The 71,570-nt window shown below is 44.4% G+C and overlaps 3 protein-coding genes and 1 long non-coding RNA gene across 5 annotated transcripts; 1 reads left to right on the forward strand and 3 right to left on the reverse strand.

The window, feature by feature from the left end:
- Window positions 1–2,887: 2,887 nt before the first annotated feature.
- On the reverse strand, window positions 2,888–5,770 carry LOC121833926 (N-terminal kinase-like protein). The gene is made up of 5 exons (XM_042287643.1): window positions 5,417–5,770; window positions 5,161–5,220; window positions 5,001–5,081; window positions 4,190–4,309; window positions 2,888–2,983 (listed from the first exon to the last, which is right to left on the reverse strand). The coding sequence occupies exons 1-5, from the start codon at window positions 5,528–5,530 to the stop codon at window positions 2,888–2,890; spliced, it is 471 nt and encodes a 156-aa protein (XP_042143577.1). The 5' UTR covers window positions 5,531–5,770.
- Window positions 5,771–5,957: 187 nt separating this feature from the next.
- Window positions 5,958–27,256, forward strand: LOC8027873 (3'(2'),5'-bisphosphate nucleotidase 1). Of its 2 annotated transcripts, XM_029991136.4 has the most exons (8): window positions 5,958–6,117; window positions 7,214–7,318; window positions 10,481–10,588; window positions 12,891–12,939; window positions 17,429–17,520; window positions 22,984–23,184; window positions 23,785–23,902; window positions 26,086–27,256. In XM_029991136.4, exons 1-8 carry the CDS (start codon window positions 5,983–5,985, stop codon window positions 26,226–26,228), a joined length of 951 nt encoding a protein of 316 aa, XP_029846996.1. In that variant the 5' UTR covers window positions 5,958–5,982; the 3' UTR covers window positions 26,229–27,256. The 2 variants fall into 2 exon arrangements, with proteins under 2 accessions (XP_029846996.1, XP_029846997.2); XM_029991137.4 differs by lacking the exons at window positions 22,984–23,184; window positions 23,785–23,902; window positions 26,086–27,256 and adding an exon at window positions 17,637–18,102 and having other exon boundaries at window positions 5,978–6,117.
- A 10,666-nt stretch (window positions 27,257–37,922) lies between these two features.
- On the reverse strand, window positions 37,923–38,450 carry LOC120842408 (the record flags this gene model as incomplete). The annotated part of the gene is made up of 1 exon (XM_040213504.1): window positions 37,923–38,450. A coding segment is annotated over exon 1 (528 nt), but the record flags the coding sequence as incomplete, so codon positions are not given.
- Window positions 38,451–63,170: 24,720 nt separating this feature from the next.
- On the reverse strand, window positions 63,171–67,111 carry LOC115329477. Its single transcript, XR_005715921.2, has 2 exons — window positions 67,015–67,111; window positions 63,171–63,247 (listed from the first exon to the last, which is right to left on the reverse strand). It is a non-coding gene; the product is annotated as an uncharacterized LOC115329477 (long non-coding RNA).
- Window positions 67,112–71,570: the final 4,459 nt, after the last annotated feature.

The raw sequence follows: 71,570 nt of genomic DNA on the forward strand, positions 1-71,570 counted from the left end.
GTTAAGTATCGCTGCATAAATGTTACGTATTGTGCTTTCCTTTGATGAATTTCATTAAATTCACGATGGAACTTGACAGTTTGAGGCAATGAACTACTTCGTTCTTATATCTTTTATAAATAATAATAAATTAGTTAATATGCTAGAAGGTACCAGATCGCTAAAGAAAAAAAATGGGTTGACAGAGTTTTGTTAGCCCGGCAAAAAGAAATGTGACAATTAGTTTTATTTATATGAACATTTTACAAGTGTTAATATAAAACTAAAATCCACACGCGCTAATAAGACCGCATTCACATCATATATCATGGTGCTGTCAATTATTTACATTGAGTTGAAATTATAATGGCTCAGAAATACAGGGTGTCACAAAAGAAAATTTACACGGTCTTTTTTACCGCAAAAATAAACTAGGCATCGCCGAACACTCATTATCCGCCAAAAGGTAGAGCTAGAGGTCACAGCCAGATGCCAAAGTTTCAGCCCGATCCGATAACTTAATCAGGAGTTATAAGTGATTTTCTGAAAATTTCAATGGGAAAATGGCGACCGACGGAGTTTTTAAACACATGGGGCTCTATGGCACCAGAAACCGAAAACGGGCAAAAATGGGCTCCATTTTCCCATTGAAAATTTCAGAAAATCACTTATAACTTTTGATTAAGCTATCGGATCGGCCTGAAACTGTGGCATCTGGTTGTGACCTCTAGCACTACCTTTGGGCAAAGAATGAGCGTTCGGCGATGCCTAGTTTATTTTTGCGGTAAAAAAGACAGTGTAAATTTTCTTTTGTGACACCCTGTATAGAAGAAACGAATGGGGGGCTCCCGAATCATTGTTAAGAATATTCACAGGTGCGAGGCCGGTCTCCAAAATGCTTATGCAAAAAATATGCGAAGTAAAACCAACAAGAAATAAACTTCAAAATAGTACAAAGATACAAATATCGACAGTACCGGAAAAGAGACGTAAAAAACTGACAAAAAAAAAAAAAACCTTTATAGACAAATAAAATTCCCTTGCACAACTGAAAGCTGAAGCTCAATTTTTTTTCTCTCAATATTTTGACATGTTTACGCTATTGTTTTCTGCACGCACAGCAGACGGCGCAACACGGCGCCGTTGAGGTAGGCGCCAAAGATTATTGTCTCTCAGCCCAGAGTGTAAACAACAAAACAACAAACAATGCGACACCATTTAGGTTGTGTGTGTGAGTGTCTTTGTGCGAGTTTTTCAATGAGAGTTAGGCCGCTTGTGCGAGCGCTGAGGCTTTCAGAGGGGTTCATTCGGCGCAGCAAAGCTTTGCAAAAAGTAATTGTAATTGTGCCCGAAATATTGCATTTACTGACACTAGAAAGTAATTAAATTACAATTCCTTTTGGGCGAAAGTAATTATTACAATTACAAATTACCAAGAAGAGTAGTTTAATTACAGTAATTCAATTACTGTAATTGAATTACTACCCAAGTATGGTATCCGAAAACACAAAACCCTTTTTATAAGCTAAGGCAGTAAATATGAGCCACACTTGTCCAGAAGGACGGCTTTCATGCTGTATGCTGGGCTGGGGAGGCATCGAAGGGTAACGGTGGCACAGAGAACAGCTGGAACAGCACCGTAGCAGCGCCTGTGGCAGCTGCGCAGCAAGAATGCCAGCGAGCAGAGCAGCTCCGTCTGCTGCATTGTGTGCCCCAAGAGCACACAACACACTCCGAGAGTCGTCGCTCGACCGCTCCGCCACCGAGACCAGAAACTTCGAGTCCCAAATATGCGAATGCTCGCTATTTGCCAGGGGAAGGGGCAGTATGTCACAGGAGTCTGTGTGCCATTCTAACGGATGCTGCGGCCCTGGCAGTCTGTCGTGGAAGTTCCGGCAAAAAAGAAGAGCGAACGCAAGTGTTGCCGTCGTCGAAACAGGCGTCTGCCACTTTCGTATTTCCTCAGTCTCAAGTTGCTTCACACTGAATATTCTGTCAACATTCTCTGCAAAATGCATGAGGCCATTATGGAAAAACGACAACGATTGGTGACAAGAGGCATCCTCCTCCTGCATGACAGTGCCCTTGTTCCCAAGTCTCGTTTCGCCCCTGCGGTTATTCGAGAGTGTGCATTCAAAAAGCTTGACCACCCACCCGGCAGTCCTGGTCTGGCCCCTAGTTACTTTTTTACTTATTTATTTTTTATCTTGGGTTACCCCGCTGTGCCCAAGGGCATTTTTGCAGGGGAGGTAGGGGGGGGGGGGGGGGGAAGGTACATAGCCAGTCGAGAAGGTAGAAATACACTCATGAATATGTATCAAAAAAAGAAACAAGGAAATGCAAGCACAGAGGAAAATACACTCAAACAAAAGCGAGCCCGGAATAAGATAAAAGCCACATTGGTTGCTTGCATACCAGGTACCTGCCAGATAACAACATCAGCTGGGGAAGATATGCGCTAACAGCAATAACAATAACTCTCGCTTGTTGCCTGACACATGAGTAGAAAACACAGATGTGTTAACTCGTGTGTGATTATATTCACTAATCTGAAGAAACACTTCAAGGGAACAAGGTTCAATGACTTCAATGCACTGCAAAGTGCCATAGAGCAGTAGCATGATGAGCAGGAAGAAATTTCTTTTATTGTGAGGTTTCAGAAACCTTCCAGGCAAATGGGAGAAGAGCACTGGTATAAAGCGGGATTATGTTGAAAAATATTTTTTTTTTCTAAACCCTGGTAGTTCTTTTTACGGAAGTTGTAAAAGTTTCTGATCACCGCTCGTATGACTTGTATAATGTTAGTCTGAGAGAGACTGAAGAAGAGTCTTTGGTGAGCAATGAACCCTATAACAATCAACGATATTAGATCTTCGTTGTCTGCTGCTTTATCCTTTAAAATCTCATCTCACCAGAGACCCATGTGCCAACACTGGCATTTGTCTCTCAGATACTGCAAAAGATTGCCTGAGTTGCCCAAATGTTTGTCAGCCAACATTTGTTTCTACAATGGGATGACGCTCAGAAGATCTGGTGTAAACCATCTCAAAAATTGTATGTTTGATAGACGAAAACCAGATGCCCCTTCATGTGTCATTTCGCCTAACGATACACTGCAGAACATGTTACGTGCCATTAGAGCCAACCCAGCCTTATGAATGGATCATATGACTAAGTGCCCTGCTGATCGTTGCACCCCTCCCAAAGGTCACGTTACTCCCACATGGAATTGGACTGGATCCAATGGCTGGTAGCATCCGCCATGGAACATTGCAAAGTGAAACGGAGCATAACTGCGGTCCACATGTCAAGAGGGGCAGAGTAGAGATGTAACTATATACATCACATACATACATATAACAGAATATAAATATCTGGGAGTTTTATTTTCTAGTAACTTGTCATGGAATGCTCATGTTGATTATTTGTCATCTAAGGCCAGCCGCACATTAAACTTTCTGAGACGCAATTTTAGTCAGGCACCTACTAACCTTAAAGAAATATTGTACATATCGAATGTAAGTCCCGTTTTGGAATATGCATGTGCCGCATGGGATTTACATACTCGTCACACTATTGAACAACTCGAACGTATTCAGAAACGGGCAGCTCGGTTTGTCTCCGGCAATTATGATTTCTCTATAAGATCATCTGAAATACGCCGCAACCTGGGATGGCCTCTGTTGGAAGACAGACGAAGGTTCCTTAGGCTCACTTTATTTTTTAACATAGTAAACGGTAGGACCGGCATCGAGAAAGAACGTTATATTAAGGAGCCCAGTTATGTGTCGCCGCGTACAGATCATCACTTAAAAGTACGAGAATATAGATGCAGAATTAACGTTTTTAAGCACTCGTTTTTTCCACGAACAATACACGAATGGAACAATTTACCAACTGAGGTTATCTCGGCGGCTCCTTCATCCTTCCCTACTGCCCTAAAAAACTTGCTGTTGGAATAATTTTTCACTTTGCCCTTCTAATAGTGCCATTCACTATACTTTGTTTTCATATATTGTACAAAGTGTTGTATGTTGTATTTTTCTCCTAAGATGTCATATCCACCATTTCTGCATCACAATAGTTCTTGTGTATCTCTATATGTATCGTTTGCTATTGTTTTGTATTGCCTTACCCCCCTACAATAATGCCCAGATCTGGGCGATGTAGGTATTCGAATAAATAAATAAATAAATAACTCAAGACTCACGGCAACTTGGAAAAGCCCCCAGGAAACGGCAAGCCTCTTCTCCTCTTCTTTCCGAGACAGTTCCAAGTGTTGGTTGAGAGGTTCAACATACTCCGTGACCAGGTACACAACTTTTTCCGTCTGTCAAAATTTCAACAAATCACACGACCACAAAAAAAAAAAAAAAAAAAATCCTTAATTTTTTATTAGAAAACTGGCTCTCACAATGGGTGTGAACTACGTGTGGCTTGCACTGACGTCACACCAGCAGCCATTGTGGTGGCCATGCCGCTGAGCACGTACACTTTCAGCAAACATACATTTTGCACCCACCAATTTTTTTTTTTTTTTCTCACCAAGGAGATGTAGGAATGAATGACCACCAGCATGATGTGATGATATCACGTGCAAGCCACATATAATTTGATGAGAAGGTTATAGGGGCACTGGATTAAATTCACATTTTTTAGCGATGGTCATTTGTAGAAAGTGTGGTTTTCTAAAAGGTACTGCAAGGTTGGTTGCATAAGAGAAGTGCCACAGCATCAGAATCAAGAGCAGAAGCCTGACTAATTAAGCAGCAATGCCAACATGTCCTAACTAATAACTAATAACAATGCCTGTGAACGAAAACAGCCATTACAATGGTTGAATAGTGAAGACGAATAGTTTAGGCACAATTCCAACGAACGCAGTTTCGGTTTCTATGTCACAGCAACCTTCACAATGTTTAGAATCAAGAGAAAAAAACAAAATAACTAAAAAATTTTGTTGCTTTTTTTTTTTTTTTATTTTTAGGGCAATTTGAATTGTCTTAAAGAATTGCTCCTACCTCTAAACTGTCAATGTACTGCAGAATGTTGGGATGCCTTAGTGTCTTGAGCCGTTTGACAGATGCCTTGGCTGTGTCCAACTGAAGTAGGGCCAGAACAACGTTAAACAATATTCGATGAAAACGCGCACTGAAGGGAGAGGTTTCACCGAGAGCTCACCAGAACATCGTTGCCTCCCTTCAGCTCAAACACGAATATAGAAACCTCTTGACCAGAAACCTGCGAATGACAAGGGTATGCGATCGATTTGTTGTGTTAAGGAGCTTCTATGCTATGCACAGAAGGCGGTGAACAAATACAAAAAAAATGACCATAGCAACAATTTGTGAACGAAACTGATGTGTTATTGTGGCTTTGCCACGACATCGCACGGCGTGCGACCATCGCGATTTCGATTTTGAAAGCCGACGCGTACCTTTTTTTTTCCCTTGTGTAATTGCCAGATTGATTTGTCTTCTAGGCCGGGCACCAGTTCGCCGACCTCGTACCCAAAGTCTTTGGCAGGGTCGCGAGCAAAAAAGGACCACATCTTCACGAGCGAATCACCAGTACAAATTCTACCACAGTTCCTGGGAGCTCGTCGCGAAATGAGAGCTGTCAATCTCAAAGAACGCCCGAAATCTCTGTTCGAACGTTGCGCAGCTTATCGGCACGCATTTCTCAACGTTGGGGAGGTAACTACGTCCTCGCCTAAACGACAGATAAAACGTCAAACTTCGATTTCTACCAACGACAACGATTGCACACGAAAAATCATCTTGCCATCACATCAAATCATAAACAGGTGGTGTCTGCTACAACCTGACACAAATACTCAAATTTTAAAACTTTAAATTAGCTAACAAAACTAACGCAATAGTAATAATTTTAGAATTTAATAAGACATAAATGCAATTTTTTAAAGTCGACTACTAATTTTAAAGTTTTGGTATCGATGTTTCGTTCCTGTCGCGCCTGCCTTTGAGTACACCATAAACAAACATGGCGTCGTGTGGAGCATCAGCGACGGGTCCTCTCGTCCTAAGAGTAATTTCCAACACTGTTAAAATAGTTAACAGCGCCGGAAAGATAATCAAGGACATCATGAACAGTGGAAACCTCGGAATCGTCGAAAAGGTTTGTGATTTTTGTGCAGTCTGTCAGCGGATTCGCGGTTAGTTGTTCGCCGACCGCAGCGGGAAGCGAGCGTTTAGCGCAAAAATACTTAATATATGCTTATGTTTAAGGTGATATTTGTAAGAAGCGAGGTTCGTAAGAATGTATTTGTCTATAATTGCAGCGGTGCCACCGCCTTTAATGTACGGGTGTTTCGAATAATCCGTTATCTCAACGCGCCCCGCAGCTGTCGAAGGCCGTTCCACAGACAGAACTTCATTTTTCCTTTTTTTTGTGTGCGCTTAATAACTTTGCTTTCTCTATTCTCTCGCCTATTTCACTTCGCTTTTTCATTTTGTTTAGTCTGGTGATCCAAGGACGCTGCATCCGCTCGCACCGTCGCGCTGTTAACGTCCCCGCTTTAATGACATACGTTGAAGGACGGAAAGTCTGATGTCCATTTTGGAGAATGCTACGGCGAGCACGTCTTTAAAGATAACATTTTTTTTTTTGTTTTTTGTTTTTTTGATACGACTGTTGTAAAAAGTAAAACTTCTCTTCTTCCTTCTTTTTTTTTTGCGTTTTTATTGTTTGCCTACGTTTGAACGTTTTCGAGGTAAACAAACCAGGTGGTCAAGGATTTGATGTATCATAGTTTTCAGATATAGGATTAAAACTTAGATATTTCTAGTGATAGTTACTGTTGTGACTATACAGTTATTGTGCCTGTTTTACAGCTGCTTTCTTTTTCCGTGGTAAGGCTTGCCATTAAATATCAGAAGCTGCACTGCTAATGACCGGTATTCATTACCTGAGCTCATTGTTATCATAAACGACACTAATAAATTTACAGCTTTTATGACCTTCCTCCCCCGCCCCCCTCCCATAACTAGATTACAGTGTGTTTATTGCTCTCTATGCCAAAGTGCCTCTTTTTTTTTTTTATAGCCCTCAAGGAAAGTAAGTTATGATGATGATGATCGTAAGTCAATAAGAGCAGTTGCATTGCTATTGCCTACGCTAGAGAACATTGGAGTTTGAAACAGGTCAATGATTGAGCAGTGGCAGGTACATGCGGGCTGATATTTATGTTTCCTTTTCTGTTTTTCTAAAACAGGAAGGCATCAATGACCTGCAAACGGAGGCAGACAGATCTGTTCAGCGCTGCATTGTGACTTCGCTCTCGAGACAGTTCCCAAAACTGACAATAATTGGTGAAGAGGTATGTGCAGCTCTCTGTGCCCTGGAACAGGTTGCATAGTCCTTTTTTTCTTTTTTATTAGTGCACATTACAAAAGTTCTAAATTGCTGCAAGACTGGCAAAGCTTTGACCAAATGTCTTCATTAGTATATATTTTCGGTGTAAAATCATGGAGTCAAGGTGTCAGGAGTGCCATTAGATCATGAAATTGTTGATTTCTAAGTTTGTTGGAATTTTTTTTATTATATTTCAGACAGCTTGATTGGATAATTGTTTTTTTTATTATTATTGCACAAATATTAAATTACCTTTTTATTTTTATTGTAATTAAAATATTTCACATCTTTATTGTGCTATGTAAAGTTAGTGAAGTTTGAAGCAGTTCAGCTATGGGTGCATCAAACGATAAGTTACAGAATATTAGTTGCACAAATATTCAGCTATTCAATTGCTCTTTTCGTAATAAAACATTTGGCATTTCGATAGGGCTACATTAAGTTTGATGCTGGCCTACGGATCCCCAGGTGGCGGGTTCGAATCCCGGCCGAGGTGCTCGCATTCTGATGGAGGCTCATTGCGAAGTAGGCTCCGTGTAACTAGGGCAGGGGTGGCCAAGCTGCGGCTCGCAAGCCGCATATGGCTCTTCACGTGTTAAAGTGCGGCTCGCGGCTCCCTCCCTTAGTCCTCCCCCCCCCCCCACACACACACACACACACACTCCCTCACCTCTCTCCCGGTCACACGAACACTTCCCCCAAAAAAATAAATGGAACGCGTTTTAAATCAAAAGAGAGGTTGAAATCTGGAAGTCTTGTGCTACTGCTACCTTAAGTACAGTTGAACTGCTTTTGAATCGGATAGAGTGAAAGTAGTTTGAGTTTCGTTTATTGCTCTGGACAAATGAAAGCTTTCCTCTCGCCCTCCCCCCCCCCCTCTCCCCGCGGCTCTTGGAAGTTTCATGGTCTTGTTTGAGGCTCTTAGGCTGGGTCAGCCTGGCCACCTCTGAACTAGGGTGACCAGACGTCCCGTTTTGGACAGTCCGAAACGGTCCCGTTGTAGAGGTTTATTTTGGCAGTCCCGTCATTTTGTCCTCCAAAAAGCCTCCTATCTCGTTTTGTGAAAACATGCTTTAAGGGCCCCTGAAAAAAGAAAAAGGTTGTTTTTAAACAGTCTGGTTGGGACACGTCTGTCAAAAAGTTAATTTTACGCGAAAAAGGTTTTTTTAGAGCAATATTTATGGCGCAAGACTGGGTTTAGTCTGTAGTCACTGTTATCTGTGTTGCAGGTGCTCGTGCCATGCTAGCAGCGCGCGCAAGGGACTGTCGCATGAAGTGCTTGACTGACTACCTACTCGAGCGATAGCATACAGCCGCGTTCCAATCGGACTGATTACCGTAACCTGTTTTTCTTGTAAATACACTACAGTCACCTCCTTTCCACTTGTTTTCTCTCTCTGCCTTTCGGGCGCGTAGAGGAGAGGTGGATCGGCTTCGCCTTCACGTTGAGATGGAAAGAGCAAGTGACCATTCCGGGACGTCATGGGCTTTGAGCGCAGAATTTCAAATAAATCTCTCGCCGTCAATATTGCTCTAAAAATATTTTTATTTTGTGTAAAATTTATTTTTTGACATGCGTGTTCCAACCAGACTGTTTAAAAAAACATTTTTTTTTGTTTTCAGGGGCCCTTTACAGGGCAACTCCTCTCAGTTCTAAATATTTCGGGATTATAAGTGACTTCACATTAAAAAGCACTAATAAAACACACCACATCATTTGCTTCACCAAAAATTAGATATATATTGTTAAATCTTAGTTTAAAAACAAGCAGAATTCGAAACCGAAACTTCAGATCCCTTTAGCAACATTAACCTTAATCCGCCAAGTTACGAAATGATAGAGGGTAAGCTAATTAGCGAAGGAAAGAAATCATACTTTTGGTTCTTAATTTCTAGGCTAGGTGGTGCAAGCTACTGCCCGATATAAAGGGTACAGCCATTAGTATCCACCCATCAATCCAGACCATGGCTATCATATAGAATGAGATGTCACGTGATCCTCTACGTAACAACAGGCAGCATTGGGGCAGGCGCTAGTGTCATCTGCACCGCACTCTTCACCACATTTTGGTGTCTACGACATTTGACGAAGTCTGCACAACTGTGGCATAAGTCTGAGCAGATTGTGTCCATAGTGGGAACGAAACTCCGAGAGATAATATTCACAAACGGTAAGACGACGACGGCGGTAACGACCGAACGGGCCGGAAGGCTTTCAAGAAGCGCGCTGTGCAGGTGTGTTACTCCGAATACGTGAACACCGCAGAGCGCTGAGAGGAAACGTTGCTAACGTCACCCTTCACGCTTGCCCAGAGAAATAAAAACAAGCAAAAAGGGGCAGTGGTGATGATGTTTAGTTCAATGTTGGCTGCGCCAACGCCGTAGCCTTGACTGCGCTGTTGGTTGTCCCTCCAGTCGCCCACTTTAGTTAGCCCATCTCAGCAACTTGGAGAGTTGCAAAGTTTGCCAGACCGTCTAAGAAATATTTAGTCAGAACCAGGTTGTAATATTTGACGTGTAATCTATCTAGGTGACACTGAAGAGGACTGCATTGCTTTTTCAAAAACAAAAATGAAGCAGTGTTACCCTTTAATGGCAAAATCAGTATTAAGCAAGGGGAAAAACACCGGTAGAATGTTTGCTCGTTGGTTGTTACAGACATTATTTCATAAAAAAATTAAATATGGCATGAAAACATAATTATTTGTGGCATAAAACTTCAAGCTCATTCTGTGGTTACATATGCCTGTGCATTGTTTTCGCATTGACGTGCATATATAAGAGAGCCATTTCCTATGTTAATGATTTTGGCAGGCTCCTGTGGGCAACACTTCTTCCGTTTTTAAAATGGGGAAGAAAGGCACTTTTGTTTTCAATGAAAAGCTCCGAAAAAACATGTGTCGTTTAACGTTGAACAAATAATATAAAAAATATTTTGTTCAAAAAAGTATTCTTCTTCATTTCATAAAGGTTTTAAAAAAGCATATGAGTAGTTTGGTGCATTTTTGAGGCACAAGTTCAGATTTCTCCTGACAATTCACTCACAATGACAGCGACCATTCAGTCGCTGCCATTGTCGTCAGTCGTACGGCCGTTCATGACATGCATTGCGTCCTTCTTGTGACAGACTCTGGAGGAGAAAAAGATCAGCGACGACTGGATCATCACCGAGCATGACAAGGATGTCCTGGCCACCTCTCTGCCGGACAACCTGAAGAACATCAAAGAGGAAGATGTAGGACAACCTTTCTTTCTGAAAAATCATTGTGTTTGTTGCATTGTGCTATGGGAGTTTTAAATGTTTAAAGAAATTTTAATAGCAACAGGGCCCGTTTGCTCGAAGCCGGTTAACTTTAACCGCGGTTAAAAGTTAACCGCCCTTCCCTACTAGGTGCCTACAAGTACCTAGCCAAGTTTGACGAGGGCTGGATGAGCGATAGCTCCGTGTTTTATTATGGGGTGGTAGCTGGTGTCACCTACTGGCTGTAGCGAATGTACGTGGCTTCCGTGGAAAGGTTCTGAAATGGGGGGACCCAAAAAACGCGCGCTGCCTGGTTTTCGCGACGCAGCACGGCATACATTTGAGCTTAGAAACAATTTTTATTGCTCGTGGTACAAATAATCGGCAAGGTAAAACTAAATTAACCATTGTTTGGAAATCTTCTAAATATTTGGCTGTATGAAGTGAAAAAAAGCCTCGTTGAAATTTCCTCCCGAGTTCGAAAGAGGACGACGAAGTTGAGTTCTAGAAACAATGAGAAAGAAGTGAGCGATGAAAGGCGGGCGGTACATTGGCAGCATGGTTGGCCAGCATGTAAGAACCGTATATAACACCGTCATAAATTTAGAAACCTCTAGTTCGGCTCCACTGAAAATTGACCTATTAGTAAATTACCCGAGCATCGGGAAGAACGCTGGAGGTGTAATTCTACGATCCGCGCGCGGTGGCCTTCCACTTATAAAAGATTTGTAGTAAATAATCACAGTAAGGCTTTGACGAACGCGCGTGCACGGCAAAATTTGTTTTAGGCTTTTTGCTTCAGAACAGTTATTACTGCAGACGCCAGCACGTGCAGCGCGTGTAACTACACTTGTAGCATGCACCTCGGTGCTTTTGAAATTTAGCAAAAGGTCTATGGGAACGCTCGCTGCTTTTGTGTGCTATCAATCCCCGGCCGATTGAGTCAAGGCAATCCACTTTCCAAAGACGTTGCCATGCCAACAACTATCGCGTTCATTTAGGCTTGGCAATGGCCAGAGTCGAAAGTCTATCTAAAAAAATGCGGCGAGGTCATTGCTCATGCTTTGTGTTTTAAGTGAGGTAAGGCAACGCGAAAACCTCCTGCACCATTCATTGCTGACTAACGCGCCCGCTACTGCAGCTACTACGACGTATTAGTGCCAAAGCGAGCGGCGCTCACTCACCGGGCACCGCCATGTTTCCCCGCCGTCCTTACTCTGCCGGTCACGTGACCCAAAATTCCCCCTCGTAGGGAAATCCGGTTAACCGCGGTTAGTTAACCAGCTTCGAGCAAACGGACCCTGAGGCTTTATTAAACACAGACATTTTAGGAAGAGACCGTAGTGCAACTGTATTGTTCCGCATTTGAAGAGAGGGAATTCTCTTCCGGAAACGTATGTGTCAACTAAAGCCTCTGTGGCTCTTTGAATTTCTCTCAATGTTTATAACTTTGTGAATGAAAAATATTTTAAAGTGTGTTCAATTGAAGCTTCAGCAGGGTCCTTGCAAGATTTGCAGGCAAGCTGGAATCGTTTAAAATTTTGGCTGTCCTGACTTAGTTTGTCACAAGATACTGACTCTTTAAATTTTTTCTTTTCTACAGGATATTTTAAATCATGTTACCATGCGAAATTTGTTAAATAATAAATATTTGTCATGTGAAGTATTGAATCGCTGAAATGAGATGACTGAAATAAGAATCAAAGTTTTGCTTTGTGCAACTCTGTAAATAATGTGAGGAAATTCGTAAGTATGGGGGGGGGGGGGGGGGGGTGGGATTGCATGCACCTATAAGCAAGATTTGTTTTCTATGCTGTTGTAGGAGAAGTACAATATAACACAACTAAAAAATGAAGACAGAAAGGATGGCTAGATTTTAACGACCGATTGTAAGAGGCAATAAGAAAAACCTGTCTACAGCTGTAACAAAAAAAAAAAAAAAAAGACCTAAAATTTGTCTTTTTTGGGTCTTTTTCTATCGACATTAAGGACTTCACACTTCGCATCGCCTTCCACGCCGAAGTCTGTGATATTTGACATTGCTGAAGCAGAGACATATATCTTCAAAAGGGTTTTGCACCTGTATTCACTGACAACCTAAATTATCATGCATTGTTTTTATGGTAATAAACATAGTATGCAGTTAGAGTTGCATAATACATGTTGATACACAGGTCCAAATTAGGATGTTGGTTTTAAGCTTAGCCTCTGTCATTATCTCAGAGGTCAGTGTGTACTAGTATAGTTTGAGGTGCCACTGGACTAGGTATTAACTTGTGCCTTGCTTTCTCCATAGTTGGTAGTCTGGGTTGATCCTCTGGATGGAACCAAGGAGTACACACAGGGTAAGAGAAAGTTTTTGTGACGTCATTTTTTTCTCTGCTTGAGTTGCCAACTTGTTTCCTGTTCAGGCGACGACACGCTCACCTCTACGTAACCACATTTTGTGGTTGTATGTTACAGTTATCATCGAGACTCATTTTAAGATATAGACTCCCGGGACCCCAAACATGCCGCATATAGACAGGACTGGCTCAGAAGCACTTGTTTTGGTTATGACATGTCTGGTATGAATCTAGAGTCACTGGTTGCTGGCAGTGCATGGTCACTCTGGGATTCCTTGGCAGGATCTCTCATGCACATGTGTTGGCATGTGAAGCCCAACTTCCTGTGGTAGCCCACCTTTCAAGACCTGTGACCATGTTCATAATGACCTCCACTCATCCATCAAGTGTGATCTTTTTTTGCTGTATGAATGCCCACATGCTTTCCTCAAACACAGCACGTTGCCAAAAATTACCGAACATGCGCCCATGTTGCAATAAGTGTCCACCCTTCTGCTTTTAGAATATTTGAAGAGAAAGGACATATCAAGTGCCCACCCTAGCAAACTTATGAGCCCACTGAGGTGACCAAGGGGCACCTCCGTGTCTGCTGCTTCTCCGAGGAGCGGTGTAAAACAGTGAAGTTTTATGCTTTTGCACCGGTGCGAAGTGGGGAAGCTTGACGTGAAAGTGCCGGCACAAAGGAAGCTTGACGAGGGCGGCGTGGCTGCTTTAAAAATTAGAAGTTTTGCCAAGGCCAATACTGTTCTGTCAAATCAAGTAAGAGCCTACCGTACCATGTGCCCTTTCTTACCTTACTCTCCAACCTACAAAATGTCTATCCCCATTTTTTTTTTTTTGATTATCTGCAACTTTAGTGTGGGTGCTTGCTTTCAATATTCTGTGGTAGATTTTGACTCATTTGTGACTTTAAAGATAAAACCACTAGACTTAGAATACAGATATCAGGTTCTCTGCATGGATTCAATGTTCTGTCTCCACCTGGTGGAGATTTTGTCTCCAGACCCGATTTTCGTTGTTGGACAATTGTTCTGGGGCCAGGCTTCTGAAGGGAAATCTTTAGCTGCATACATAGTGGTAACGAGGTTCTATGATCTTTGTTGACCACAAGCAAAAATGCATCGGTGGGGTCTTAAAAGGGTTCATTCCTTGACCCTCACTTAATTTTTTATCCCAGAATTAAGTTGTGAGGAATTAACAGAGTAAGATGTAGCATGGCGACCCTGCTTTTCTATTAGAGGCAATCACCGGGCAGTGTGCGATATCTCTCACCGCCTGCGAAGAGTTATAAAAAGGCTGGGGGTAAGAAAACTTGGCTGAGAAGGGCAAGGGCAGGAATCATACTTTTTGGTTGTTTTTGGTTTCTAGGCTAGGTGGTGCAAGCTACCGCCCGCTATAAAAGGTACGGCCGTTAGCATCCACCCATTCATTCAATCCATTTGTCACATTCTGCCCAGTAAAATATGATAACCATCCCGGACGCTGTGATAGGGGTCGCTAAAATTATCTGTTTCGAGGGATGCTTACCTTTCTCGATTGATGGCCGAGGAATCGCATCAATGCCCCTCCCAACATTGGGGCAGGCATAGTCGGTCAGTGACAGGCTAAGAATGCACTGGAAGCTCCACCTCCAGCACAAGCTCATTGCCTCCCACTGCGCTTTGGCCGCACAAGCGACAAAACATTATCAAAGGCAGAAAGCTTGCACTTGGGGCAGAGCTCCTTCCACATTCCTAACCTGTAACCGTAGGTAGTGCAGGTACTTACAAACCTCGTCAACAATAATGCATATACTAGGGAGTCATAGTTACCATGTAACACTTTCCGTCCTGAATTGGATTTCCGGTTTTTCACTGTGTTGTGTGCATGCGGGTGCCCGGAAAAAGACCAGTTCTCGTCCGTCGGGAGCAATCTTTCTTCTTGCGACTGACGAAATGCTTCTTCGCGGCGCGGCAGCTTGCTACGCCTCTTATCAGGAGCGCTGTTAGCAGAGACCGGAAACAGAAACATGACACACTGTTTTCACTGTTTACGAAATGAAACTCGCAAACTATCTTGGAGAAGTGGTTGCTTATAACATTGTCAGAATTCTTTCACGCCCATAGCGAAAGGATGGCGGATAAAAAATTGGGAAATTTTGTGCGAATCGGAAGTGGGCCCTGACTGCCCAACAGGTGGCACCACTGAGTTTTCGGCCAAACACGAAAGGCCAAGAGAGGATGCTCTCACGAAGGGGTGGGAGTGTTTTGACGCGACTTGGAACAAAAACATGGAAGGTGAGGAGGGCGAGATTAACAATAGAACAAGCCCTGCACAGATTTTGCTTGCTTGTGTCAGTGTTGGTAATACCATGCCAAGGCCATGGGAGAGAGTTTCGGCAACAAAGTGCAGCTATTGGTCTGACATCATGGCACGTGCGACCAGTGGTGTATTTATTTATTTATTTATTTATTTATTACCTACGTTGCCCAGGGGCTTATTATTATAAGGGGACATAATACTGAAGGCATAATACCACTCTGAAGAAAAGGTGCGGTGCAAGGTAAGCAGCGCGCTAACACTTCCCCTCCTTCGTTGTGTAAGAACGGGGGCTGCATAGTAGGGTAAGAACTGCGGAGGCATCTCACAGATAGATTGTTTGCATGGCACATTTCAGAGGAAATGCTGCAGTGTCCCCAGAGCAGACTTGTGCCGTACGCATTACAAGTAATCAAATTACTTGTAATTGATTACTTTTTGGAGTAATTTTGTAATCAGTTGATTACTTTTATTAGGCAGTAATCACAAGAGTAATTTGATTACTTTTTGAAGTAATAAAATTACTTGTAACCGTTACAATTTGTCCACGGGAACCCTCCCCCCCCCCCCCCCGGCACACGCCTTTTTTTAATGAATTGCCAAAATTAAAATTTGATTTTTTTTTTTTTTTGAACGGAAAAAAAGAGATTTTTGCGGAGCTGTAGGAAACGAGGTCAATCTCTTTCTATGTACAGTTTTTCGTGGAATGTTCGTTTCTTCTTTTTCGAGCTGGGACTGGGAGTGGGAAGCCCCAGGGAAGCCACATGCCGTGACAAAGGCCATTCAGGGCGAAGTTTGAGGGAACAGAATGTAGCCTTGTGAGTCCTTCGTTCAAACTAGCCCCCTCACGCACACACACACAGAAATAAAAAAAAATTAAAAAATCCTGCTTAGGGTACCTACTCGCAGCCCGTAGGAGAACCAAAAACGAAGAATGCCTAAAGCGGATGCAAAATAAAAGAAAGGCAGTTGAAAAATATTTCCCCATTTAAACTACGTTGTTTTTGAGACAAGCAATGTTTAGAGTTGAGAAGTGGTCGGGGCGATCTCTTCCGCTAATGGATACTACACATGATCTGTTTCAAATCCTGGAGCTGCTGCTCTTTTGTATAACATGCGAGCTCATCCACATGTGAACAATAAAATGAGCGACGCAAACTTTGAGCCACAACCCTTGCTCAAGCTTAACAAGATCTATAAGAACCCCCTCCGCTCCCCCCCCCCCCCCCCCCCCCCACACACACACACACACACACTGGCGAACACCCAATCCATTAAACGTCTTCAAACGAATTCTATGCTTGTGTCCGCATTGTGAAGGTGCAACGACCACGAAGAGGGAGCCAGTTTTTCTTCTTCAATACTTGTGCAAATGTGAAATATAGGTTGGAAGTAGTTCATTGTTATGAGCACTAAAGATGTGTATTCACACAATAAAGTAATTGGAAAAGTAACGATTACTTCTTTAAGTAATGTCCAGTTACTTTTGCCGTCGAGTAATCAAGTAATCTAATCGAATACTTTTTAGCCAAGAGTAATAGTAATTGTAATCGATTACTTTTTTTTAGTAACGTGTACAAGACTGCCCCAGAGGCAGACTTAGCATTTTGCCACCCTAGGCAGCCTTCAACTGTGCCCCCCACTCCCCCCTACCCACCCCACCCCCACTCCCCCTGTTCAGTGACTATGGGGAGTGGCTAAGTTTGGGGTTGGTTAAAATTTTCAAAAGTAGCTAGATTTGGAGCTAAAATTCCCAAAGTAGTTAAATTTGGAGCTGGATTTAAAGAAAGAGGGCCAACTATTTTGGCAGCGGCTGTCAAGTGCTATCACACCTCTGTTGCATTAGACGGAATGTCTAACCCAGGTGGGGGAGACTGGTGGCCGAATTTGTTGGCGCACCTCAGCTTGGAGCACGTCGTGTGAAAGCTCACTCTTCAGAACCCAGGGATCCTGGGCTCAATCCCCAGCCGTGCCCATTTCTATCTGGACAAGCATTGTGCCGGCGTGCGGTCATGTATCGCCACTGCATCATGCACGTTGAAGACCCCAGGCTTGCGGCGTTACTGCACTGGCTAAATTTCTTATCTACGACAGAGTCGCCAGTTGCCCGCCGGGGCTGACTAAGTTCCTGTTGTATAAACAGATATGCGACAAAACAATTATATTGGTAAGCCCGGCAATTTTTCCTCAGGTTTCCTGGACCACGTGACGATCCTGGTGGGGATTGCGGTTGACGGTAAGGCAGTGGGTGGAGTGATCCACCAGCCGTACTACAACTACCAGGTGAGGAAAGCCGGGCTGCCCACCTGGTGTCGCTTCGTCCGTCGTCTGCGTCTTCCGGCCGCTCTGACGCACCATGGCACGCTTCTCTCTCTCTCCACACCTCTGGCTCGAAGCAGCAGGAGCAGCAGCAGAGCAGCAAGGGGAAGGAGGCACCTGCTTGGGTCTCTTTCTTTTCTCTCTTTCTCTTTTTCACTTTGTTCCTTTTCTTGGCTCTGTTGCTTGGCAGGGCTTGCTGTGCTACTCGAGGTGTGCTGATGACCCGAACCCTAGGGGCTAACGTGGCCGCTGTTCCGAGCCGCTCGTACATTCTGAACTGCACTCGTTCTCATCGAGTGCAGATTTTGGTCAGGTCCTTGAAGCGGTATTCATATGAGGGAGAAATCCCAGGGGTTCCTCCCTGGAGCATGTGCGCCGTGAGTAAAACGTAGCTCTTTTGCAATGCAGCTTAGTGACACCAGCTCCGCGATGTAGTTTGGAAGGAATGCTTGGATGGTACCAACAATCTCGGTTCGGCATTGAATCAGTCTGCTGTTGTTAAAGTCTTCGCTGAAAAGTGTAGAAACTGCTTAATTTGTGTCAGGCGGTTCCAAGGGTAAAAACCAGACTTGTACCGTACGCATTACAAGTAATCAAATTGCTTGTAATCAATTACTTTTTGGAGTAATTTTGTAATCAGTTTATTATTTTTATTAGGCAGTAATCACAAGAGTAATCTGATTACTTTTTGAAGTAATAAAATTACTTGTAACCGTTACTATTTTTCCACGGGACCCCCCCCCCCCCCCCTTTCACACACTTTTTTTTGTTCTAAAATGTCAAAAATAAAGTTTGCTTTTTTTTTTTTTCGAACGAAAAAAAAAAAGAAAGATTTTTGCGGAGCTGTAGGGAACGAGGTCAACCCCTTTGTGTGTACCGTTTCTGTGGAATGTTCGTTTTTTTTAGAGCTGGGACTAGGAGTGGAAAGCCAGGGAATCCCCAGTGCATGACAAAGGCCATTTAGGGCGAAGTTTGAGGGAGCAGAATGTAGCTTTGTAAGTCCTTCGTTCAAACTAGCCCCCTCACACACACACATAGAAATAAAAAGATAAAAAAAACAAAAAACAATCCTGTTTACGGTACCTGCTCGCAGCCCGCAGGAGAGCCAGATCCGAAGAATGTCTAAAGCGGATGCAAAATATAACAAAGCCCCATTTCAAACATTTCCCTATTTCCCCTACGTGGTCTTTGTGACAAGCAAGGTTTCGAGTTGAGAAGTGATCGGGGCGATCTCTCCCGCTAATGGATAGTACACATGATCCGTTTCAAATCCTCGAGCTGCTGCTCTTTTGTATAACATGCGAGTTCATCCACATGTGAATAATAAAATGCCTTCCTCCCCCCCTTCCCCCCCCCCCCCCCCCCAACTGGCGAACGCCCAAATCATTAAACTTCTTCAAACGAATTCTATGCTTGTGTTTGCATTGTGAAGGTGCAACGACCACGAAGAGGGAACCCGTTTTTTCTTCTTGAATACTTGTGAAAACGTGAAATATAGGTTGGAACTTGGAAGTAGTTCATTGGTATGAGCGCTAAAGAGGTCAGTCTTCACACAGCAATCGGAAAAGTAACGGTTTCTTCTTAAAGAAATGTCCAATTACCTTTGCTGTCGAGTAATCAAGTAATCTAATCGAATACTTCTTAGCCTAGATTAATAGTAATTGTAATCGATTACTTTTTTTTAGTAACGTGTACAAGACTGGTAGAAACTACAAAATTCTACCGCCAACCTCCTCACATCCCTCCCATAGGCACCTCGTCTGTGCAAACGATAAAGTTGAGAAGAAAGTTGCAGTCACTGGTTAAGTCACACACTTCTCTCCGCAGATTTCTTCCCTGTGTGAATATCACTTGAGCTTCCATGTTCATGGAGTTTTTGGGGTATTTTTTTTAATGCCTAAATAAATTGAATATCTTGGTAGTGTTAAAATGTTTGTCAATTATCTTTCTGAATAATTTTCTTACTGTAAACGCCTACAAGTCAAGAAGAGAAGCTCCTCCCACAAGCGTGATGCTCCCGTTTCAAATCCTTCCGCAGTCAAAAAAATAGTTCACTGGAATTGCCTCTTGTTCCGCTTCAATGGATAGATATTGGCTTCAGAGAGTGATGTCAACTTGTCTCCGACCCCCACTTTTTAAGAAAGCGACGTTTGAGTTCATGAGAGAGGGAACTGAGCGCCTGAAAGTAGCCTTTGTATCCATCGGAGGGGGAACCTAACCCCCAAAAGTCGTATTTGTTTCCATCGGAGGGGGAAAACTCTTATCACTCTCTTGTGGCTTCCACAACGCTAAGTCAAAGTCAAAAGATGGGGCAAATATTTACAGGAAGGCAAGATTCTCCTCCACATTGGCCACGACGTTAGGGAAACGATGGCACGCTATTGGATGCAGAAGTGGCAGAAGAATATATGAATCCCTTTGAGGGGCATTGGCCGCTACCTTCTTGACCTGTAACTTAGTATAGTTGGTTAGCAAATTCCTGAGGCTATAAGTGGGGGGGGCAGGGTAAGAAAAGAGAGGTTGTCTATTTCCCATCACTTTTTATGCATTCTGATGAGAGAAAGTATGTGTCATTTCTCAACCCTGCCTCAGGGCTATTAAGGCCAAGTTTGATTACCAGGCATCCACATTAGGTGACGTGACATGTTTTTGCACCGTGATAAGGTATCCACACAGGTTATTGTTATGTATATTTGGCTGTTTTTGGTGGTCTAGCTTTGGTTCCCGCTCCTTCATGGCAGTTTCACAATTTTCTTTGGACACTATTTTAACTATGACTAGTGTTCTGTGTTTTTGGTACTTATACCAATAAACCCCAAAATACAACTCCCAAACCGATTTTATCAAAATCAAGGGAAACCGACTGTGCTTGGATAAAAAAAAACCAAGCTTCGCGGGAACAATTCTTTATCCACAGCATTATTTTGTGTTGACCCAGGATAAACCCCCAATGAACTGCCCCCCCCCCCCCCCCCCCCCCCCCCCCCCCAAGACTGTTTCTGTTTTTTTTTCGTAAACCACACTCCTTATCTTGTATTTTCTTATCTGTACTGGACCTTTTTTTTTTTTGGTCACGCACATGATTCTTGTAGGTTGGGAGATCCCATGCCCACGTCCTGGTGTCTTTAACATAACTTTCAATAAACACCAATTTTTGTGCGACACCTAAAATTTCCGCCGAAAAACATCTAATCTGGGGGATAAAATTGACCATGAGAAAACAACCCCCGAATTAGAAAATAAACCCCGAAAAATGTGGAACCCTAACTATGTTTGGGATTCAGCACTGATCGAATAGTAGTAGCAAGCCCAAATGGTAGTGTGTTTCTGTAGTCTTTTTATATAAGGCTGCCGTTCTTGAAAACCACTCTGTTCACTTTTTTTTCCTCTTTTGACTCGTTTCTTTCTGCCTGTTGCTTCTTGCAGTGTCCTTGTTCTTTGACTAGCATAGTAGGGGGCTTCCCCATCGCACTAATAGATCGCACTCTTGCTATGAATCAAAGTGTGGAGAAACGAGTGCACTGTGTGAGACATCTTCACTCAGCCACCTTGCCTCCCTAACCTTTCCGACATTCTTGATTAAAGTGCAATGGCTCCAAGGTTCACAAATTCTCAAACACTGTTGATTGCTTTGATACAGAGTGCAACATCAGATGTGTTTAAAAGAGTAGGACATTTTTTTTTATATTCCAGATATAGTTCTAGTTTGTTGTTTTACTTACTGGGCTGTGTTATAGCAACTACTGTAGGCCACTAGTAAGTAGCATAATGAATTGGTAATATTGTGTGGCTCATTTGTAAAGGGCCTAAGCCAAAGGACTGTTTCACTTAGGCGTAGGGTTCATAAAAAATATAGGTACTACACATACCTCAAAATAGGAGACTTTCCGTGTCTTTCAAGAATCTTAATGTTTTGGGGGGCCACTGACAACCCCAACGTCAATACCCCTTTTATTATATCTCAAGTGGGTTCCTTCACAATTCTCCCTTACTCACTGAAGTGTGTACTCATAATTACATCCTTGAGTACTCCTTGGGCTAGTACACATGCTGCAGTTTGAAAAACACTTTATATGGATACAAAACAGTACAAAGAAAGATTGTGTTTGAAAGTACTTGAAAGTACATTGTGTTTCTAGTATTCTACTTGAAGTACATTGTGCCCTGTGTAATTAGTATGTTGCTTACAACTCCTAGTTTGTACTTAACTTCAAGTACTTCTTGGAGGCACCGTATCTTCCGATGCGTAAGTCGCGTTTTCTAAATTTCCGCTGGTGCGTCTCATGCATCGGTGCGACTTTTATGGATGCTTTTTTTTTCTATAAGTATGAACCTTAAAGGGGTAGTGCAATGACTCTGATGTTGAAAGAATTGGCAGTTTGTATTTTTTATATTGTTTATCCAACCACAAGTGACCAAAAACGCATCACCTTTCCCCAAAAAACTGCTATTTCGCTGCGTAATCGCAAAGAAAAAAACAAACTACAGTGCAATCCACTTATAACGATAATTAAATTACCCAAAAATGCAATCACTATTACAAATTATCGTTGTATCTGGACTAGAAACTGGTCATTTCTAGTCTAGAAACTCTGCAAACTGATTGTTATAAGCAGTATATTGTTATATGTGGTATCGTTATAAGTGGATTGCACTGTATTTGCCGATCCACAGCCGCGTGTGGCGGTTACGAGAAACATGGTGACGGCGTCTCTGGGGGATATATGGAAGTCAACAAAAACCTGTCCCCCTCCGCTGCTACACTCGCCGTCAGCCCCGTGGCAAACCGTCCATTGTGTCGATCGCTCGCCGCGACTTTCGACGATGGTAATCCTTTAAAAGTCGATAATTGTGGAGGAAGCGGCTGGGTTCTCTGAAGAGAGGACCCAAGGGGAAACCATGTGATCCCCCAGGGTACATCACTCGAAAGTCAACGTGGAGAGTTGAGAGGCACTTCGACCTTCGATTTGTTTCACTTTTTTTTAAATAAGAACTAGCGCTCATGAGAAAATATGGTTTTCTGTTCTTTGTTCGATAGGTGACACAGATGAATTTCCGCAGCTAATTGGCCAAAGCCCGCAAATTGTTGCGCCGTCCTTTTAACTGTGGAAACGTGTCATGGAGATTGTTTCTCGTTCGATTCATAGACTAGACCATTTAAACTGGCTTGTGCTCTTTCTTTTATTGCAGTCACAATACACATATGCGGACTTATCAGTGAAATTTAAAAACGCTGGCCACGCAAATATATAAATGCTACTTATACAAAAGTGCAACTTTTACAGTGATTTACTTGTGAAAACGGCTGTTTATAGGCAGTGCGGCTTATAGACCAGAAAATATGTCACTTCACATAACTTGGGTTACAGGAGAGCTTTGCCGGTGACCGACGTATCGCTCCGCGCGGTGCCCCGCGTTTCGTGGCAGGTGGAGAAGGACGTCTACAAGCAGGGACGTACCATGTGGGGCATTGTCGGCGTCGGTGCCTTTGGGATCTCGCGCATTGCGCCCCCGGAGAACAAGAGGATCATCACTACGACGCGCTCCCACTCCAGCCCCACCATCAACAGCTGCATTGAAGCCATGAATCCGGATGAGGTGCTGCGAGTTGGAGGTGCCGGGCACAAGGTGATTCACCAGGCTATTGATCAGGGGTCACCAAGCTTTTTGACTAAGGGGCCGGATCGAAAACCACTAAATCAGTAATTTTTAGAAATGCTTTAGGCTCTTGGGAAGCGCAGTATTGCACTAAAGTTGCTGCTCGTGCAACAGGTACGAGACTGGAGCTATGATAAGAGACGGAAAAACCGTGCGGGTGCGTTATCAGACCAATAGCCTTGCTCCTGCTGCATGAGCGGTAACTTTAGCACTCCACCGTGCTTCCCAGATGCTCCAAGTCTTTCTGATATTCACTGATTTAGTGATTTTCGGTGATGCTCGGCAAGGTTTTAATTAGAATCATGTTTATTTTCAATAATTAAAGCGTTAATTAACACATTTAGCTAATTTGCCGACTGATTGTTACGATTAGCCGTCTATACTATGTCCCCCCAGCCGTATAACATGCCTGCACAAACCTCATTATTGTAGCTTTTACTGCTTTTTTTAAACAAATCTGTTAAGCTTAAAAAAACAAAAACATGCTGTATATTTAGTGCACATAAATCCCCAAATAAAGCTAGACTTCTGGGGAAAAGTGCATTCTGGATCTCTTTGTTATCTTCCCAGGTGCTGCTGTTGATTGAGGGCAAGGCTCATGCTTACGTGTTCCCTAGCAAAGGGTGCAAGAAATGGGACACTTGTGCTCCCGAAGCGATTCTTCATGCCACTGGCGGCCTTCTTACAGGTTGGTACTATAGTAGTTAAAACTTAGTACAGGTTGTTAGTGCCGTATTTACTCGCATAATGAATGCACCCCCCACAAAGGGTACCAATATTTGGATTTTTTTTTTTCTCTCGTGTAATCAATGCATTTCCAATTTTCGGCTCCGCGTGTCTCGAATTTCATCCAGTTAAGCTAGCCACCAAGCCAATTTTTTTTTGTCACCAAGCGGTCAGGCCAAGACATGCCAAGCCAAGCCATGCCAAGCCAAGCCGCTCTCGTATTGGCTGCAAGTGCATATTTGCGGTAGTTGCGGAAGTGATCAACTGTTAGACCGAGCGGCGCGCACACTTGACAAAACTTGGGTTCAGGGACTGGCCAGCCCCGGACATTCCTTGCCTATTGGATGCATTGATGTCAACAAACGTGCCGTCGTCTGTGGTCCGCTTTTGGACAGTCAAATCGCTAAAGTGGTTAGGCCTAATCTGACGTGCTCCAGGTAAATGTGTTTATTTAATCCGTAACAGAACGGCGTAGCAAGGTGCACGCTGCATAGGTTGAGAGTGTCTGGTAGCCCCTGGTAACAGCCGTCTTCGTGAACGAAACCTGATCCATGCGAGCAGGCCTCGGTGGTCAGCAGTTGGACTTCGTAGGAGTTCTTACACGCGTAGTTGCGGTATATACCTTAGCGCGCCACCGGATACTAGCAATATTTATCCTCTAAGAACGGTTGCGTTGCCTTCCGTGCTGAGTAAGCATCGTAGGGCGCTTTTCCTTTGGCAAAAGGCATGCCGAAAGTGCCCTAAAAAGCTTTGCAATTTATAAAGCTTGGTTACTGTGGCGCGCCCCCGACCAGCCGTGGGTGCACCTCCATCAGCGGAGACATGCCACAGTACCTTGCCGTGTCATATTGGCTCCTAATACGACATTTGCACAAATTGGCAAAGGCAGAAAGTTTACCCCACATGATGAATGCCCCCCCCCCCCCCCCCCCCCCAAACATGTCAAAAAGTGTGTTCATTATGCGAGTAAATCGGTACTTGTGACACTAGTAGAGGTTAGTCACATGTGACAATAGACTCTGGTGTGCGCTAGGCTTGGGCATTCTGGTTCTTCATTAAACAGTGAAATCGTGGAGATTTCAGGGATATCATTTTCATTTTGTTTAGTTTATTGACCTCAAAGGCGTCTTTTGGGGATGCATTTTATGGGGGGGATGGGTGGAGACACAAAATACAGTCATAAGGAAAGATGTAAACATGACAACGCTGATAGGTGTAGTGGCACTGCGTCAATAATAGGCTTGCAACCAAGAATAAAGGTAGCAATTTTGAAGAGAACTATTTATCATCTTGTTACTGACTTTATAGCATTTGGGTTGGCAATGCTAGATCCCAGTATTTTGGCAGGAATGGATTGGGCACATACATAGTACTCTTTGGGTTAACCTCAGAAACTCTGTGCCTTCTATACATTTATTTGTTTATCCTCGAGGCTATATGACGCCATGGAGGAGTGTGGTGCATCCACGTGGCAGGAAATACAAAGGCAAAATGAGCGCACAGTTCTTAGAAAACAAAAGGGTGGAAAAATCACTTCAGATAGCAGATGTGTAAGGAATGGTTGGAATTTTCCAGGTTCCACCTCCCCTCATGTGTTAAGGTGGTGATGCAAGCGAGTTGAAGGTGGCGATGCAAGCGATCGTTGAATTAATTTTTTAGCTAATGTTGAGGACGCTTATAATAATTAAGGAAATCAGATCGCTCTTGAGCTTGTTTGTGCCTCTGTAGTAATTGATGCTCTTTCATACCTAATGCTTAATGCAACAATAATTATCAAGCAATCCTTACTCAGTGTCAGATATGCAAGCAGATGCCAATGCCTCTTGTGTCTGTGATTTTTTCAAAAACTAGTCACTGACACCTGAAGAAATGCACCAAGTCCTGAGTGTCTTATTATTGCTCTGCAGCCAAGAAGATTGAAACATTGGTTGATAAGAATGGCACAGAATGAATCGCTGAGCAAGAAGCATAAACACAATAACCTACGCCCTATGTTTCTCAAGTTGTCCATGACTACGTTACTGTTACGGCTTCAGGGATGCTTCAGATTGCAACTTTCGCCACTCCCATAACTGCCACCAAATTCTCGGGCTTGTTACCATCCCTTTGCTGGCCTTCAGATTATTTTTTTTTCCTCTCTCACAGATGTTCACGGGAACAGATTGGAGTACCACAAGGACGTGGAACACGTCAACGCCGGCGGCGTTCTTGCCACCTGCCTGAAGGAACAACACGAATGGTTCAAGAACCACATTCCCGAAGATGTCCGCAAGACACTTCCTCTATGAGCAACCTGCCATTGTCCGTTGCGATCACACTCAAGTCTCGTTTTTGCTTTAACTTTGTGGTGATGCGGTTCAAAGTCTTATACTATTAGTGTTTTGGTGGTCCAAATATTATTACTAAAAAAACCCGGAGACATGGGACACAAAAAAATGGAGGGGCGGGACAATAAGGTCTCGAACACAGCTCGTACAGAATTTTTTAATTAATGTTGATTTCAGGTTTATTTGTGGAAACACTGAAATTAACCGTTATGTCATTATTTAGGTTGTGCCGTTTGAAATTTTATGAAATACGTAATAGCTGCACGCATTTTGCAGGCCACTCAGCTCCTTGAATGCTCGATGCTTGATGCTTCTGCCAACATTATTTGTATCTCAAGTTTTTCTACCACAAGAAACAGTACCCTAACATTTTGAAATAGTATTACTAGCTTGGATTTTATCTGGTATGCATATATAAGATCTATGGATGTTCCTAAGGAGGGCATGAATTTGAAACATACCCTGTCCTTACTAACCTTCAAACATTTTTTTTTTTGTGCCTGCTTAAAAGCACTTACATTGCTTGATCGTTGAATTAATTTTTTAGCTAATGTTGAGGACGCTTATAATAATTAAGGAAATCAGATCGCTCTTGAGCTTGTTTGTGCCTCTGTAGTAATTGATGCTCTTTCATACCTAATGCTTAATGCAACAATAATTATCAAGCAATCCTTACTCAGTGTCAGATATGCAAGCAGATGCCAATGCCTCTGTTCATTGAGTGGCGAAAGGCATTGCTCTTTGTCACATTGCATGCATTTATGACAGCCCACCTTAATAAACTATAATGCAGCTAATCTTAGATTATTTCTTTCTGAACTTACTTTATCCTAAGTTTAGACAGAATATTCAATTCTTCATGCAGGTCAGACAGATATGTTATGTCTTTCTTAAGTGGAGCACACATTATCTTTTTGTACATGTTATATATGGTAGTGGTTGGGGTGAAAGAAAAATATATATGGTGTTAATAAAATCTTTTCAATGCAGCACCTGTAGCAGTGATTTTTATAGGTGTTTCAAGCCTAGACTAACCAACTGAAGAAATGCCTGTCTGAGGTTTAGGAAGAAAACAGGATAATAGCCTCCTCTTTCCTGTTACAAGTGCAAATGGTGTATAGCCCAAACTAGAAGCCATAGAAGTGGCTAGCAGTCTCATTCTTGGACTGCCTTCTACAGTGACCCAGAAACACAAATTTTGATCTGTTATCCTGAACAGAAATTGGTGATAAACCCTCCTTTGCTTATTATCTAAAGTTAGAAAGGTGACTGAAGTGGCCTCTCCTTAGGACTGCTGGCCCAGCGTTCTATTGAGACTAATGAGAAGTTTCTAATATTTTTTCGTCATCATGGTCTCGAATATTACAAGCTTTCTGGACGAAACTAATTTCACAAAACTTTTGGTGGTTAGTGACAATTTTTAAGTTTTTCAGTTTTCCCAAAAGATGGGCTCCTTCAAGACAAGTGAATAGAATTAGATTCAATTACAAATGGGGTTGGGGATAAATACAAACCAGATGACGTAATATGCATTACTTCTAGGAGATAGTTAATGTCTTTGAGTTAAAAAGAATGACATTTTGTCAGTATTGTGTACCAGCATGGTAGCACAAATCTAAACCATGCTACCTTCCTCACTTCAGACTCGCTGACAGATCTTGGCTCTAGATAGACCTGGACATTTGTTGGTTGTGTCAAAACGTCTTTTATATATCTTAATATTTTTTTTAAATTAATTGGTGCAGTTCAGCAGGATTACAGCGGGGTAACCCTTTCCGAGTCCACAGCATATACTGCTCTGTACCTTGACTCTCGAGTTGTATCCAAGTTCTGTACCTCATACCTGCGTCAAGCATACAGGCACGAGAGTGTGGCTTTGCAAACTGCCTTGTTTGCATGAGCACCCTTACTAGAGAAGCACTTTCTGATTCCGTGCTTCACACAGTGGTTCACAGAAATTTTGGGGAGGGGTTTAGATTTTTTATGTTTTTACCTAAAAAGATGGAGTCCAACTTCACCTTCAAGTGGTAGATCCCCAACTTTTTTCACTGTTGAGATTTAAATTACTTGGTCTAGTGTACAGAGAGCAACAAGGCTGCTAGAAATAAAGTCTTTGTCGAAGACATCAAAAACATGAAGTATACAAAGCTTGAAACTTGCAGAAGTTCATCAAGAATACTCAGAAACTAAATCCCTAAGTCTCGAATTGGCGTTCAAAACCTGACTTCTCAACGTATCGCGCTGGGATTTCCTACATAGGTGGCCGAAAATGGTGCATTCATTAATTGTGAGTATGAATACGTGAAACTTTTGGAGTCAATAGAAAGAAAATAAAAACTTGTTTTGTCCATGGAAAAATTATCGCTAAGCCTTTTTTCACAAAATCATCGAACAATCGTTCTGGGTTAGTTTGGCGTTTATTACGACTGAAAAATCGGTGAAATGGAAAGAAAAAACAATTGGCTTACCTATTCCTCGCTTTATTTGGCACAAATAAGCGCCACATTGACAAAATATGTTTAAGTTTACATGCAACGCATAGGGAAACCAACCTCGTTAAAGGGACCATGAAATGATTTTAAAATCGAGTTTCATCCACCGCACGTCGTAAAAGGTGTGAAAAGAAACACAAAAACACAAAAATAGGGAGCCCAAAAAAATTATTTGCTATAGAACTTTTAAAAGAAAACTGAACTCTTTTGCGCCTTCCTTCCTTCGCCTGTTCACTACGATGCATACGCAGAATCGGTGCACGTCAGCCGAATCCACATCGCCTATTGGGTAAGAGCCTACCGAGCCTACCTCACCAGCACCGCGATCGTAAACAATAAATAGCCGGCGAATGTTTCCTAAAAGTTTTGTTAAATAATATTCAGATCCACATTTTGTAGCATAATTAGAGATGTGTGGCGAAAATTGCCAAATTTGATAATGCTGAGAGCCAAGCGCCATCTATCGTGTGGTAAACGAAGCAACTACTGCGCGTGCGCAGTAGGGCAGGGCCGCCAGTTAAGGCGCATTCACACAGCGGAAAGACGCGCGTCGTGGGGGGAATTTTTCGCTTATTTTTGTATTGAAAAAAGTCGCGCGCCGAGGAGGACGACGCAGGGAGACGACGCCTCGGAACCCAATTTCTCCCTCGACGCGCGCGCTTGAGCCAATGAGCGAGCGTCCGGACGTGACGTACGCCCTTTTCCGGTTAGGACATGTTTTCGCTGTTTTTTTTTATTTTCGACTTACAATGAAGGCGAAAAGGCACAGAGCTCGGGGGATTCGTGCACTCGCCAAACGTGGCTGGAAGCATTTCAGCGTGGAAAGAGGCAAGCCGATTGGAACATCTGACTGTGAGCAGTGTTTTATGTGCGTGTACGACGCCGTGAAGCTACTCTTCATCGTTTGCGCGAAGCTGCCGCGAAAGCTGCCATCGAAGTTCGCGGTGTGTTCCGACCTCCGACTGTGCGGGAGCGATCACTCCCAATGTGTTGTGTAGTTTTGTGTACACCCATCACTACGGAATACAACAGTCCTCCATCGAAAACACTCTCGCACAGGCTGCGTGCAGTGTTAAATGTACGGACGCGAAGGCTCTGGGACGCGCCGGCGTAGCACCGTGCTTTGTTTGCACAAAAACGCGGCAAAAGAGCACCTGAAGCTGCCCGTTCGAGTCCTTGCCTTTCGCCAATGCTGCATATAACCGGAGTATAAACGTATATATAATCATCACCGTTGTCCATTCAGTGAAGACGGTTGTCTCCCACCGCATATGCAATCGCGAAGGCAAGGCAACAACAATCGTGCGAAGCAGACGAATAAAAAAATTCCGTGTTCTCTCGACAAACGTGAGATTCCCCGAGACGCCGCCGCCGTCGGGTGGCCCTGTGTGACTGCTTCGTATTTTACGACGCCGGCGTCGACGTCGACCGCAACGCGCGTTTTTTGCTCAGTGTGAATGCGCCTTTACTTGGGTTAGAGCACTATATAGCTCCTTCGGAGCAGAGTAGCGCAATCCAGAACGCCGCCTCTCGGCGACTAGCGGCGAACGCCCGGAGGTTCCAACTGCGGTCAGAAATGCATGGAGAACGTGAGAAAATCGTTGTTTCTTCAGCATTGTGGGAATATACGGAATGGCAATCGTTTGTGACATAATAATGGAACATTTTAGAATAATTTGCGCTAAGTTTTGTGACCCGCAAGAACCTGACTTTTTTTTAAAAATTGCTTGAGCGGTATCATGCAGCAGACGACACGGCGACGTCACACCATTCACGTGACCCGCTCCGGCCAACCCGAAAAGCCCATCTCCGCTGCGAGCAAAAATCGTCTGCTTCAAACGCCATTGCCTTGGAAATTGCCTTCTCAAAATTTGCACACGCATCCGATATTATTGAAACTTTGACAAAGTGTTTAGTGCTTTACTAACTTCACGACAAACTAGTTTTGAAAAGTGTGAACTCGCCGTTCATTTTTTAATCAGCCGTGTTGTACCGATCTCCATGTATTCTCCCATAGGGCGGGCCGCCTCCTGGAACCCTGAGTACCACGTGACTCGCGCCGAGCCGCTCTGTCGGCCATCTTGTCGGCAAAACACGAGGTTCAAAGGATTGCGCTACTCTGCTCCGTAGGAGCTATATAGTGCTCTAACTTGGGTGACGGCGACCGACGAACATTTATTTTCTTTGTTTTCCTTCCTCTCAAAACTCTGACTGACTGAACGTTTATTTTTCTACGTGTTCTTCCCGCGCGTGCCGACTTCAAGCAGCAAGAAAACAGTACTTAAAACAGACCACGACGAACAAGAACGCTGGATTCACCGACTCCGACGAAGCGTATAGGCCTAGCAGGCATTCCGACTCGGCGCTGCGTTGCTTCGTCGCAAGACCGTCTGCCTACGACCGGCTGGCGTGCTAAATGGAATATGCCCGCGCGACCCTTGTGGACCCTTCCCGTATTATAGTTTGATCACTGACCTCAATTCTAGATTAAGAGGTGAGGAGGTCAATCTCTTCCCCTTGTTTTCCGAGGCAGTGTTGACGAACACTCGTCGAAAAGGGACTCTCGTCGATTCTATCTTCTTGTTTTGTGTGATATAGAGCTGAAATAAACGCCGTATGGATTGCCTTCGTAACACGGTATGTACACTTTGTTATTGGTATGCCATTTTTATCCTGACAGACTGCACGTCACTGTCGACCCCGGTCCAACCTTTCTTTGCCGAGTGTCGCGTCAGTATCGAGTTGCAATCGTAAAAGAACGGTCCCGAAGCGCTTACCAACAGCGCGAATACAAGACTTCCATCAAGCGCGCGCGTCCGCTCCGAGTGTAAGCAGGTATTTACGTGGCTCTTGCTGACACTCGTAGTTCAAACGTATCTTTTTTAACGTCGGCTCGCTCCTGCATCTCCGAGGCCGCAAAAAACGCCATCTACGTCGCTTTGCAAACGACTGACACGGGCCGGCCCTTCTGCCAACAATGACGGGGTGGTGACAAGACTCGCTGCACTTCCCAACAGGCATACCGGCGTATGGGACTAGTCCCATGCTGTCGCTGTAGCGCAACATATCTGATTGAATTTCGCTCAGCTGCGATGCGGCGACGAGAGGCGCAGATTCAGGAAATACGTCGGTGACATCAGCGCAGTAAAACCTACCGGCGCACCCCAACTCGTTGCCGCTAACACTCCCATTCTCCTACTGCCGAGAGAACTTCCGGTTCCGGAAACGGTCTACGTCACGGCTTCTTTTGCGGTCAGTTGGAGAGAATGAAAAAGTCGATATTTCAATAATTTTTTGTGTAAAAGTTAATAAACCGAGACGAAAACGGATGCCTGTTCGGCATTCAGTGAACATTGACGGTTTAATGTAAAAGTTATCTGGAAAAAGTAAAAAGGTCATTTCATGGTCCCTTTAACCATAGCTTTTTTTTTTTTTTTCGGGATTTTCTCAGGTGAGTCAGTCTTTCCACAATTTGAGTACAAGCTTCCACTACCTTCGGGCATCTTTGTACTAACAGACATGTTTGGGATTTTCGGAGACATGTTTTGCGGTTTTTGGTGTTCAGTGTCTTTTTCCTTTTATATATATACTGTATATATATTCAATGATACATGAAATTGTAATTTTGACCTATATTTTGCACAATGTTGCGCAAATGTTTTGGTTTGTTCACTTGTCTTTTATTTATATTGTATTTGTCATGTTGTTACGTTGTTGTGCCGCACTGCTGTACTGTAGGGGGTCAGAGGCTCTGTCAGACATCAAGCCTTTATCTCTGTCCCCCACGTGGAAAAATTCCGCGAAACAAATAAATATATATATATATATAAATCGCGCAACACATGAAAAAAAAAAAAACTTTTTTTTCCTTTTTTTTTAAACAGCTTAGATGGAAAAAGAATGTCATAAAACGAATATACAACGAAATATATAAATTTTTTTAGAGCTATATTTACGGCGCGTAACGAATTTGTAGTTGGCGCCCACGGAAGTAGCGGGAGCCCGCGGAAAAGTGGCCACTATGGTCACGTGATGCTTGCGCTCTTTCGGGAACTTTATATGGGCTCTAAAAGCTACTTATTAATCTTCGTTTGAAGAACAACTAAGAAACGAAGATTAATAAGTAACTTTGGAGCCCAAAGGCAACTCCTGAAAGAGCGCAAGCACCACGTGATAGACCTGTGCCCTGTGGCGGCTCCCGCGGGTGCCAGCTACCGTTATAAATTTGTTTCACGACTCTTTTCCTTTAAGGCTATTTTTTTCTAAGCTGTTCTTTTCTCCGCGTGCTTTCTTTAAAAACCATCTTTCTGTGGACCATCTAAAGTGGGATCGAGGTGTCAGTGTGCATGCTGTAATTATTTTTGTTAATATCACCATTGCGAAATATTTTACAATTGATAGCTCATGTTTATAGCTGTGCACTAATGGTTTCATGTTGCAATTCCTAGCCGCTTATTTGCAACAGCAATACAAATTCAGGGCAAAATTAAATTAAAATGCATGAAAGGTAAAAAATGCAGGCGAGCTGGTGAATGGCGTCCATAGTAACCCTGAGACGTGGAGACAATAAAAAAAAACCGGACAGAACAACTTACCCGTGCTGTCCACCTTTTTTTTATTGTTTTTACGTCTCAGGGTTACAATGCACGTTTGCAATTATTATTATTATTATTTTTTGTTAGGAGGGATTTTTATTATTCTTTAGTATGTAAGCAAATGTTAGTAGCATGAATGAAATCGGTAGTTTCTAACCAACTACCAGTGTGGGGAAAATATTGAATTATATATTGTGATATTGACGCTTCTTTTCCCATGTAGCAGTTCAAATGGTTCTCTCCAGCTGTTTACCTCTCATTCATCGCCTCGATTATTATAGGCACTGTAGTGCACATCGAAAACAAAATTGTCTCATATTAACCCAGAATGTGCTTATGGGATAGATTTTTAGTGAAAAGTGTTTCACGCGAGTGTAACGAAAGGCTGTTACACACGGGCTAAGGTAACGGAAACATGAATAGCCTACAGCAGACCAGAGGTCGGCATTTTAGGTCGCCCTCCCTCACCCTCACAGCCACACTCACATAAGCCCCTCACTCACCCTCACAGCTACACTCACCTTCAGCCCCTCACTCATCCTCACCCTCACAGTCACACTCACCTTCAGCCCTTCACTCACCCTCACTGAACCTCACGGCCCTCACGCACTCACCGCCCTCACGGCCCTCACCGCCCTCACGGCCCTAACGCCCCTCACTCACTCATGGCCCTCACGCCACTCACCGCCCTCACGCCACTCACCGCCCTCATGGCCCTCACCGCCCTCACGGCCCTCACGCACTCATAGCCCTCACCGCCCTCACGGCCCTCACTGCCCTCACGGCCCTCACTGCCCTCACGGCCCTCACGCACTCATAGCCCTCACGCCACTCACCGCCCTCACCGCCCTTACGCCACTCACCGCCCTCACGCCACTCACCGCCCTCACGCCACTCACCGCCCTCACGCCCCTCACCGCCCTTGCGGCCCTCACACCCCTCACCGCCCCTCACGGCCCTCACCGCCCTCACAGCCCTCACCGCCCTCACGGCCCTCACCGCCCTCACGGCCCTCACCGCCCTCATGGGGCGATTTCGCCCAGAAACTTTACGTCGCAACACCAGCAACACGATCCGCCCGCGATCACACGCAGCAACCAATTGCTGCAATTTGCCATCGTCATCATAAAATTTTATTTTTCTTGCGCAATTTAGACACAATTACGCGTTATAAACGGGTTTTTATGCATTTAAATCTCGTTAAGAATACTAATGCACCTTTCCGAAACAGTTTATTTCCAAAAAAAAAACGATCGATTTCAAACCAGAACCAAGTCTTTGGGTGTCATCATCACCGGCACGAGGTATCACGTGAAAATTTTGCGTCCCTGATTGGATGCAGCCGCTTCAAACGTATTCGAATTGCTCCGAGTTGCTTGCTTATTTCGAGCCGGACCCGATCTCAGCGATTCGTGTCGATCTAGGGAAAGCTAGAGAACAACCCGCCATTAACACCAAAATTGCTGAGAAAGATGCTCGATCTGAAGGGCGCCTCACGCACTCACCGCCCTCACGCACTCACCGCCCTCACGCACTCATGGCCCTCACACACCTCATTCACTCATCACCCTCACGGCCCTCACGCACTCATAGCCCTCACCGCCCTCACAGCCCTCACTGCCCTCACGGCCCTCACAGCAATCACGCCACTCACCGCTCTCACGGCCCTCACGCCACTCACCGCCCTCACGCCACTCACCGCCCTCACGCCACTCACCGCCCTCACGCCACTCACCGCCCTCACGCCACTCACCGCCCTCACGCCACTCACGCCTAGCTCACCGCCCTCACGCCACTCACCGCCCTCACGCCACTCACCGCCCTCACGCCACTCACCGCCCTCACGCCACTCACCGCCCTCACGCCACTCACCGCCCTCACGCCACTCACCGCCCTCACGCACTCACCGCCCTCACGCACTCATGGCCCTCACACACCTCATTCACTCATCACCCTCACGGCCCTCACGGCCCTCACGCCTCTCATGTCACTGCCTTCACGCACTCATGGCCCTCACACCCCTCACGCACTCACCGCCCTCACACCACTCACGCACTCATGGCCCTCACACCACTCACCACGCTCACGCCCCTCACACACTCAATCTCAAACTCTTAATTTCTCTCCGTTTGGAGAGGGGAGACAGAGAAAAAAGCAACTCAGTTGTTGCTTGACTAGCCTCTGCCTCCCCACAGCAGCGAAAGAGGACAGCATGTACATACAAATGTTTTTTTCACCATCACACTTATAGCACAAAAATAAACATTAGATGGGGGAGGGGGGAAGGGGGAAAAGTAATCGATTTAGCCAAATTTACAAATTCCAGGGTCACTCTCTCACAAACATGGAACGTAGATTTTTTATGGTTTCATTCAAAACCTTTACATTCAACTCAAAAACGAGGTACTATATATTTTAACGTCTGATTTGCGTAGTTCGCTCTGGAGTGCGGCACTAACCATGCGTCTGCAGACCTAGTTTCATAAGTAACGTCCCTCATCCTAAGGTTGGAAATAGATATGAATATATTTTCTTTTTGGCAAAAAGATCTTTTCAATGCAAGAAAAAGTTTATAATAATACTGATTAGGAATCTGTACAATATTAAATTTAATAAATGATGGACTAGTATGACTATTATACTCAGTATTACATATAATACGAACCGCTTTTTTTTTTTTTTTGGAGAGTATGTAGCAGTTTTATGCTCGTAGTGGTCGTATTCCCCCATACCAAGAAGCAATAATTATATTTTAAGTAGAAAAGGGAATTATATATAAGGAGCATAACCGAGATCGGGAGGATGTGGCGATATTTGTACATAATACCTACAACTCTTGATAATTTTTGACATGTCTGTTGTACAGTTTCGTCCCATGACATGTATTGATTAAATATAATTCCGAGAACGTTTACGCTTTCAACTATATCTATACAGTGTGTTCCAAGAGAAAGAATGGACGTATAGAAACAGTTTGTATTTCGTGATCTAAATAATACGGCTTTTGTCGTACTGCCATTTATTTTTAATGAATTTGAATTTGTCCAGGCATTTAACTTTTCCAAAAAACTATTTGCGGCACTTATAATCTGATCAGTATCATCACCTGAAAAGGATATACCGGTATCATCAGCGTAAATAATGAGACTCACATTTTGATCAATATTTACGATGTCATTTATGTATAGATTAAAAAGAAGTGGTCCCAAAATGCTCCCTTGCGGTACGACGGCAGTCTGTTTCCTAAGATCCGATTGTTTTTTTTATTTATTTCAACACACTGGTACCGATAAGTAAGATAACTTCTAATCATATCTAGAGCAACGCCACGAACGCCATAGATATGCAGCTTTTGAAGTAACGTGTCATGATTAATGCGATCGAACGCCTTTGAAAAATCTATGAATACTCCGAGTGTTAATAACTTTTTTTCAATATTGTTTAAAATTAATTCATTTTGTTTTAACAAGGCAAGTTCGGTAGAGAAACCCCTCCTAAATCCGTATTGACAGGGCGTTAAAATAGAAAACTTTTCGCAGAAACTATACAACCTGTGATGTATTATTTTTTCTAGAGCTTTTGAAAATATCGGCAAGACAGAAATCGGTCTATTATTTTCTAGGTTGTTTTTATCTCCAGCTTTATATAGCACAGATACCTTCGCTACCTGCATCTTTTGCGGAAAAGTTCCGTTCTCGATTGCTAGATTAAAAATATATGTTTAACAAGGAACAATCCACCGCAAAACATGCTTGTTAGGTTTAATTTGAAAATCATATATATAGCTTTGGAAAACAGAAAATACTTCATGTTCGTCAGTTGAAAACAGAAACATACTATGTGAAACCTTCTGGACATACCTAACAGCATCCGCACAGTGTACACTCTGGAAAAGTGTAGCAAAATGATCACTAAACTTTTTGGCCAAAGCAGCCCCTTTTACAACGATGCCTTCGATTTTTATTTCCGTTACTTTATCCGCATGCCACCCTTGTTTTATTAACTCATTTACTTTTTTCCATACTTTCCATACACGCATTTAGCCTGCCTTAAAGTTTTTGTTAATTGATTTTTAAGTTTCTTAAATGCATCTTTAGTGTGCACGAATCTGTGGTACAGATTATTTTTCTTATTTATCATTTTTTTATTTCGGGTGTAACCCAGAGTTTACGAGACTTTCGAGGAACCCTATGCAATTTATAAGGAAAGCAGCGGTCATATATCATTTTAAACCTTTCAAGAAAGCAATTAAATGCTTCGTCAGCAGACACGCTAGACAGCACCGCACTCCAGACTTCGGAACTTATCTGTTGTTCAAAAATATTAAGGTTTTTAGCGCTTATATTCCTAAAATAAATCTGATCACATATATTTTTGGAGCTGTAGTCTACATTTGCAAGCATACATATTGGAAGGTGGTCACTAATAGTTTCCCCAACCACTCCAGCAATTACGTCTGATTCTGAAATATTTGTTAAAAATAAATCCAACAACGCCGTATTTCGGGGTGTAATGCGAGTAGGCTGGGATATAACGTTGAAGAGTCCGTATGACTGGTATAAAGTCAGCAGTTCAGTTTTATATGAGGACGACACAAGCATTTCTATCTTAAAATCACCTCCAAAACAGACAGTCAATATGTTTTCACCAAGAAACTTAAAATACACGTCGAGAAACTCAAGAAAAAAGGAGATATTACCACTTGGCGGGCGATAGACAACAGAAAAAACAGTTTTTGCATGTTGTAAAGTTAGTATTTCATAATCGCTTCTAATAGCTGTAAAGTCACTTATAAGTGTGCACTCAAGACCTCTTTTTACATGTATACATACTCCGCCTCCTACTTTATTGGTTCTATTTGCACTAAATATTTCGAAATTCTCAAGCCTATCTACTTCTTCGGTATTTTTATACCATGTTTCACTGAGCATAATAACATCAAAAAGAAAATTAAAACCATCCAAAAATATGTTTAAGTCATCAAATTTATTCCATATCGATTGCACATTTAGGTGAAAGAAAGAAAGTGGCGGCTTTGGTTGGTTCTTGAAAACAAATTCGATTTCACTTCTTAACGAAAGAGTCTTGTCATTCATAGCAAAAGAAGGAATGGCCCTCATACCCCTTACCGCCCTCACCGCCCTCATGGCCCTCACGGCCCTCACGGCCCTCACGGCCCTCACGGCCCTCACCGCCCTCACGGCCCTCACGGCCCTCACGGCCCTCACGGCCCTCACGGCCCTCACGGCCCTCACCGCCCTCACGTCCCTCACGGCCCTCACGGCCCTCACGGCCCTCACCGCCCTCACGGCCCTCACGGCCCTCACCGCCCTCGCGGCCCTCACCACCCTCACAGGCCTCACCGCCCTCACAGCCCTCACGGCCCTCACCGCCCTCACAGCCCTCACAGCCCTCACGGCCCTCACGGCCCTCACTCACCCTCACTCACCCTCACACTCATGAATTTTCCTGGTTCAGAAACTCACTCACCCTCACCTCACATGTGAAGATGAGGGTGAGTGAGGGCCCTCATGAGTGAGGTTTGCCGAGGTATGCAGCAGACAACTCATAAGCATGTAAGCATGCACACTAACAACCATAATTAGGAGTATCTGCCCAACGGTGCAGCAGGATTCAAGCCCACGACTGCATGATCCCCAACACGACTCATTCACTCGGCATTACTAGGAGGAGGCGAAGGTCTGCGCAAGCAGTTGAACCAAGTATGACTCAAGGGGGCTGCAGTAGTAGGCGAATGATGGCACGCGCAGCTGGCTATTGAATGACGAAGTGTTTCTCCTCACATAGTCTCACGGATCCTGATTAAACTTAAACTTGTCTGGATCATGCATGATCGTGCGTGCAAAGCATCCGGAACCACCTAAAGCCTTCCAAAACGAAGGGCAACAAATCGTAATGCACGTATAATGCATGAAATATATTATCTGCTCCCCGAGTTTATCTCAATAATGAAGACAAGTCTTTTTTTTCTTTTTCTTCAGGCATATTTAATATTATTTGAATTCACATGTTGCCACTCAGGAAAGCCACAGAAAGGACGAACACAAGACGAGGCAAGTGTTGTTGTTTTTTCTGTTGCATGTTCTGTTACCTGAACCAGCATTCTCGTCTTCCTACAGAGCCCATTTGAGCGCATTTCGTCGCTCGTTGAGTGTGCTTTCCCGGCAGCAGGGTTGCGTTGCGGGGAAGCGACAATCGCAGAGCAGATGCGTGTTGCGGCGCAAATAGTAACCATGACGAACATATACCCAGGAGGAAGGGGAAACGGGGGACAAAGGACAAACACAAACCTCCAAACACAGCTAGGTGACTGGAGAGCGACCGAGAAAATCCGCCTGGTCCTGGTATCGAACCAAGGACCTCTCCATTTCCAGTGGAGCGCTCTACCAACTGAGTTAACCGGGAATTAGACGTCAGTAGAGCAAACAGGTTTTATCAGCTGCCACCAGTCTGACACCAACAAGGGTGAATAGCCTGCATTTTTAAGGTTATGTTGATAATGCAATTAATGCAAAGGTGCCAGCGAGCTGGACAAGAATAACGATAATAATGACGATATTATCGTCATTCTTGTCCAGCTGGCTGCTCCTTGGCAATAATTGCATTATCATCATAACCTGAAAACTGCAGGCCGTTCACCTTTGTTGGTGTTAGACTGGTCGCAGCTGATAAAACCCGTTTGCTCTATTGACGTCTAACTCCCGGTTAGCTGAGTTATTAGAGCGCTGCACTGGAGGTCCCTGGTTCGATACCAGGACCAGGCAGATTTTTTCGGACCCTCACCAGCCACCTAGCTGTGGTTGGAGATTTGTGTTTGACCCTGTCCCTATTTTTCTCCTTCTCCGTGGTTTATTATTGTCATTCTTGTCCAGCTGGCCTGCACCTTTGAAATAATTACATTATCATAGCAACTATGTTTTTGTTTTTTTTAATTGTGGGTTTTCAACTAATTATAATATTTAAGATCACGTTCTATGTGCAGCACTTACGACTCGGTGAGATGCAAGCTTGCCTGTTTCATAATGGCGAAATTGCGTAACCGAGCAAACGCGCGTGCAAAGTGTAACTTGGTTGCGGTTTCGATTTGTTTGTTAAAGAAGTACCGACCACCAGGCGTTTGTATATAGTCCTTCACTGCGGACGTCGGTTTGAAAGTATGTCTGGCTGGCTGAGAGGAATAAGGATGGTGGGCGTCTTGCCGAAGATAGAGTGTGCTAGAGAGGACGAGTGGGGCCACCGGAGTGCTATTTTTGCAGCTCCGGATGTAGAAAGGAACGGCTAATCCAAGCCACTTCGCTCGTGGCGCCCTCTAGGGCACTAGGGCACTAGGAGCGAAGCGGTTTGGATTAGCCATTTTTTATGAAAAACTTGTTGCGTTCTAACGCCAAGCTCGACCTGCACACTGGGAAAGGTCATAGAAACAATAGAACGCCGGGCTATATTTTTATACAACCTAGACGTCAGGCGTCACGTCTACACATAACGTCACCGCTACCTGACTTGTGGTCACAACGCCAAGCGACGTCCCAACGACGCCTAGACGTCAACGTCGTCATCGACGTCGACAACGCGTGTTATATGACATCAGAACTGCTTTCTGGTGTCATATTAAGTTGACAACGACGTCGATATCAACGCTGACATAGACGACGACGACGAAGTCACGCGACGTCAAGACGACGGCGTCTTTGTCGATCCGACGTCATAAAGACGCTTGGTGTCAGGTCGTCGACGTCGTTGTCGACATGGCGCAACTCGACGTCATCACGACGTCCAGAAAACTTCACAACGTCGACGTTACACGACTTCAAGACTTCGTCGTGACGGCGCGTCGACGTTCATGTTGGTGAAGGCGACGACGTTGCACGCCGTCAAGCCTTCATCGTGACGTCGTTGTGACGTTGGCGACATCAGGACGACGTTAACGTGACGTCATAGCGATGGTTGACGTTGCGTGGTGCGTCGACGTCAACGTCGGCCTCGACCACCATGTCCTCGTCGCCCTCGACGTGGCGCGACGTCATGGCCTCGTTACAACGGCGACTTGATGTCGCGTAACGGCGTGGTCCTCAACGCGACGCGATGTCAAGACCGCGTTACAACGGCGAGTTGATGTCGCGAAATGGCGTCGTCCTCGACTGGGCGCGGTGTCACGACGGCCTTACGACAGGATCTTGGCGTCGCGTAACGTCGTAGTCGACAGTGACGTCGTCGCGTCGTCGTAACGTCACGTCGTCGTGACGTGGTGTTTTGACGTTACCTCGGACGTCAAAATCATTAAAATTACAATATTTCCCCTAGGGGGCTATATTGCCCATATGACCTTGACCCGTGTCGTCGCTCGCTTCGATCGCAGCGAAGGTGGCGCTGCGATCGAAGTGGTCGAAGTTCGAAGTGCGAACGAACTGAAAGCATGAGCGGAGCCTGTCGCTCGCCCCACTCAGTCGTTTCTAGTTCACCCTACCGAAGAGTCGGCTTTCTGGTTTCTCAAAGAAGTAACACCAAGCACAGGTATACTGCTGTAACTGATATACCTTTTTGTTCTTGTTTAATCAATACGCGGTGACACTTTCCTTCTTTTTTCTTGTGCCTCATTATTTGTGTTTTTTTGGCACTCTGGGGGTGCCGATAAATAAAGATAATTCTATATCTAAATAAAGTCTGCGAGACGTCACTGTTCATAGCGCGTGTACGTGGAACGTGTGATCAGTTCCGCGTCGCAGAATTCGTGTTTTGCTTGCTTTTCTTGCAGTCCTATTATTTGTTGATCGTCCGGTGTAGACGACTGTGATTGGTTGTACATTAACGGGCTTTTGTGGCATTTTTTTTTTTGTATTACTCGCCCGGTATCATCAAAAGGCTGATTCTCACATTTTCGCCTGAGTGTGACCTAGCACTTTGCTACCGCTTCTGACCGCTTACGACACTGGCGTCATCTATAGCGTAGCCCAGGAATATCTCCGATCTGCGAATAACTGCACTTTTGTGAGAACAAGTCTACACACTGTCTATGAGAAGTGATCGCTTATGACTGTAGGGTTCCATGTTTTTGGAGTTTATTTCTCGTGAAATTCGGAGAATGTTTCTCGTAGTTTATTTTTCTACAGGTCTTACTTGAGCTAGTTGGTACATACTTGAATATGGTCGGCTGAACAATTACAAATTAGAAAAACCGTGAGAGGTGTGCATGCCTTTCCTGTCGCGGTTTTTCTAATTTGTAATTGTTCATCTGACCATATTCAAGTTTATTTTTCGCTCGAAATTTGGGGTTTATCGGAGTTTATTGTTATTATTATATTTCCAATTATCTGAAATTCGGTGTTTAATTTTACTTTGTCCCTAACTTTGTTTAATGAAAAGAAATGTAGTCCGGACGAGAACGTACACTAAATTCACACACACACACACACAAAATAACCGGTATCAAAATACATTTTTGCAGCCGCATTTTACATTCTCACCCTTGCGATTGGAAATACTGTCTGACGACAAATCTTGAAAACAATGTTACTTCAAGAAACGTAGGTATTTTGAAATGGCTGAACTCCTGGACGTAATTATTGGAAAGCGTAAAACATTCAGCTGCCCTCGCTATTCTATGAAATCTACACATTCACATCTTTCACTGTTGTAAATACACAACCGTTCCTCCCTCTAAAAAGCACAAGTGGTACGGTCCAAACTGGAGACCGGAACATTGGCTTTTGTGCGTGTTCCAGAAGTACATTGACCCGTTGTACTGAACGAAGCTTGACGAGATAAACGGGAAACTTTTTTTGTCAATAGTCCAGGATTAAAAAAAGAAAAACTGTAGTGACATTCTTTAGGGTCCCTAACTCTTTGCTCTGGCGACTTTTGGTTTCTAGACTAGGTGGCGCAAGCTATCGCCCATTGTAAAGGGTACAGCCATTAGCATCCATTCATTACTTGTCAAATATCGTCCTTTTTATTTATGTATTTATTTTTATTTTTTATTTTTTTATTTTTTGTGGGGGGAGGGGGGGTGATTTTTATTGTGCCATCGTGACCTTCGAATTTTTAGTGTTTTCGAATAAATCCGAATTGCCGAAAATTTTGCCGGCGAATGTTTTCTGGGAGTTTATTCAATTTTTTCCGAAAACACGGAGGAGCTTTACCTAGAACATCGTCGGGATTATTTGAGGTCCATGCTGACAAAATGACGCGTACAAGAGAATAAATGAAGGGTGTGGATAGATTGGCAGCCCTAAAAATGCCGCATGCTGTCAGATGAGGAAATATAAGCAAATGAGAAGTGTTCTAGTGCAGCCCGATAATAATAATAATAATAATATCTTTATTAGCTTTGAAAAAATACAGGTGTAAGCGTGCTGGCCCACGAAAGCAAAGATGCTTGTATGTGGGACCAGGCAGCCAACAAAATACCGTGAAACATTGAACACTGGAGAAACAAAACAAACAAACAACAGCAATGTAGGCATTTGGGCAACGAATACGCGCTAAGTAATCATTTAATTATTATTGTGCGAGCGTGAGGCACCATTCTCTTACATTTCGTTTTACCGCACAAAAGGATGACAAGTTCAGTAAAGATTCTGGCAAACAGTTGAACATCGAAGGGACATAGTGTCGTTTTAACTTTTTTCCATAGTTTGTTTGTATCTTAGGGACCTTGAACCTATCTGTACGCCGCAAGTTTCTTTTTTTTACCTCTTGTTTAAATGTTCTACTATAATAATTACTTGTTATTATCACATATTTATGAAACTGATTAAATGACAATACTTCCAACGCGCGCATTTTTTCTTCAATGTCTAGTTTATCGAACACTGACCCGTAAGAAATATTGTTTACACTATATTTTATGATTCTATCAATTCCCTGTTTTTTGTACTCTGAACAATTCCCATATATCGTAATCCCATACCGTATAACAGATTCTCCTAGCGATCTGAAAATAGTTCTCCGCAAGTTTACAGAACATACACTTTTTAGCTTGTAAAGGTACGCCGATACCACCCGCATTCTCTTAATAATATATTCGATTTGTTGGTTCCAAAGGAGATGTTGGTCAAATATTAACCCCAAATATTTAACCGAGGAGTCATAAGGTAATGGTCTACACGTACAAATGTGTTGAGCATGATCATGAAGGTGAAGATATATGTTTGGTACTAGAGTAATTTGTTTATGGGGATTACGAAAACAAACTAATTTAGTTTTATTGACGTTCACAGAAATGAGATTACTTGAGAACCAGTTAACTAATACATCTATATCGCTTTGAAGCAGCGGAACCGCCTGCTTATACAGGGTCTGTCCCAAAACTTCCCGGAATGATTTTTTGTGGTCGGCAACGCCGCCTGGCGGGGTGGGGCTTCAGGTGGAGAAGTTAGTGGGGGATATAAGCTTCGAAACGAGACCGGTCTCAGTTGTCTGCTATCAGTTGCTGAGGCAGGTCACGCTTCGCGCAGAGGCATCTACAGCACCCTCGTCGAGAAAAAAAAATGGAGCAGTTTTTGGAGCAACGTTATGCAATCAAGCTTTGTGTGCAACTAGGTAAAAACGGGGCGGAGACGCTCGAAATGCTTCGGAAAGCCTACGGCGACGACGCGATGAAAAAAAGCCAAACTTTCATGTGGCACAAGAGGTTCCGGGAAGGTCGGGAGTCCGTCAACGACGACAACCGCTCGGGACGCCCGTCGACATCACAAACGGATGACTCGGTGCAAAAAGTGCGTCACGTTTTGGACAAGGACCGGCGATTAAGCTTTCAAATGGTCGCAGATGAGTGTGGAATACCCAAAACAATCGTTCATCGCATTTTAACAGAGGATCCCCAAATGAGGAAAGTCTGCGCGAAAATTGTGCCAAAGGTCCTGACGAGTGAGATGAAGGAAGAGCGCTTGTTGAAGTGTCAGGAATTGCACGAACGCTTCGAAACAGACCCAGAATTTTTGGACAGAGTGATCACAGGGGATGAGACGTGGATTTTCGAGTACGATCCCAAATCAAAGCGTCAGAGGAGCGAGTGGCACACCACGGAGTCTCCTCGCCCGAAAAAAGCAAGGATGAGCAAATCGCGAATCAAGGCAATGCTCATTGTGTTTTTTGACAGAAAAGGTGTGGTTCACAGTGAATTCGTGCCACAGGGACAAACAGTCAACAAGGAGTTTTACTGTGAAGTGCTCAACCGGTTGCGAAACAGGGTTCGACGAGTTAGAAAAGAAATTTGCGACAACTGGATCTTGCACCATGACAATGCGTCCAGCCACACCGCGCTCATTGTCTCCGAGTTGCTGGCCAAAATGTGTGTGCCAACGCTGCCCCAGCCACCGTACAGCCCCGATCGGGCACCACCGGACTTCTTTTTATTCCCAAGAATCAAAAGAACCCTGAAAGGAACTCGGCATGGGACGCTGGAGACGGTAAAAGCAGCTGCGACGACCTCACTGAAGGAGGTTCCTGTTGAAGGCTTCCAGGGCGCCTTCAGTGATTGGGTTCAGCGTTGGCAACAGTGCATCGAAGCAGGGGGAGATTACTTTGAAAAGTTCTGAAAATATTGTAAACTGATATTGAATAGATGATTTATAAAAAAAAACGATTCCGGGAACTTTTGGGACAGACCCTGTAGTTGTCATGCGGTAGGAATAGAACGGTGTCATCCGCGTACTGAAACATTCTAGATCGTAGTTGTAATAACCCTAGATCATTCACATATATATTAAACAATAACGGACCTAGTGTGCTACCCTGTGGCACGCCGCAATCGACTCTGAGTTTTGTACTAGTGCTGCTTCCAATTTTAACCATCTGAAACCTGTTTGTAAAGTAGTCAGTGAAGAATTTCTGAAACGGGCCCCTGAAACCATGCTTATTGAGTTTTGATAGGAGGAGTGCGTGATCAATTGTATCAAACGCCTTGGATAAGTCCAAAAACAAGGCAAGGGCTACTTTATTATTTTCAAGCGTTTCATTAACACAGTCCGAGAAAACTTCAAGTAATGAAATAGTGCTCCTTTGTTGCCTGAAACCGTATTGCCCGTCGTTCAATAACGAAAATCTCTCACAGAAGTCATTCATACATATTTGTACCCATTTTTCGAGAATGTGAGCAATTGTTGGTAATATCGATATCGGCCTATAGTTTCCTAATTCTTTCTTACTACCCTTTTTGTATAGCGGTCTCACTACTGACAATTTTAGTCCTTCCGGTATTTTTCCTGTTGTCAGGCATCCGTTAATTATAACGAGGAGGGCCAGTTTTACACTTGAAAAATTGTAGCGCAAATCCCTAATGCGAATTTGGTCTATCCCAGGCACTTTCGTTATTGACATTGGATTAATAATGTTCATCAGATCGTACTCATTTATTTCTGGTAGATGTGCTGAATTTACACAGTCAATTTGGTCAGCCGGTTCATCATTTACATGCACCGCTATCTTTTGCCTTAGGGCTTGTACGGTACTAATGAAACTGTTGTTGAAAGATTCGGCTAATTCCGTGTAGTTATCTAATGCTGGAAAATTCTTTCTAATTTTATCGTCAGTGTTAGTTTTTCTTTTCCTACCCATCAACTCATTCACGAGGTCCCATGCTTTCCTTGGGGTTTTCGCAGAACTAAATTTGCTAGTATAATGATTTCTTTTGGCTAATCTAATTTTAGCAGTTAACTTATTTCTTAGCACACGATATTCGGTTTTTAAAGTGGTATTACCCGGATTTTGTTTACATCTATGCCATAACCTGTCTTTCAAATGGGATAGTTCTAAAATCTCTTCATTAATCCAGACATTTTCGTGTTTTCTTTGCTTCAATTTTACATTTCTGACAGATATTTTATATATCTCTTTAAATTTATCAACGAGTAAGTCGTAAGCGGTAACATGGTCATGTACTAATAATGAATTCCAGTCATACATACTGATAAGATGGTCAACCTTTTTGTTATCTAAAATGGTTTTAAATACCCTCTGGTTTGACATTTCATTTTTTGGACTTTCACCCAATATTGCTAGTGCTACTAAATAATGATCAGCTACCTTTTGTTTAATTACCGCCGGCACTAATGTTGCATTACTAATTCTTATAACTATGTGATCAATGCATGACTTAGTTATTGTACTGCCATAATATTCCTCTCTTGTGTAATCGTGTATCACGTTCTCGAGCCCGAAGGAGGAAAGCGTGTCTAAATAGTTTGAAACCCCATACTTATTCTCGTTTAAGACATCTATGTTAAAGTCACCAGCCAGTATGATATGCTGGTTGCTATCAAATTGGCGCAATAATGGTGAGAGTTCCTCACAGAACATTTTTAAATTAGAATTAGGCGGTCGATAAACTGCGCATACAATATAAGAAATAGATGCCTTGTGAACAGAAATTGCGCAGAGTTCTGCATGGTCAAGGGAAACGTTAATTCGTTCCGACAAACAGCTATCATTTATAAACATCAGCAAACCTCCTCCCTTTTTTCTTTCCCGACAAAGACAGTACGAATGAAAACCAACCAAACTATATTCCACACATGCTTCCTCTTCGATGTTTATTTCACTTAGTATCAATACGTCCAGGGACGACAGCTTTCCAGATAACAGAACCAATAGTTCGTCCCAGTGTTTGCGTAAACTTCTAACATTCACGTGTATCAGACTCAGTTTTCGATCGCTATTATCGTTTTCTGCTAACAAGTGTGCGATAAGACTCTCCCATTCTTGAATGGTGACGAATGTGCTTTCCATTGTGTACTCTCGTCGTAAGCAGTCACACTCAAACGCCAATGTGTACACTGCCGAAATAGCTAATGCTATCTGAGACTGCGTCGTTAAATTAAACTCGCAGAAAATGTCGATTCTTATCTGTCAATCAGTACGATAGGGTCCCTTGGCTACGAGGACGTTGACAGAAACAACTCCAGTATAAGCAATCGAGGAAGAAAAAAAAAGAAAGATTGAAAAGGAAAAAAAAAAACGCAATTTCCCTACTACACAGGGGCAGTGGCAATGCTACGTTTATGCACTACAACAGTACTGTGAAAAAGCTTGCGAGACAATCAATCAATTATCTGTCCCGTATTTTATTTAAAAAAAATTAAAAAAACCGTTCGCTAAAAAAAAAAAAAAGAAACATCCAAGTATCTTTTTTTCTTTTTGTGGTGACCTTTTGCTGGAAAGTTGCACGGCCACACTGCCGATACATCACACGAAAAGACAGTCTGCAGGCAGTAGGGAGTTTTAGTATGGTGCCTGGATCGCGTCTTCGACTGGTGTGTTTAGCGTCCTATCCCGCCCATGCATCAAAAGTGGTCCCAATGTGGCAACAAATGACGCGAGTGTCATGCTGTTGCCTGTCGCGATCCTGGCGGTTGGCCGTAGAAATGCTGGCGAAAAGCACGAGCGAACGCGAGTGTCGCTGTCGTCACGGCGTCCCTTTAGGCGTCCCAACTTCCGGCTGCTTTAGCTTCCGTGAACTCTCAGAGTGGAGAGCGACCTGCAGCAGAACAGGCGTCTGCCACTTATTCCACAAATGTTGAGACGCCGCCAGGGTCGCGACCGGCGACAGCATGACCATTTTATGACGTCATCAGGCGGAAATCGAGGGACCATTCTTTTGGCCGCGGTAAACACACCAGTCGGAGACGCGTTCCAGGCACCATAGTTTTAGGGAACCATTTTTGCACATCTGATACGGTACGATGGGCCCTCCGGTACGAACTGCGCATGTGCGAGTCTTCTACGCTAGCGCATGCGCAGTTTGTACCGGACGCCCATCGTACCGTATCGAATGTGCAAAAGCGGTTCCCTAAAACTCCCTAGTGTCTGAGGCGTGTTTCTTCCCTTTGTCTGGAGATAATTCTGTTGTCGTTGTCCGCGGAGAAACTCCGTGTCTTTTGTACCATGCGCGAGCGGTGTGACTGCACACGTTGCCGCGCTGCTCGTACAGGAAAAAAGGAAAGGTGCTTGGGAAATGACGGCAAGGAGACTTTTGTTCGTTGTCGACCAAACTTTGTCAATAAAACAGGGATTAACAACCGAGGGAAAACGTGTTCCGCGTCATAGAAAATATTATTATTATTATTATTATTTTTTTGTTAATCGCAGGGTGACATTAATTGTAGATCGAGTTTTTAGTTCTGAGTGACGTAGGCCTGCGGGTGGGCAGAACTTTTTTTTATTATTATTAGAGTGCCGTTCCACGTGGACACAGAAGTGTGTATATGGTGGCTGAAAAAAAAAAATAAAGCTGTCCCATTCAAGATTGTTGTGTGGCGCGAAGTCAGTCTAGCTCGACCTGACTTCTCACGTCCCCGCCAGGGGTGAATTCTGCCCGGTGTTGTACGGACTGCTATCTGGCGCGGTTCTTAACGTGCCTGTACCGTTCGATAAATGTTACCTGGTAAGCATCGTGCGTTAACGTCTGACGGGGCTTTGCCACTTCAAATATCGCCTACAACTATGGTGAAATCCACTTGTAACGATAGTAAGAAAAAACCCGAAAATTCAATCCTTATAACCGAATATTGTTCTATCTGGACTGGGTGATGATAGTTTCGAGTCTAGAAACTCTAGAAACTGATCGTTATGAGCATTACATCATTATATGTGGTATAGTTATTACTAAATTGCACTGCGATGCATTTTATCTTATCATGTCGTAAATATAATTAGGTTCATACACAATCAAACAAAAAATCGAACAAGGTTTAACTGCAGACTTGCTTCTCTTTCTCGCAAATAGGATACACTAAAACAACACAGTAAATATTTCACGATCCTAAGTTCACTTCACCTCAGACGCGGGCGCACCGCTGCGCAGTCTCTCTTTGTAGCGGTCGGCTTTCCCACATCACAACGGCGCTTGCGGCGCAGCACCGCAGCCATCTGCAGGAGGACAGGAGAGGTGCCTGCTTCCCATCTGTGCTCCGTTCGCCAAGTGAGGTATGCTCTCCGCGCGCCGCCCTCCGGCAATCATCTCAACGAGTGCTTCAACACCACCCGCCCCTCTCCTCTTATAAAAAAAAGGGGAAAAGAAAATATGGAAGGAAAAAAAATGAAAAAGGCTTTCGAAGATGGAACAGCCCGCCATATTTCATGCTCCCGTACGTCGACCTCCTCAACAACGCGCGTCGGAACAAATTCATCCCCTCTTTGCGACACAGTATATCCATTTGAAAAATTTGTTTAGTTTTGAAACAAAACAACACACAAAAATTAGGGAAAGTTTCGGCAGCGCGGCGACGATAAAAACGGCCGAGTCAGAAACGCGATTTGGGGGAGAAGAGGGTTGCGCGTAAAGCTTCGCGCTGATGACACCCCGGCCCTCCCAAGACAATGGGACGAGGGACTGCCATTTGTTTGGATTGCCCCGGATTATCTATGGTTGCGCGAGGGGAGCTTTAGGGAAAGAGAAAAGGTATATAAAAGCTGCTTAAGACGGGAAGAGTCAGGGACGGCAGCGGATTAAGGCAGATGACGTTCGCCTTCATTGTTTCGGCCGTTTTTTTGTGTTTTTCTTTTTGCGTTAGGGAAAAGGGGGGTAGTGTGGAGACGATGAGCGTTTAGCGCCACTTTGTTCACGCCTCGAGTGGGGGAGTGAGGGTGGAAACGGGAGTATTAGGGAGAAGCTTCTCCCCAAGTCGTGAATTATGATGAGGCATATAACGCGCGGTGACACAAACGCGTACACTTGGGGTGGAGACAAATAGTATAAGGTAGAGGAAGAGGGGAAACGATAACAGTTTGCAGCCGGGGTGTCCTCCCTGAAATTGGGGGAAAAGGCGATGACAGTAAAAAGGGGAACAGTTTTAGGGAGGACATGGACGGTCCGGCGATGAGGATGTGTGTCTCTTTCCCGGTTTCAGCTTCCCTCCCTATGTCATCATCATCATCTCCTCGCCGTCTGCTGTTTGTCCCTTTGTGTTTTGGGGAAAGGGGAAGCGGCAGATGCGGTTCGTGTGTATAGTGGACGACATTTGAGGGAAGAGAAACGTATTTTGTATATTCTAGGGAGGGAGGGGTCTCGAACTATAGGACGGAGGTGTTTGGACGACGTTTCGTCGAAGCTGTATACTTTTCGGGAGGAACTAATTGTGCAAGTGGGGTTCGTTCTGCGCGGTGATTGAAACCAGGAGTTTAGGAAGGATCCCTTTCGTCTTGGTTTAGGCCTATGGTGTGTGCCGGACCGCTCGTGAATGCCGTATTAAATGTTTTTTTTTTTCTTTTTTTCTTTTTTTTTTTTTGTAGATTGTATTGAAACCAGCGCGAGCGCTTGTGTAGTTGGAGCAAGGTATTCGTTGTCTTTTTACATCTCACAGGATGTTTCCACTCCGAAGCCGGACGCGATCGTTTTGATTGTTGGGAAAATACGAACAGGTTATCAACAAACTTCTAAACCATAAGTGCAATTGTGACGCCCAGCTTAACAAAGAACAAAAAAAAAAAAAAAACATTGATAAATGTTTTGCTACCAAGATTAATTCGTCTATCCTTCCACTGTGGCCAATAGTTTTTTTGTTTTTTTTTTGCCGATTGCGTCAATTTACGGTAATGTGCGAATAGCGTGGTGTAGCTATACATCCGTTCTAGATGAGAACGTTCGCGAAACGAAGAAACAGTTAAAGCTAAGCGTACATATCCGTATCTTTTACGATTCCGCTCGAAAGAAAGCGGGAGCCCCCTCCCGAAGGAGAGAGCTGCCACCTACGCACCGAGATATTGGGTTCACCGAAGCAGCAGAAACGGCCGTCAACGCTGTTTCGAAGGCTGCCCGCGACTATAGATGGCGGCAGCCAACCCTCCCAATAGGGGAAAACCTCGAGGCTGCTCGCGTCCAGCCGTTGTAACTACGCAAAAGCTGTCGGCGTCGAAGCCATTGGATTTTCGCTGAGATGTGTTCCCTAGTGAAGTGTTTGGAAGGGGTGTGGTTTGCGAAGTCAGAAGAAAGATGCGAACACTGGTCAGCACAAAATATAGTTGTAAACAAAACAATTATGTTCGTGAAGCTTGGCTCTTTGTTATCATTTAGTGAAAATTCAATTTGGTTTTTCTTTAGTTTTCACTGATCTCCATAACCCGGAGTGGAGGGTTGCTTTTCATTTCACTCGTTCACTTTCATTATAGTTCCGTCAACTCGGAGTTACCACAAGCCTCGCGCCCCTTTGTCACGACGAAGAACGCCGTCGGATTCGAAAAGGACATGGCGTTTCAGCCGGGGCGTTTGCGGGAAGACGACTTTCAGGAGGGCGTTAGTCCTGCCGTCCCAATTGGTTCACTCCCCCCACCTCACGACGGACCGCGCGAGGTACGCCGCGAGCCAACTGGATATCCAATCCAGTGGCGCGTGATTCTCACATGACTTTCGGAAGGGGCTCAGCGACGCGTGAGGCGACCAGTCACGTGGTACGTTCACAAACGCTAGATTGGCTGGGATGTGGTTCGTAGCGTTCCGCTACAGTTCGTGGTAAGGCGGGACAGAGTTGTAGGAGTCGCATCTCCCGAGCACGGAAGACGAAAGGCGAGGGTTTCTCCTGGCCTAATCTCCATGGCAACCTGGCGCCACCGTTCCCTGTGTCAACAGGGGGAGATCCTCCGTGCTCATCTGACAGATGGCTCGCCTACAAACACACACTGGGCGCGTCGGCCCGTCCGCGCTCGCTCCGGAAACGGGCCGGGCAGCGCGACGCGCGTCTAATGCGTCTCGGGTTTTTGTGTCTCCAGTTATACCGAATAAGCCGGTTTAAAGAAACGGTTTTGTTTTTCTTAAGGTCAAGATTGGCTTTACTTCGAGAAATCTGCCGCGTGTATCGGCCAACGAACTGTTTACAAACGAGGCCTGAAGATTAGTTCGCGCTGTGAGTCTAAACATATTTTCGGGCTCGTCAGTTGGTGAGACCAAACAGGTGTGACTGTTTATGCAAGAACTCCTCTTTCTTTGCTTGAATAAGTACGATGCGTGAGTAAAAACATAAATAGAGGAAACTCGAAAACAGGCAAAAGGGAAACCCGCGCCCATTTAGCGCAAGGTTGATACGCCGCCTGACGTGAATTTTTAGAACTAGATCGGAATGTCCCAGAAAGTTGGCCATGAACGTTACAGAACTCCATGAAAATCGGCTGATAAAACAGATTGTGCGTCCGAAAAACGAAAACGCTGCTACAAGAGGTTGGCCCTGTTGGAATGACCTATGTTCTGTCATGACTTCCACTGTGCAGGGGTTTGCAAGCACGGCGTCCCGACTATAGTGCCCCATGCGTGAAACCACGTGCAGCATGCGCGTGAAGGTGACTTTGGCAAGCTTGAAATTGCGCGTGCTTCCTTACACGAGTAGAAACATGGCGGCGGCGAGACGCCCTGTTTGCAATCGTCTATACTCCATCTCACGAATGTCTGCAGTAAAGCCAAAGGCAAAGGCGTGTGAGCATAGCTCAGAGGAAGGCGTTTGTTTGTACGAGAACTCGTGCATAGGAGCCACTTTCTAAAGCCACGCGCTCGTGTCCGTGCCTTACCTCGCAAAATGGCCTCCGAGATTTTCCGCGCGCTGGTTGCGCTCCTCAGGCCATTGCATTCGCCGATAGAGACGATTACTGCGGAACGCTTGGTGGCTCTCACGACCGAATCCAACAATTCAAATCAATTGTGCGACTCACCTCTCTCTGCAAGATACAGACCTCTGGCAAGGAAGACGTAGATCGAAATTTGAATGTTCATCTTTGCAAAGCGCGAAAGGTGTAAGCAAATGTTCCTGCACGTAAGTGAAGTTCAGAAAGCTGTTCTGATGCCTACGATAAAAATATTTCCATGCCTGTCCCGTCGGCCCAGACGGTATCCGCTGCGTGAAAGATATAAATTCGGACTAAGTCTTGCATTCTGAGCTGACAAGCGAAACTGCGCAAAGACTGGAGCAGCGAGTAAAAATTAAGAATCAACAGTGATTGACTTACGTTTCTCTATTCTGATGATGAGAACAATCAAGGTGCAAACCTCATGCCGCGGGCTTACACTTGAGAGCGTGATCTGAGGTGATGCTATTTCCGTTCCTGGTTTGGTTCTAAGCGCCGCGTGCGGAGACCTAGAGAACTGGCTCTGCTTGGTTTTCCTGTTAGGCAGCCGAGCGTTTGGACAGGCCGAAGCAGAGCGCACGAAAAATCACGGAGGCCATGCTTGCACTGCAAATGTTCGTGAGGTGGAGTATGGAGAGTGCAACAAAGACCGATCTCGTGATGCCGTCGACAGATTTACTCGATTTGTTTCCCGATATTCGCGAAACGTGAAAACGAAATCCTCAATGGTGGCACGTGTATGTGGCAAATGTGTCACGCACTGTAGATACACGGGGCGTATGCATCTGACCGCGACCGACTGCGTTGCAAGTACCTGTGATAACTTACGACGAGAAAACACGCTTGTGCACTGGCGCCACCTGTCAGGTAGGCGTGGAATTACTCCAGATCTGCGTAAAACCAGACCGAAGATTCTTAGTCTTTGCGATATCAAAATTTCGCACTATTTATGAGAAGTTTTCGCTTATAACAATGTGAGATTTATTTCGAGCTCACGGTAAACGTATTACGTGTAAAAAGTTAGGAAACTTGAGCACGCAGATCGAAAGTATTCCAGGGATTTTCTATAGATGGCCCCAGTGTGTTATCTCGTCGTTAACAGTCATACGCGTTTGCGACGCAGTCCGGCACACTTCAATATGTGTGAAATATTTATGGGAAAACTAACTTCTGGCCGTCTGAAGGTCCATAATGCAAAGCGTTCCCGAAAAAAAACAAAAAAAAAAAAACACCCCCCCCCCCACACACACAAAAAAAAAAAAAAAAAAGAAAAACATGTTTTTCGGCCCGGGTAATTGAACTATGCTAATAAGCTCAAACTGCGTGAGATGTGACGCTAGCGGTTGGGATCGGACGCGAAAGTTTTAGCGCTACCTGGATCAAAAAATAATTGAGAAATACGAAATTTCCTTATGAGCTGACGTCAATCTAACCCTAATATCTTCAAAACAAGAACTTACACTATGGACGCCTGTGGGGTTTATATAAGTGAAATACATTTGTCAGAAAGAAAGGGAATACTGTTTTCTGTTTTTTGCTTACAGGTTTTTTTCACTGAAGTAAATGCTACAGGCGCCTAAGATGTCATTTCTTGTTTTGACGATGTGAGGCTTACACATAAAAATGTTTCCTCTTTCTTGATTATTCTTCGATCCGGGTAACGCATGGCTTAAAAATTCCGCGTTTTATCCTAACCGCTAGAGTCACATTTTCACGGAGTTCCAGCTTTCTGTGATGCATAGTTTATGTACCCGAGTCGGAAAATACGGTTCTCTTTTCTCGGGAACGCCCTGTACATTTGATTTCAAAGCAACGTCCCCCACTCCAAAATGAAATAATAATAATAATAATAATAATTAAAAGAAAGGTTGAGCGATCTAATCGAGGTTTGCTGTTTCTTTTAACAATTCCCTGGTGTAGTATTTGATTAACTACAGAAAATGACTACTCTGATTAAAAACAGGACAACAAAACGGAAATCCTAGTCACGACATATGAATAACCCAGAATTGTTTCTGAATCGGTGCCAGTGTGTCGCGAATGAATTACTTCAATATGAAAACTAAATAACACGAGAGAAACAGACAACCAATCTCCTTCAATTACCAAAAACCAACCTTGTATTTAAGGCAGTGGTTGTCTTTTTCTCGCCCTACGTTTCTTTTTTAGCTTCCACATTGAAGTAATTCATTCGCGACGTGCAGGCATCGATTCGATAACAATTCTTAGTTATTCAAATGTCGTGACTAGAATTTTTGCTTTGTAGTCCCGTATTTAATTAAAGTTCGTGCTCGTTCTCATTTGTGTCCCCTAGTTGCATACTTCCTTACCTGCAAAACAAGGGTCGTACTTTAATTTCATATAAACTCTTTCAAAGATTACTTCTTACGGTCAATACAAAAATACCGCAAAAAAAAAAAAAAAAAAAAAAAAAACACCAAGATGCTTGCAAGTCTACAACTCATGCTAGAAGTGATATGATAATCACTTCCAAGTCTTGGAATTCTGGCGGTGTTTTTTGCGCACGCCACTTTGCAGTATTTTCCGATCGACCGTAAGTGGGCTTAATTTTTGAAGGGGTCAATACACTTTCGTAACGTTTCGAGTTCTAGCATCTTCGTTCAAAAAGGGTAACATATAGTGGTCGAGATACCGCAGTGGCAAGTAGGGGTGTTGCGAATTTTTGTCGAATTTCACAGTTCGGTTGGTTCGGAGAACCTTCGAAATTTTAGCCAAGTTGGACGAAGTTCGTCTTATGGACAGTGTTGCCAGACTTCTACACAAAACCTCATAAATTTTGCGAACCAAGTAATTTATAGTGCATTTGAATGAATGAATATTTGTCCCCTACGAGCGCAAAAATCGTAGTTTTAATGCTTTAGTTAAGGCATTAATTCGAGACGATGAGACAATGTTTTTCGAATAGTGCACTTTTCCTTTACCACGTGGCGTCAACGTGATCTCGAACTTTCGCGCAAGCGCACAAAAGTCAAACTTCAGTCGAACTTTTGTCAAACTCCGCGTTAGAAGTTCGAAAAAATCTCGAACCTGGTTTCGAACCTTGTCAGATACGCGACATCCCTACAGATAATTACTTACTGGCATCTACGGCAAGAGAAGCAGGAAAAGCCAGCCGTCTGCAAAGAGCGCGGCATATCATGGCGGCGGCCCTGGCGGCAACGATAATACAGCTGCTAGAGCAGAGACCCCTGCCTCCCAGTGCTGTTTGCACAGAGGAGCTACGGGACCGTGATGCCGTCGTGCGCACCGACGAACCAGAAAATTCAGCCAGTTCGCTGATCGCGCGGCGAAGAACAGGGCAAAAGAAACAACACAGAGGAGAGCAACTTGTCGACAGGGCAAAGGATTTTCTGTAGAGACGCTTGTTATTATCTTGAATTAATTAATTAATCAATAATAGGTTGATTGATTGATTGATTGATTGATTGATTGAGCTATCTAATCTAGTCAGGTGAATGTGTTCTCTTTTCTAATTTCTTGTGTTTATGTTGTTGACCTATAGATAGCGAATTATCCTCCTTTCTGTATCTTTTTCGTGAAAAGGTGTAGAAGCCAGAATGCTTGATCAATTTTGAAGAACAAGAGGGAATGAAGGCAGAAACTCCAACGAAACTCGACGTGAAGACGGGAAGAGAAAAGAGGGTAGCAGACGAGAAGAAATATAGCCGCAGGAGCCTGAACTTCCTTCCGTATACTGTTCTACCGATTGTATGTGAATGCTGCCTGTACGACTCATCACACTCAAGAATATTGAACTGGCATATTTCTAAGATTTCAATCTTGTTTTGATTATTCTGATAAACCCAGAAAGCATAATTTGCTACGCTTGGTTACAGAACACTTTGGGTGTTTCCGTTTCGTTGTATGCACGACGCACTAGTGCACCGACTGGGTTCATAAGATGGATCCAGAAAATAAACGCTTTGTCTCTTGGAAACCAGCTCCGCGCCGGTTGTCATCTGCTGCTACAGGCTCCTTTGAGTCGTAAGTATCTTTCTACTCGCACTACCGTTTGTCTCTTTGGCATGGCGTCAGGTTGCGGATCGCACGGTCCGGGGTTTGATTCCCGCTGCTCCTCTTGTTAAATCTCGCTAATTACGATAAAGTTTGGAAAATTATGACTAAGCATGCTTCGTGTGCTTTTCTATGGCCTGCTATGGACTGCGTATGCTTTATGTTGCCTTAACCTGCGTGTAACGGCTTTCTTTTACGCTAAAACGTAACGCTTTTAGCGTAAAATCCAGCCCTAAAACACATCACATAAACCCAGAGACTGCAGGTAAAAATGGCAATAACACTAAAAGGTTTTGAACTTCGTTTCATACTGTTCTACCGGATTTTCGAAACCCTTCAGTGTTTGTTTTGTTTTTGCTTGCAGTCTCAGAGTTTATGTCATGTTCAATTTGAACCCGCTCGATTGCGCCCTTCTATTAACTTCACTAAAGCACATTTTGTGTACAACTTAATTTTACACTCCGAATCAAAGCACGCGAGTTAGTTTATAACAAACACGCAAGAAAAGACAAATCGCTCGAATAATGGTGTTGAAAAAGACGACCCTGTTGTCGTGCCAGAAAGCCCGAGACCACCGCTTCCCAGATCGATCTTCTCGGTAGAATGCGACATTACGGCCGACATCCCAGTGTCCTCGTCTGAACTGTGGGTTTCTGTGTAGCGGTTCCTTTCAGTCCCATCACATAATTTGCATCTCAAACTCTCTCTGAACGATCTCGACAATCGAGCGGACAAATGACATTGTCGTTTTCGGGCCCGTTGCGCCCAGCACACCGTAGGAGACGACGGCAGATACTCTAGTGCGCGTGCGCAGTGGACGCGCGCACGCGGCGGCAACCCATTCGACCGAAACGCCCTCTCTCGCTTTTGTTTGCAAACAAGTGCGGCCTCGCTCGTCGGTCACGCAACCATTGTTTCTCTCCTTCCGCAGGTCGGCGCTGCTGCACGCAACGCGCACGCCCCACGTTGGGCGCCACTTTGGGAGGCACGTGTCTTAAGACGTCATTAGCGGCACGTGCGCAGGCGCAGTCGCGCCTCCGGTGCGTGCCGTCTAGTAGCCACTTTCCCAAGCTCTTTCTGAGATTGAGTTCGTGCCGACTTTAACGCGTATCGTAGTCGCACACACGAGAGATTTGGCACAGCACCGAATGGAACTACTGATTTTTTTGCGCTGTTTTTGCTCGCTTTATTGATTTCTTCTTTATTTTTTTTAGGTGTGCGCGTGTACGCCTCATCGCGTGTCTCTGGTCCGTGGGAGACATACGATAGTATCTGCTAATGTGTTTTGGAGGCGGAACGCTGTTTCGAGCTGGTTGCCGTTACAGTGGATCAAGTGCACTCGTTTCACCTTGCGATGGACCGAAAATGACGTCACGAGTCGTCGCAGCCAGTTAGACGTCATGTGGGCGTCACGTGGCTCTAGCGAGGGGCGCTGCAACGCGCGGGGACCGTAGTGGCGTGACGCACGCATTGGGCTTGATTGGCTGGGATCGCTCGTAGTGCTCTCTGTGGTCCATGTTATTAGCTGATGTGGCTGCCGCTTTAGTTTTGTTTCGATATATACTATGCTCACCTCTGGGTTCGCTGTGATCGCGGCTACGTTTGTAGGAACAAGTGGTCGAAGAGGAGGAGAGAAGTTTGTTTTGGTGTGGGAAACGAAGGAACGACATGTAGGCTTCATTTGTATAAGTGTGCCTCTGAAGCTCGGTTCGTCCAGCCCGAGTTCTATTGTGGGAATGAACGTCAGATCGATTGGGAACTTTTCTGTCGGGGGTGTTTGTTTGAATGGTGAACATAGTATATACGACAGCAGTGTCGTGCTGTATTACCAGAGGTGATTGTGGGATTTCAAACTTCCTCATTTCATAGTATCTTTGAATAATAATAAGAATGAGCAGCATAGCGTGCACAACTACACTAGCACGTTCACAGAATTTATAATAGCTTTTTTTTCGTCGTCCGTAGTTTTTGTTTAACCGGGTACGTATACACCCTGACTAACGATGTGTTTGAATTTCTTGTTCACCGATCTTGCGACTTCTCGCACCGGCAAGAGATTTTTTTTATTGATCCCACGTAGTACGCTTATTACGGATGGACGGTGAGTGTTATATATACCCTTTGTATGTGTCGGTAGTCCTATACTTACCTATATATTTTAGTGACGAGTCCAAGCTCTCCTAAACGTCTTCGCTTTTTTTTTCCAATGAACTGCACACATTTATTTTTCTTTGTTCTGGATTTGCTGTGTTATTCGTCTAGAAACAGAGGGAGAGAGGAGACGAGAGTGTGCGGGGAATTCACAACACCGAGCTCCGACTGGAATAATTGGTAAGTAGACGCAGGGCTAACTGCCTTTGTCTCCGTTCACTGTTGTAACGCGTTCGAACGCCGAGCGCCAGCATCCGGCGTTCGACGTTTCCGTTCAAACGCGTTCGGACTCAGTAGAATTCAAAGGCAGCTAGGTTTACGCGTACTTACGAATCCTTCCCAACCGGAGCTCTGATATATTCTAGGGGCAACTGACCATGACTTGGCCAAATTTGATTTATTTATCGACATATCGATCTCGGTGTGTGTTAATCTCTTCCTCTCGTCACACAGTCTTTCGAACACAAGTCCCGCGTATTGCGCAGAACATCGTAATGAGAACGTGTTTGAACGCGAGCAATGTTCGACCAAGACGACCTATGCGTTCGCATCTATTCGAGGTTTGAATAGAGCATATCAGGCAGTGTGTGGGTGACCAAGCTCTTATCCCTTACGCTGAAATAGCGGTGAACAGGAATTAAAAACTCGTCAAAAAGAAAGAAAAAAAAATGTTAGAGGGATGAAGAGCGAGAATATCCCATTTGGCCCTGCTCTCGACTTCACTTCTTTTGTGAAAGCTAAGTTCTTTTTTCTTTTTGTTTTGCCAAGCGTAGAAACATAAAATGAGAACAGAACTTACTTTAAAGAGAACTGAAGAGCCTGCGGTAATAAAGGATAAAATAATCCAACCGAACTGCAGAGTGGCGTTGGATGGTTCACACCAATCCCTCGACAGCTTTTGAAGTGTGCCTCCCTCAGGGGCGTCAAAAACCGCGCGATTTCTGCGCACACACACACGCGCACACACGCACGGACACACTAACACACACAATTTTGCGAGCGCGGTGGTAGCGTGGCTCATCTCAATCGCAATCCTGTTTTTGCAAGAACGAAAAGAAAAACACAAAATAAACGAAACACAAAACGTTCAAAGACGAATGAAACACACATAGCATACATGCCGGAAAAGAAGAGACGGAGCAGCGCGCCAGCAGCGTCAAAAGTGCGAACTCCTTCAGGGCGTGTGGGGGTGCTCTTTGTTCTCGACGAGTGTTTCAGGCTCGGGACAGAGCTCTTGGGCGGTAAAGATCCGCGCTTTTGCAGATGGAGTTACGTTCGCGTGGATGTACGCGGCTGTGCGGGTATATGAAGACGAGCGTTCAAAACGTGAGCGCGTATATGTGTGTTTGCACATGCGTGTCAGGTCTTTAGGGAGAGCCACGCAAAGAACAATGGGTGACGAGGTAGTTTCGGGAAAGGAGGGGGGGGGGGGGGAGTGAATAGAGTTTGGGGAAGCTAGCGCAAAGTGGGACATTCGCAGCGGGAAGGGAAAAGCTCTTGGGGAAAGAAGTCCCGGCTCTTCTTTCGTGGCTTTTGTTTTTTGGAGAGCTCGTACTTTTGCTTCGACGCGCCCGCGTGCGCGGAAGGGAATCGATGTTGGCTATGGCGTTACGCATCTGTTCCTCTTCTCTGCTCCGTAAAGGGCGTGAAATTTGAGGGGTAGGGGGTCGCCGCGCCTTTGTGGTCGGTCACTCGCGCGACAACTTTTTGGCAGGCTGTAGAGCAGCGGCTTCCGGTAATGGTGTGAGGATGAGGTTCATTGTGTTGCGCGCAATTTTGTTCGTGGTTTCGCGAGTGAAAACGAGGAGCCATGTCTGGCTGCGTGTTTGTGCGTGATCTGAATGTCCGCGTACGTGCGTAACTGTCAAGTGCTTTAATGCGTAGCACCGCTTATTCCATCGTTTTTCATGCTTATTTTTCTATTTTCTTTGATTTTCGCTGCACTTGGTGTTGCAGTATAGAAACACGTATATTTCCATACGCGTTTTTTTTTTTTAATATTTCTTTCAGGCTTGTATCATTCGTACAGTTTGGAGTTTGTCAATTTTTAAGCCAAGCCTATTTTGTGGCAAAATTAACACCTCGATTAAACGAGACAACAAGCGTTGCCACTTCCAGTGAACACCTCTTTGACTCTAGATAATCTCACATTAAATATTTAACTGTCGAGTAACTCTGTACAATTACCGACAATCGATCGCAGTGCCAGGTTAAATTGGTTTCAGAAAATTGCAACCATCGTATGGCTCTCTATTTTATTGCACCACAATGCAGCTGCAACTAAATTGCAACTATCGTATGGTGGCTATTGTATTGCAGCTTATATTGCTCTCGCCTCAGCGAATACTGAATAAAGACCCCTTTAAAATCGTCCAATAGCGGCTGTGTCGGTCATTCGAAGGCACCGTGTTTTGAATATGCACTTTCAGCGCGCAGTTAACACGAGTACGTGCTGCGTCAGGGTTTGGCGTACATTCGGATCCAATCGCACGCTTCGCGCAGCGAGCGATGCACAAAATATGGCGACCGCCAGTGTTGCTCGACGATCTTTTGAAAAAGCGATTTTTCGGGCGAGTTCTCCACAATTTATTGTCGTTTGGCGGCGAATGAGATTGCTGCGTTAGTCGACGAGAACGTCGAAAAACGAATCGCAAAGGTTATAGGTCACGCCCCGTGTTTCTTAGGTTGTCTGTGACTAAAAAAACAGCAAAAGCACTATACACACAAAACGACTCGTCGTGTCTCCCTCCTCCTCCTTCTCTTTGTTTATTGTCGCTCTGATTGGCCAACTGCCACGACCAATCGCCGATGCCAAACAAGCAGCAGGAGGTCGCACCGAGAAGAGAAATAGAGAAGCAGAAAAACAAACAAACAAGGCAAGCAAAACTTCGACGAAGCTTGTTTCGACGGTGACGTCCACATTCCTGCGGTCTTGAGTACCAGGACAGAGCATCCACGTCCGCACCTGACCACGAACACTCTCGAGGAGGAAAAGAGCTCTTCCGTAGCGTCTCCTGCAGTGGACCATCTTTTCCCCTTCGTCCTTTCCTTTTTTTTTTTTTTTTTTGCTTCCTCTTCAAGTCCTGCAGGGTACGCAGGTTCCACTTGAGTCTCCAAGTCACCGCATGATTGACAGCCGGTGGATCTGGAATGGCGAAAAAGGACGACTGATCGAGAGGTCATTGAGAAGTGCTCTGTTGGCTCTTACCGTACCAGCAACGAAGGTCCGCTTAACTTTGTCTTTAACTTTTCTTAAACGACTTGTTTGTTGTATTTAGGAGATCTGTGTGACTCCCCTTGGGCTTTTGTCTAAGTAGCGTCTTATTTTTGTTGATTTTCTTTTATTTCTGTCAACCGGGGTGGTCTGTGAGTTGAAGTGGTTTCGGGGAATGCTGAACGCGAACTCAAGGCTTCCTCAAGGCGCATATCCGAAGAACAACGACAAAAGCTAGGTGGGCCCGGTGTCTTTTCTTTTTTGTTTTCTTTTCGTTTATTTTGTTATGAAGACTTACCCTCTCCAGTTTCTTCGAGGTTAGAGGGGCGTATGTTTATTTGAACGGCCGTGTGCATGCATGCACCTGACCATATATTTCTGCGTGTTGCGTGAAAGGCGTGGCAATTACGGCATTCGAATCTTCACCCGGTGAGAGCTGAGTTCGCCAATCGACCTTTACATTTTTGACCCTATTTTTATCAGTGATGAGTTTTTATTTTGGGGGTCAACAGGTTCGCCTGCGTGGCCAATTTCCTCGAAGGTTTAGTAAATTTATATTTGAAGATGACCTTTAAAAAATAATAGAATTCGAATATGTCAAAGTTGGCCGTCTGTTGAACAAATCCGCTCACTTACTAAATATTGTTCTCGTGTAAGCTTGCACTGATTTTCTCATAGAATCATAACCATGCAACTCACAATCTCGCGTCGAGTAGAAGTACTACATAGAGGCATCCTATCGTCCTAACATTTTGTAACCAGAAAACGTTTTCCCAGTCCCATAAATACATGTCACCCCTTTGGAATCACGTTCCATGCTGCCACTTCTAAACTTAGCAGATTTAGGCGCGATAGTATCTAGTTCATTTCACATGAACTTGTCAAGCTGTGGTAATGTTCCAGTTATAATATTTTTAGTGTCTGATTTCGGCTTCAATGTTTGTTCGTTTTTCTTTTGCACCACACAACATAACCTATGGTGCGTATTTTCCGGAACTTATAATTGAAAAAAAATCGGCGGATGTTTTTCGGTGTTTATTTATTGTTTACACACCGGTGTACCTCGGTTGGACGACTTGTGACGAAACAAAAACGTTGATTAGCGGTGAAAAAAAATTAATATTGCACAGAAACACTTTAGAGTTCCAATTTTATACGCTCTTCTTCACTTGCGAGCATTTCTTTTTGCACTTGATTATTATAATAGATGCAAGCATACTTTGAGAGGCTTGCATCCTTCATAGCTTTTCAGATCGGGCGTTTCGCAGGGTTCTAACCCATCGTCTCTGCTTTTTAAAATATTCGTGAACGATATGTACTCATGCATAAATTTCTCAAAAATGTTACAATTCGCCGATGACGTTAAGTCTTATCGAGCTATTGTTGACATTTCTGAATGCGATAAGCTACAGAAAAATATTAGAACATTGGCAGATTGGTGCAAGGACAGCAATTTGGTTCTTAAGCCGGCTAAAACAAAAGTTACTATATCTTTTTCGAGAAAACAGTTTTTTAACACCCTTGACTACATTTTGAACAATGCTCGACTGAGCGCTTTTCAATTGCACGTGATCTAGGAATCTTCTAAAACAGTGAACTGATAGTCTGTGATCATGTGCTGGCATATTTCAGCAATGCGTGTTACCGTACTCTGGGCGCGATTACCAGAATGACGCGTAATTTCAGAGGGTGCACTCTAAAAAAAGCCCGTGAGTCCACTTTCCCCCAAAACACTCAGAGAGCCATTCACTGTAACTTACGGAGGCAGCTCAGCGAATGACGATGACGAAACGTATGTTTAGACCAAAAAAACGCAGTCTGAGTTGTGACATCAAGCAATGCAAAACGTCACGCTTGCATTGCTTAATGTCTCAACTCAGACTGCGGTTTTTGGTCTAAACATGTTTCAGCATCGTCATTCACTGAGCTGCCTCCGTAAGTTGCGGTGATTGGTTCTCCGAGTATTGTGCGGGAAAGTGGACGCACGGGCTTTTTTTAGAGTGTACTGTCGCTTATATATATATATATATATATATATATATATATATATATATATATATATATATATATATACATCGATCCCTCATCCTGTCTAAACTGGATTTCTCCAGCATTGCTAGGAACCGTTTAAACCAGACAAACTCGAATGAGCTTGAAAATATTCAGAAGTTTTTTTCGACTGCTTTACGATAGTTATTTTAACGCTCGAATTCATTTCAGCCATGAGCAGTTGTTGAAGATTTCAAACCTGTACTGACTCTCCGGAAAGGGGCAGGCGGGAGACTTTTTTATTTTTACACAAATGTCTCTGCGGTTTTATCGATTGCCCCCAAACTAACCTCATCCGTGTTCAGTGCTGTACTTGGCAGGACTGTCCGCTCCCATCCTGTTTTCGGTTCCTTTGGGCCAGCATATTTTAACACGCCCGAAGTATATTTTTTTCTTTGCGAGAAATTTTTAGTATGCGGTTTTTGCTAATGCTTTTATAATGTAACGCTTCTGTGTATCAGTCTTTTTAGCATAGTGTTACTTTTAGCTTTATGTACTTCTTTTCATGTACATTTATATTTTACGTTTTTGTTTCTTTATATTATGTATGTGTTTCGTGTGCCTGCTTTTCATGGAACCCTAGGCATGTACATCTCAACACTGCACGCTTATGTAGGCTCACGGAATGTTTAGGGGCACCGGAAAAGTGCAGTAAATAGATAAATAAATAGCAGCACGAAAATGCCCTCTCCATATTTGCGCTGGACATGGGAACTTTTAAAATGTCCAGTATGGCTTGGAACTGTAATGGTAAATGAAGTTTTTCATAATAACACGGGATCAACGGCGCTATTCACGGCAGTGTGTTTTTGATATTTGAATTTCTTGCCGATTTTTTTTGTTTGTTTTGTCAGTTTATTTTATTTTTGTTTGCTTTGCCCCTCCCCTCTACAATGCTTCGGCGCTTGAGGGTATGTACAATAAATAAATGTACAATAAATAAATAAATAAATACCGGTAACAAAGAAAATCGGATTTTATATAGATCGCCAAGCTTGCGCTCGTCTCAGACGACCAGCAGATAGATAATTTCATAAATCTCAAACCCTCGGGCGCAGCTCCATTATTGAGCATTTTGTCACCAGCAAAAGTTTATCATTTTCTTTTTAGGTTAAATTTGAAAGTGCACAGCACATAACCCCAGTTAAGACTGCAGAATGCGTACAAACGGAAATTTCAGTAACTAAAAGGCCAATCCCCCCCAAAACGATGCAGTCGCACACAAATGTCTGTCGCTCTAGGATAGGCATGCTGCGTCTTCCCTCTACCAGAAGGACTGTAACCCTCGCTAACAGCTCAGTAAACTCTGTCTGAAACCGCGTGATCAAATACGCAGTCCAGTTATGGCCACGTCATTGGATCGAGCTGGTCCATTCTGCATGCACCAACAGAGTGTTTCCAAACAGGCCCGCTTTGCCCACACCAGGTGTGGGCACTGCGCGTGCGCAGAAACCAAATTCGGGAGGAGGGAAGCCTTTGCGCATGCGCAGTACCGACAGCAGCACCATCGCAGTGGAGGGACGTAAGTGAGTTGGGTTGGTCTATGAGCAAAGCTACCAGGCCTTATGATGGCCGGTGCGACTGCATTGGCTCGAAGAGACTAGTCACTCCCCACCCTTATTTTTAATTTGGGTTTAACTTAAACTCACAGCGCGAGGCGTCTGTAGAGCCGAGGTCCATGCCGAGCACACCGCCAGGTCGAGTCAAGCCAGGCCAAGCCAAGGGATGTCTCCTGGATTGTTTGCTCTAAGGGAAGGAAGAGAAAAATTGAAAACGAAGTAAACTGACCGGCGCCTTGGATTTTGAATGGCGATAAACGTTAACGTGCAACATGTGAAACCCAGCCATCTGGTGATTCCATTGCGTTAGTTCCCACCAAAGCGGATCTAGAAGCATCTTGCCAAGATACACATGACCCCCCAAATCAAAGGGGGCGAGAATTCCCAATAGGCTAGGTTAAAATCCGACAGTCAAACAATTCCTGTCTCACACAAATAAACGCACCTTAAGGGTTCCTGTAAAAAAAAATGTAAAAAGTATATGATAAAACTTTACAAGCAATGTAGCCCCAAGAAACAAGCAATCGAATAAGACGAATAACCAACATTCCCCGCGCGTTTTTCAATGGCAACCCGATGATCGTGCCCTGAATATAGATTTCACGCTGGATGTTTGCCTATGTACACACGGCAAGGAGCGCGTTCTTGAAGCCTCAAGGTACACACGACAACGGAGCGACCGACTATGGCGGCCCCCCAAGGCGTCAACAAGGACCCGACCTTTATTTCACTTTTTTCTCCCTCCGCTGTTATCCATCTATCCGTCCATCCATGGGAAGCTTTAGCCTCGCAGGCTACCCAAAAACGGACCACCAGGTGTCGCCACTTCCCGCCCAACCTACCAACCGCCCCGACGCTCTTCCCCAAAACCATAAAAGGGATCGACCTTTTCCGCGCGTTCACTGTCAATCTTAGAAACAAATAGGCAGCTGTGTTTGTGGTTGACTCTTGGCCCGTCTGCTACGAGCGCTGCAGTTCGTGAGGCTCGAATAGCCGGGATAGATTTTGGCCCGTTTAAACATAACCTAACCCCCTCTCCCCAACCAAAACTTACAAAAGAAAAAAGGAACAACCAAACAAAAACTTAAAACTAAACTAAAAGTTACCATAAGTGAGCGTCTCCTCCGTCCATAGCGCACAGCCGTTAAAAGTGCAGACGGTCGAGGTTTTGGAAGGGGGGGGGGGGCTCAAAATCCCCAATTCAAACACATACACACCGGACGGGGTGGTCTCTGTGGTGCTTCGATTTGGGACCGAAGACCAACAAAAAGAGTCACAAAGAGAGTCACAAAGGGGGTCACAAAGACCGGCATAAAGAGGGCCCGAGACCACGTGCGGCTTGTCGTTTTTGCGGCCTCCCCTTTCTTCTTGTGGGGCGGATGGCTTCGTGTGGTATACTACACTGAGGCTGGCTGCTTCAAGTCCATATCCGAAGCGTCCTCCGAGTCACGTACTCGTATTCCCCGGGACCACCTGTCTTGCGCTGACTTTTGGGTGGAAAACGACGACGGCTATATTTGGTGGGCGGGAATTGAAGAGACCGACCGACGGTAGTATTGTGGTGGGTTCTCGTGGTTGTTTTTTGTGGCCGGGCTGGTTCTGCTGCGAGCTGCATAAAAATCTGTTGTGAATGGCGCGTGTTTGTGCTGGAGGTGGCGGAGGAAGAGAGCAGATTTTGGCTTTAGATGCCTTTTAGGTTACATTGAGAGAATGGGTGGGGGAGTTTGATGGGTCTGAAAGCGTTTGTTGGGGGTCATTTGGTTGGACAATGACTTCTACATCCAGTATGGCTCCTTTCTTGGTTGCGGTGTGTGACTTTCACACGCGCATTTGCAGTTTTAAGCTGACTTCCTGTTTTCGATGTTCGAAATTTGATGACAATAGGAAAAAAACGAAAATACCTTTTTTAATATAAAATAGTTTTTTCTTGGTTTGGTTATGTAAACTTTTTCTGACTGGCCTCATATGTCAATGCTGGCAAAACTCATATTAAAGCTTATTGGATGGAGCCCAAATTAAAGCATATATACCAGAAAATTACGACGGAGTTCGACCGTTCGCCTTTAACAAAACTAAGTATAGACTCTCTAGCCTAAAACAGTTCTGTATAGTGAACAATTTCAAGCTTGGAATAGGTGTATTCCGCTCGTTGGCTTCTGCAAGTTGTTTGGCTGCAGTTGCACCGAGTGTTAATAAAGGCAGAAAGCTAGCACTGAAGGTGAGGCATCGAGTGCCTTCTCGCCCCCTACAGTATCGTGTGTTGATCTATGTTAATCAGAACCCCACTCAAAATTCCTAATTTTTTTTTTTTTTTTCAATTGTGCCGTATATATTACCCGGTCTAGAATCGCGCGATCATAGGACCCAGGATGCGCGACGGCATTCGTGGTGAATCTCAGCTTCGACGTCTCTATTAGAAAGAGATATCAGAGGCCCTGTTTAGATAAATTCCTCGCGCAGCCTTCCTTCGTGTGTGGCCTCCAAAAGCGTAAAGTGGGCGGAAGCAAATATTTGAGGGTTTGTTCCGCGACAGCAAAAATACACCGCAACCGAGTGCTGCGCACGGCTCCAGCTTGTGCGCACAACCAGCGCTTTGCTTGCCGAAGTCAATATTGGTCATGAGGATCATAACGGACTTTGCTTTTCTCTCTGCCTCCTTCGCTCTCTCTTCCTCGGTCTTATTTATCTCTCTCTTTCTCTCTCGCCATTCTCCCTTTCCGCCCATTGTTTTCTGAGTGGCGATCTACCGGCGGCGTGTTCTATAGCCCTTATACGCGGGCTCACGGAAATACGAAAGCTCGGGTTTCCGGAGGTCTTAGGTGTTTTTATGTGCCACGATTTACCTTAATCAATCGATATTTATTCGTATCTGTCGGGTAGGGTCGAAACTACGGTCACTGACAAAGTGGTTCGTGCGGACGTACAAACCCGTGCAGGTGCAAGCTTGCCAAAGCTAAGTTCTCGCGTAAGCTGCACGTGTTGCACGCATGGGGGACCAGTCTGGGTGCCATGCTTGCAATTTTCTATACAGGACGATACTGAACAGTACTTCGAAACAAACAAACAGAAAAAGAAAACTATGCCTACTCTTTCTTTGTGCTGCCATCCAGAGGGATCCACTCGACGTCCATCGAGCTGAACGCTCTTGATCTGCCTCACTGCGACGCCGTTTTCGCGCCCATTCTTCCTAAGTTGAATTTGTCTGTGACTAAACCCACATCAAATGGAAACGGCCCTCGCGCGTATTATTATTATATTTTTATGTCATTTGCTCTTTTAGGGTGTCCCAAGTCACCCGGCTCGATCTAAAATGGACCGTAAAAATCGACGTCTGCACGTAGCTATCTAAACTTTTCGACAAAGGTGTATTTCACAAGTACAAAGTGTAGTTCCCTTTTTTGTGAAACATACGGCCAAAAAAACTTTCCAGAGTCAACGACGGACGGCGACGCAGACGACCGAGTCGAGTTGCGGGGTGCGTTTGGCGCACGTATTGATAGATGGCGTCCAGAGCAGCGTCCGAAGGTGTAGCCGAGCAGCGAAAGAAGGCAGACAACACGCAGACGAAATCCGTTGGCAGCAAAAGCGCCGTCGTTATGCAAACGCGTTTAATTTTCAAAATAAAGTTTGGAATTTATTGTTGGCATTTAGTTTCGAACCACAGGTACATTACAAAGAAATTATGTTCATTTTAATCAACCACGGTGGTGGCGAGCAGTCTCAATAAGGAGATATACAGTCGGCAGCGCCTCTGGTGCTTCGAATTTTGCCAAGGAGAAACTTCACCTAAGCGCATCAAAAAGCTTCCAGACCAGGTAGTCTGAGGACCGTGATCTACACCATCATGATGAAATCAACTCAGTTCTGGAACACATGTGGAGGGGGGCGCCCTTCGTCTCCAATGCACCCGTCGAACGCGTTTGAACACTGAAAGCCGGCGACCGGAGTTTGACTTTCGCATTCGAACGCGTTCGGCGAGTGCAGTGAAGACAAAGGCCTCTAGCTTTAGGTTTACCCACTAATCCTTCCAACTAGAGCTCGGCCTTCTAACCGCTCATTCACACTGGAAGCGGATCCGCGTTCGCAAAGCGGTTGCGAACGCGGTTGTATAAAGATCCAGTACAATGGACCTTTTCCACATACCGACGGCACCAAACGGTGGCTGCACAAACTAAAAATCGAGGAAGTGACCTACCTGCGCTACCAACCGATAATGGGAGCTACGCTACCAGTTTCTCCGCTCTCTGAGCAGCGGCGCCTGCCCAACGCGACTTTACAAAGGGGCATCCGTGGCGTCCACCCAAACGTCGTGTTTTCCTTTCCGTCGACGTTCTTTTTTGTGTGTAACACAATTATATATATGTTGCAGTTACGTGTTCTACTGGCTGATATACAGCCTCCTTCCGAATTTCCTCGATTTTTCGTTCCGACTTCCGCCGCTTGGCATTGGGCGCTCGCGCGTGCGCAGAACGCTTCTCGGAAAAGGTCCATTGCACGTGCACTTGATGTCATCGAGTGCGCGTGCAATTGTACTGTATCTTTATACAACCGCGTTTGCAACCGCTTTGCGAAGGCGGATCCGCTTCCAGTGTGAATGAGCGGTAACCTCCCCATCAGCTTCTCGGCGCCTTAGCGATGTGTGCGAA

This window comes from Ixodes scapularis, unplaced genomic scaffold, assembly GCF_016920785.2.
Source record: "Ixodes scapularis isolate PalLabHiFi unplaced genomic scaffold, ASM1692078v2 ptg000069l_1___fragment_2___debris__unscaffolded, whole genome shotgun sequence".
NCBI lineage: Eukaryota > Metazoa > Arthropoda > Arachnida > Ixodida > Ixodidae > Ixodes > Ixodes scapularis.

Coding starts and splice junctions, on each gene's coding strand:
- LOC121833926 (XM_042287643.1), bottom strand. CDS start 5,530: ATGTGGTCCTTTTTTGCTCGCGACCCTGCCAAAGACTTTGGGTACGAG. Junction 5,082..5,160: donor AGGGAGGCAACGATGTTCTG/GTGAGCTCTCGG, acceptor GCCCTACTTCAG/TTGGACACAGCCAAGGCATC. Junction 2,984..4,189: donor GGGGGCTTTTCCAAGTTGCC/GTGAGTCTTGAG, acceptor ATCCCATTGTAG/AAACAAATGTTGGCTGACAA.
- LOC8027873 (XM_029991136.4), top strand. CDS start 5,983: ATGGCGTCGTGTGGAGCATCAGCGACGGGTCCTCTCGTCCTAAGAGTA. Junction 6,118..7,213: donor ACCTCGGAATCGTCGAAAAG/GTTTGTGATTTT, acceptor TTTCTAAAACAG/GAAGGCATCAATGACCTGCA. Junction 23,185..23,784: donor TTGGAGGTGCCGGGCACAAG/GTGATTCACCAG, acceptor TTATCTTCCCAG/GTGCTGCTGTTGATTGAGGG.